At 38.8% G+C, this 71,268-nt stretch overlaps 7 protein-coding genes across 11 annotated transcripts in view; 3 read left to right on the forward strand and 4 right to left on the reverse strand.

Moving 5' to 3' along the window:
• Positions 1 to 3,498, reverse strand: part of pan2 (poly(A) specific ribonuclease subunit PAN2) — a 13,992-nt gene extending 10,494 nt beyond the window's left edge. For all 4 annotated transcript variants that reach the window (XM_080445799.1, XM_080445798.1, XM_080445797.1 and 1 more), the window contains exons 1-7: positions 3,424 to 3,498; positions 2,446 to 2,745; positions 1,577 to 1,746; positions 1,343 to 1,463; positions 1,098 to 1,175; positions 719 to 989; positions 122 to 467 (exon numbers count right to left, since the gene is read on the reverse strand). In XM_080445799.1, coding sequence (XP_080301925.1) covers positions 122 to 467; positions 719 to 989; positions 1,098 to 1,175; positions 1,343 to 1,463; positions 1,577 to 1,746; positions 2,446 to 2,727 — 1,268 coding nt within the window. In that variant the 5' untranslated portion in view covers positions 2,728 to 2,745; positions 3,424 to 3,498. The remainder of the gene's footprint in view (positions 1 to 121; positions 468 to 718; positions 990 to 1,097; positions 1,176 to 1,342; positions 1,464 to 1,576; positions 1,747 to 2,445; positions 2,746 to 3,423) is intronic.
• A 6,036-nt stretch (positions 3,499 to 9,534) lies between these two features.
• ormdl2 (ORMDL sphingolipid biosynthesis regulator 2) lies at positions 9,535 to 15,428 on the forward strand. The gene is made up of 4 exons (XM_080445662.1): positions 9,535 to 9,574; positions 11,657 to 11,831; positions 12,682 to 12,833; positions 14,061 to 15,428. The coding sequence occupies exons 2-4, from the start codon at positions 11,658 to 11,660 to the stop codon at positions 14,194 to 14,196; spliced, it is 462 nt and encodes a 153-aa protein (XP_080301788.1). The 5' UTR covers positions 9,535 to 9,574; position 11,657; the 3' UTR covers positions 14,197 to 15,428.
• A 1,661-nt stretch (positions 15,429 to 17,089) lies between these two features.
• nemp1 (nuclear envelope integral membrane protein 1) lies at positions 17,090 to 23,394 on the reverse strand. The gene is made up of 9 exons (XM_080445661.1): positions 23,279 to 23,394; positions 21,396 to 21,529; positions 21,022 to 21,241; positions 20,853 to 20,925; positions 20,633 to 20,726; positions 20,393 to 20,507; positions 18,973 to 19,198; positions 18,489 to 18,665; positions 17,090 to 17,788 (listed from the first exon to the last, which is right to left on the reverse strand). The coding sequence occupies exons 1-9, from the start codon at positions 23,385 to 23,387 to the stop codon at positions 17,626 to 17,628; spliced, it is 1,311 nt and encodes a 436-aa protein (XP_080301787.1). The 5' UTR covers positions 23,388 to 23,394; the 3' UTR covers positions 17,090 to 17,625.
• Positions 23,395 to 29,017: 5,623 nt separating this feature from the next.
• On the forward strand, positions 29,018 to 36,338 carry cd63 (CD63 molecule). Its single transcript, XM_080443651.1, has 8 exons — positions 29,018 to 29,150; positions 30,325 to 30,406; positions 33,290 to 33,478; positions 34,795 to 34,869; positions 34,984 to 35,079; positions 35,330 to 35,473; positions 35,631 to 35,714; positions 35,881 to 36,338. The coding sequence occupies exons 2-8, from the start codon at positions 30,341 to 30,343 to the stop codon at positions 35,944 to 35,946; spliced, it is 720 nt and encodes a 239-aa protein (XP_080299777.1). The 5' UTR covers positions 29,018 to 29,150; positions 30,325 to 30,340; the 3' UTR covers positions 35,947 to 36,338.
• Positions 36,174 to 45,344, reverse strand: letmd1 (LETM1 domain containing 1). Of its 2 annotated transcripts, XR_013934131.1 has the most exons (10): positions 45,223 to 45,344; positions 44,493 to 44,647; positions 44,285 to 44,400; positions 43,628 to 43,710; positions 43,162 to 43,348; positions 42,588 to 42,689; positions 39,310 to 39,462; positions 38,888 to 38,984; positions 37,497 to 37,945; positions 36,174 to 37,357 (listed from the first exon to the last, which is right to left on the reverse strand). XR_013934131.1 is itself a non-coding variant. In XM_080443650.1 (9 exons), the coding sequence occupies exons 1-9, from the start codon at positions 45,336 to 45,338 to the stop codon at positions 37,869 to 37,871; spliced, it is 1,086 nt and encodes a 361-aa protein (XP_080299776.1). In that variant the 5' UTR covers positions 45,339 to 45,344; the 3' UTR covers positions 36,174 to 37,868. The 2 variants fall into 2 exon arrangements, 1 of the variants encoding a protein (XP_080299776.1); XM_080443650.1 differs by having other exon boundaries at positions 36,174 to 37,945.
• On the forward strand, positions 42,678 to 51,847 carry gtsf1 (gametocyte specific factor 1; the record flags this gene model as incomplete). Its single annotated transcript, XM_080443869.1, has 7 exons — positions 42,678 to 42,727; positions 48,244 to 48,322; positions 49,487 to 49,593; positions 49,848 to 49,971; positions 50,622 to 50,705; positions 51,605 to 51,662; positions 51,769 to 51,847. The coding sequence occupies exons 2-7, from the start codon at positions 48,244 to 48,246 to the stop codon at positions 51,845 to 51,847; spliced, it is 531 nt and encodes a 176-aa protein (XP_080299995.1). The 5' UTR covers positions 42,678 to 42,727.
• Positions 51,848 to 57,637: 5,790 nt separating this feature from the next.
• nr4a1 (nuclear receptor subfamily 4, group A, member 1) lies at positions 57,638 to 63,614 on the reverse strand. The gene is made up of 7 exons (XM_080444524.1): positions 63,540 to 63,614; positions 61,874 to 62,666; positions 61,655 to 61,784; positions 61,388 to 61,551; positions 61,054 to 61,256; positions 60,759 to 60,937; positions 57,638 to 60,421 (listed from the first exon to the last, which is right to left on the reverse strand). Exons 2-7 carry the CDS (start codon positions 62,660 to 62,662, stop codon positions 60,165 to 60,167), a joined length of 1,722 nt encoding a protein of 573 aa, XP_080300650.1. The 5' UTR covers positions 62,663 to 62,666; positions 63,540 to 63,614; the 3' UTR covers positions 57,638 to 60,164.
• Between the last annotated feature and the right edge of the window lie 7,654 nt (positions 63,615 to 71,268).

A 71,268-nucleotide genomic window follows, 5' to 3' on the forward strand; every position in this document is an offset into this window, starting at 1 on the left:
TCATATGATCTTGATATTATGTTGGGAAATTATAAAGTTGTGTATGAAACTGTTCTTGTCTGTTGCCAAACTAGTATGCCTCTGGAAATTATGGACAAGCATTGTCAGAATGATTGCCAACCTGGGACTGGGAGCAGCCAGTGCAGTGGGCCAGTCCGACAGCAATGTCTCTGTGCTGGTCAGGGGCATGGGGATGAGAGACAAGGGCAGCAGGTCATGGCTCCAGTCCAGCTGTGGCAGTGAGTCTACCAGACAGGGTTGGGCAAACTCTGTCTCACGAGAAAAGCTGTTGAAAGACACTTCTGGGGCATCTGACCAAAGGTGCACACATCCCCCAGAGTCACCAAAGACCAAGGCTTGTTTGCTGGAGGAGACGTCAAAACTCATGAGCAGCTGGCCCACAGTGTTAACGTGAAAAACATCAGCAAGATTGGCAAGCCCAGTTGGTTCACAGAACTGGCACTGACCTAGCGAAATCAGAGAAAAAAGAAACGGATACAATACATTGTAAATGTTGGTATTGTAACAAGACAAGATTCACATAAAAAAAAAAAAGGCAAAATATCAACAGTGTACAAAGGCGGACACAGATAAACTCTGTGAGGAACAAGGAAGTACTTAAAGACACACACACGTCTCACACACACACACACACTCACCTCACCCTTTTTCCAGTAAAAGATTTGTAAAAGTAATGTCGCAATCAGTATTTCGATACCTGTCTGTGAGATGATAGCCAGGCGTGACGTGTAAGTCGGAATGAAGCGCAAGAAGAGGGGATCCACGTGCACCTGAAGTGGCGTTACAGCTCGCATCATGCGGAGGTCATACACCATGAGGAAGCGGTCACATGCCAGGCCATTCATTCCTCGACTGGAGAATCCACAAGCAGCCAGAAGGTTTCCATGGACGTCAAAGTCTGACAGGCTGCCAGAGAACGCGTCAAACTCGTGTTCCACCTGGAACGTGCGCATGTCACGAAGGGTTACCTGGTTTCAATTGAAGGTAAAGGACAAGGTTAATTGCTTAATTGCGTGAACAAACTGCACATATTACGCAAAAGTTAAAAAGACAGGATCAAATCATTTTGCCCATACCTTTCCAGACGTGTGACCACAAAAGAAGAAGCGACTGGACTGGCGCATGATTGCCACACCAGGTACATCAACTGTGAACTATGAATGCAAAGACACAGCAAGGAAGTGATTAATCATTTGCTATTTTACATTTGCATCTTAATTTGGAATGATTTAAACTGAACATAGATCATGCAGTGCTTCAAAAATATGCATGGTTAACACGTTTCATTCAATAAAGTTAAACGCTACTACCTAACTCTCACCTTCTGGGTTTCCTGAACAGTATTCAAGTCAACTTCAACCACACAGCTCTGTAGTCCACCCACAAGCACCGTGTTGTTATCGGTCATAAGTAGACTGTGCATATCAGAGCTTTCCTCCAATCTGAAATAAACATGCCCTTTACAATAAGTGATACATTTAAATCTGACGAATTTTAACAATGAATTTAAACAATCAGTTATCTAAAGCATTGGCCTATATTATATGCAACTCACGGATAATCAAACATGACAAGGCCTCCGCGAGTGTAGCATTTGAGGTTGCTCTTAGAAAGGAATAGTACGCCTGTCTCCAAGCTCTGAATGGCGCGGATGTCATCAGTTGAGTGCACTTGAAAAGAAGAATAGCGACCCATAGTAGGTCCAAAGAAGGAGCTTGCATGACCCTAAAGAAAGACAACAAGACAGGTGATTTAGAGAAATATCAATAACACAGCATAACATCAAAATAACATGTTTCAATTTTCATGGAACCGCAAAAGGAATAACAAGTCTCCAAAATATGTCAGCCTATAGTCTCTAATAGGGCTGGGAAATATATTGATATTGTGATATCAGATTAGATATATCGTCGGGATTTTGTAATATGGCATAAGTATTGCCTTTTCTTGATTTTAATAAATCAATCCTTATTTTATACTTAAAAGTTGTTTAAAAACTTTCCAAAAAATCTTCCAATCTACAAGCTCACAATGCGTGCAAGTTCGTGACACGTTATGAGCTTGAGGATCAGCTATTCTATTTTTGAAGAGTTTTGAAAGACTAAAAAGGGAAGAAAAAAGTCCTTTTGCAATGCACACCTACGGAGACGGACAGGTGCGTCGGAGTAATGAACTTGAAGAGCAGAAAAAGGGGAGTCCCGCACACCGTCTTCACTTACAAAAATTCATTCGGCATAATGCCTGATGATGGTCCGAGTGACCAAAACGTTGTATCCCTATCAATACATTTTTGTAAGTGACGACAGTGTGAGGGAGTCCCCTTTTTCTGCTCGAAAAATGTTAAACTAATATTATCGTGGCATTTAATCAAAAACATTGTGATATTTGATTTTGTCCACATCATCCTGCCCTAGTCTCTCTTACCCTATGATTCCCCATCCAAAGCATCTCTTCTTGTAGATCAAAATGAGTTGCAGTCACTGGGATGCCACCTTCTGCAACCACACTGTGCAGCTCAGAGAACATTCCTTCTAAAATGTGCACAGCGTCAGGTCCATTAAGTCCCTCTGGATCAAGCTCCACACCTTGCAGTAAACTGGGATTAAGGCGTGGGTCCATTGTGGGTTCCATCCCTGTATCCAGGGTCCCGTGGAGAGTGGGCGAATATTCGCCCATTCCTGGATCAAGGCCGTCAAAGTTCATCATGAGTACGGCTGTGTAAACCTGGGACATGGGGGACAGCAAACGTACATAGTCAAATCCTCAGTGATGTATCATTTGTACTCTGAGTGTATAAATCATTTATAATAACTCAAATTTGTACACTCAGTTAAATAACACTGAGGATTTTTTTTAATGTGTAAAGTCCATGTGAGTTTACAGAATTGTCTCTCTTGCCTCTCATTGATTGATATAACTCAAATATAACTATGTTTTAATTATTATTATTGAGCAACATAGTCGAGATAGTAGACAGTGGACCTTTGCCCACAAGTTATTCAGTTATGTTGTTTTTGATTGACTGATTGAATACTTTATTAGTCAGAAATGTAAACAGCACGTACAGTAAGGCTAAAAACGATAACACAAAAACATCCTGGTGTATAATTATTATCACTGTGGTCCTATTTATTCAATTAATCAACAGAGCATAAAATATTAACACATTAATACATGTAATCAACAAATAATTCAAATGTTGAAACTCTTTCTTGGCCACACTCGTATCGGCAGTGCCGCAGTATCGGGGATGCTTTTGAGACGATGTTAGCTAGCGTTAGCTCACTAGAACAACAACAACGTTAAAAGCAGATGCATAGCTGTGGCTGAACCACAGATATAGAGAGAATGTCTTTTCCCCAGCTAACTTAACGATGTATAGTTATGTCTAGTATCACCCACCTATTCTTTAGATATTGGTTTTATAGCTTTTATTTGACATGCATCCGATCCATGCTCCTTCCATTCATAACAAAAACAACTAAACACTTCCGGGGCATATGGGGCGCATTCAAGACACTCGCGTCTATCCTACTCGCTATGTGGCTTATGGGTCCCGGTCCGGCGGACCCCCTAGAGAGGGTTACTTACTTCAGGGGGGGGGGGTTCTATGTGTGATAGGAACTTTTTTTTTTTACATTAACCACTTCCTAGCATCCCTATTCTGAGGAGAACGTTGGCCAGAAATAGCAGATCTACAAGCACAGAACGCCTCCCCCTGGAAGGCTTGTGTGCTTGTAGATCTGCTATTTTCGGTAAAGAGGTTGGGGTAGGGGGGAGAGCAGATCAAGTACAAGTTAAGTATTGAGGGTGTAAGTGGTTGATTGTTTGAAAATACACCTTAACATGAATCCAACACAGTGCTTGTTCATTGATAGTAAACAAGTCTCTAGGAAATCTATGAAAAAGTTTAATCTGCAACACAAGTTTATACAATATGTAGTGGGGGTCCGTGCTTCATCTCTCTCTCATCTTATTGGTCCTTCAAGGACCGTCCTTGGCCTGAAAAACGTTGAAGACCCCTGGCTTAGAATATAAAATAAGCTATGTAGTATTATTATTATGTTATGCTCACCTTGCAATCGATGATGCCATTTGGCACCACGGGATTCCCATATGGTGTCCCTTGAGGGGAATAACCCCATATAAAAAATACATAACAAATAATTGTGTTTACAGCCGTTTTGAAAATTAAACAAATTAAAAATGTTATGTGTGATCCAAGTTAGAAACCAACAAACAACTAAATGAGCTCACACACTCACACACACACACACACACACACACACACACACACACACACACACACACACACACACACACACACACACACACACACACACACACACACACACACACACACACACACACACACACACACACACACACACACACACACACACACACACACACACACGTTATTTATGTGTCCCAAGTCTGTCTTAAATGTTGATCTTTTATGTAGCCTATATCTCTCGACAGCATTGCAAATTAGTGAAAACCTCAATGCTCTTTTTGAGAATAAATAAGGGTTTCAATCAATCAATAGGCCTACTGGACACTTTTTTTTCTTTCGAAAAAGCCCGGTTTGATTCACAAAATACTTATTTTATACTATATATTTTGGCTTCAAATATATGATTTATTTAAATTATGATTTCAAATATATGATTTATTTAGATTATGACTTCAAATATATGATTTATTTACATTATGACAAGATTTTGATGATTTTTCTACGCTTGCTTGTTTTGTTTTAATTTGAGGCATTTTATAGACAGTACAGGCTACAAACAAACAAATTCTTACAAATAAAACTACTGATTGTTGCTTTTTATGTTTGTTTATGTTGATAGCTGAAGCCATTTGATTTTGATCTGTTGTTGAATGTCTGTAATTTTGTGGTGTATGTTATTAACCTTATATAGGCAGTTGTGGCAGGCAGCGTCAACGCTTAGGTGGTCAGCAAGTGGCAAGATTAGACAAATGTAGCCCAAATAAGCCTTCAAATCTTGAAGTTGTACCGACCCAATTCTCCAGATGGGCCTAATATGTTCTTGTCATACATGTCATATATGAATCAGGAAGTAGCCTAGGCTATAATACACAAGAAATGTCTTCTTCCCTATGGTTTCCCTTCCCTAAGAAGATTTAATGACCACTGACCAGTGGACTTGTTTTTTGTAATTGGGCCTCTTTTGACATTTTGACCGTTAGCCTAACGGGAAATTGACTGCGCAAATGGAAAGTAGTAGGCCTATACGTCTTATATTGAACTCAAGCTGGAAATTTTGAACAGAATTGTTATTCCACAACACAATCCCTCCTCCTCAGCATAGCCTTCCCTATCCATTGAACGTTACCACATAATAATAATAATGGCCAACTTTATAAAATTATAAAACAAAAGCAAAAAGAAAAACAATTTGACAAATCAAAGTTATTGGGTATGGATTTATAACCTGCCTGTTTGGAACCTTCAACGCGATTCTTCGTCTGAATTATATTAAAGCTTATTTTCTACATTAGGCCTACTCTACAATTTAGACAAATATTTACGGTTATAAACATATACAAATAATCACGTTTAGGCTACAAATAATGTTGAATCGCCAGTCCTTTCATATTTCAATCGTTAGCTGAAGCAGCAGAGAATTAAGTAGCCTAAATCTGTCTATATAGAAGACAAAATAGAAAACTGCTAATTAAACCCTTATTATATAATAATATTATCCCAGGGGCCACAAGCTAAATGATTGATAGTAGGCTAATAATTTCATGTAACCTATAAGAAAGAGACCGTTCAATTTGATTAGTGGTTTACAGTTATCTACACACAGTTTTACATAAAGGAATTCTGGACCAAATAACAGGTGCATATTGGACCAATATTATCTAGCAATGTTCTTAGATTGAGGTCCCAGGCCAGAGATCAAACAAATCATCAATCACAAAAATAATTTACAGCCCGTGGCCAATTAATTGCATATCAAATTGTTGAGATTACAAAGTAGCCTCATTCATTTACTCCCTTTCCTGCGCACTGCGAAGCCTATACTGCGCGTATATTGAAATTAACTGCATTAGGTGACAGGTAAATGGAATACCCTTCAATTACATCGTCGTTGCACAACTCAGGTCTACCTGTGTTAATTTGGGAAAAAGCTAAACTATTTGCTTCAGTTCAAAGTAACTCACCTGGAGGAGCCAGGATGCCCCAGGAAAGTCCTGTGACTCACAGTTACAGCTGCCTATAAAGCCAGTCCGACACTTCACAGAGGACACACAGAGAAGACAGAGACACATCCCTACATCAGTGATTTGATTTCAACCGTGAAGGAACCATGCTGCACTTGTATTTCACGGCGACTGCTTTTATCGTTTTATTTTTGAAATGTGCACTCGGCGCTCCAACCACCGGGCACCATGAGGAGGATGCATCATGCATCAGTCTACGAAACAGCTCTCTTGAGCTAAATAAGATTGCCAAATTCGCATCACTTGAGGTAAGTCGGACGGTGTGACTTTCATTGATAGATTGACGTTTAATTGACAAACTAAAATCTAAAATGACCATCTATTTGAAAAAAGAAAAGAAAAAGCTCGAGATTGTGGTCCTTATCTGAAAAAAGCATTATGAATTCAATTTTGACAAAAATAGTGGGACCAATTACGTGTCATTAGCCTATTTAGTACAACCAGAGACAAATTCCTCAGGCTACCTGGCAATACAAATAATTCTGATTGTGATTTGCAGGTACACAATGGCAGAGATCCGGTGGACAACTATTCTATTACAAACCCGTTTGAGTGGATTGAAGCCAAAGACAAATGTGACCCTTGGAATCTCTCAAATGACCCAGAGCAGGTAAGCTGTCATCATCATCAGATAATATACAAAATAAGGAAATATAATGTGAGAAATATAGTAGTCTATTTTAGCAATCTGATCCATCTACCACTTACAGCAAAATAAATATATATATACAAAAACAGCAAAATAAATATATATATACAAAAACATACAATTGAGATTTCACCAACAACAAATTCATTGTATCTTTTATTTTCTCAGACTTGTATTAGGAAGCTGTTTGCTACCCTGATGAGCTACAACTCTGCAGTGGAAACAATCAGTGAGTCCAAACGTTGTCCAGAGCTGGATAAAGTGAAGCTACCACTGCAACAACTTCATATGGACATGAAGGAATGTGACAAAACCAGGAGGATCATCCTGAAGGTAGGCTATAATCATTTAAGGACGTTTTACACTTTTGTTTGACATTAAGATGGATCGTCTTAATGTCTGAATGGGTACATCCATTTTCATTATTTACCAGTTCCACTTGACACTGCATGGCAAACTTGACCCTTTGACCTAAATTCCTGAGTGTTAATGTATCCACTTTTTTGGACTTAGTGTACAAATGTAAGAGTCTTACTTACATTTGTAAACACACCCATAGTAAACATTTATTTCATTTTCACTGTGTTCTTCTTAATTGACTTATGGCTCTTTTCTTATTATTTAGGAAACCCCTGTCAGCAGGTCTCAGCCAACAGCAAGTCAACCAAAATTTGACTGGGAAAACGACATCCTGTGTCGCTACACCGTGGACAGACTCTTCTCCTTCTCCATCATGGTTGCCCGTGTGTTTGCAGTTGGTGATCCAGCAAATCACGCTCAGGGTTCAGCCGAAAAATGTATTTAGAGCTGTGATTATAGACTAGCATGTGATCATAACATTTATGATCACATTTGACCAATATTATTGGTCAAATTAGCTACATTGGTAAGGCTGATGACGTAATGTCATCAACCAACATTCTCCCATGTGTCAAAACGTGGATTTCGTATCTTACCTTTTTGGTAATCTATTTATTCAGTTGATATTTATTGTATTCATTTATTTATTGTAGGCTGTTTATTTATTTAACGATCTACATTATCTATTCAAAGTGGTATTGGTATTTATCTTAGTATGCACCTTTATGTCCCCTTTTAAGTGATTGATGTATCGACTGATTGCCTGATTGATTGAAAAAAATAAAGTATATTATTTTAAGCATGGGTAAATGGTGTCATTTATTAATTATACATAATAGAAATTGCATCATTCCAAGCTATTTAAATAATATGATTTCTGGCATCATTAAGGAGAAAATAATATGTTCAACGGGACTGAATTTCCCTGTCAAGCCAAGTTTGCAGAAGGAGGAAGTAGTGCTTTCCTAAAACATCCCTGCTCTGTGGGAGATCACAGCTTCCTGCATGTTCCACCTCAATATGTAGCCTGTAGACATAATGATAGTTCCATTCAAATGATAATTATGAATAACTGCAAAGTAATTCATAATTATTTTGTGTAGGAAAAGGGCTATAAATGGGCTATAATGTAACTCTGCAATGTTTGTTCTGTGATTCATATTGTAGCAATTATGCAGTGGTCACTGGTCATGAAGAGTATACTGTAATTATTTAGGATATTGTGTGATCATGCCCTCCCTCCACACGCACGTGTGCATACACATGGTTAAGAGAAATGCCTATTTATTTCAGTTGTATTTACAGTTGTATGATGATTCCAATGCAAAATTTGCCTTTTATTTTATCAAGAGACAACATCATATTTCATCATCTTCAGTGGAATGTATAAAATCCATCACCCTGCATTGGTTGTGGAGGAAGAAGTAGGTTTTGGACATCAGTAAAGTATCAATCCCACAATGTAGAAATAGCCTACTCTGTTAGAAGTAAAGGTAAAGTAAGTAAAAGTACTTCAAAATGGTACTTTAAGTAGGCTACTTGTAGCCTACTTGAGTAAATGTTGCCAATACTTATAATACAATAAAAAGTAGATGTAAAGTCATTATTCATAAATAACAGACCGATAAATTCAGTGATTTGCCAATCAGAATAAAGCATTCAACCAGGCCTTTAACACGGCCTATCAATAACTTGTGGTTGGGGGAATGGGGGTGGTCTCCTTAGTTGAGTCGGGTAAAGAAAATGTTGACAGCGTAGCCTGGCAGGGACTGCCTTTTGAGTGGTAGAAAAGTAAAGGACCCCCATATTAATGTATTTGGCAATAGCCTATTTGTAGGCTATTTGAAAAGGTTTTGTGCCAGGGACCCCTATACATGGTGTAGACTATTGTTAAAATGTTTTTAAAAAATAGGCATATTTCCAAATGTACATTTCAAGATGTCTTTGAAACTAGCAGATCGGCTATTTCCAAATAAATAGCAGGCATGCAAACAGGTGAAAAAGGTGACTGCATGTTTTTTTCGGGTCAGGGGTCACACAATTGCCCTATTTGGATTCAAAACGGCTATTGTAGCTTAAAAGCTACAAGTTTGGATGTCTGAAATAGGGTTAAAGTGGTTAAACTGATTTTGAAGCCAAGTTAACTCATTTAGCTGGGGACCCCCTGGAACCACCTTAAGGGCCCATGGGGGTCCCCGGACCTCACTTTGAGAACCACTGGGGTTAACCAACAGAGGGCGTGGTCAACAACACAGGGATTTCCTGGTCAGCAGCATAAACAGGAAGGTGAGTCTCTCTTTAGAAATGGAAAAGTTGGATCTAAAGTGTTTAAACTTGATTGTTCGAGTAAAACGAAAACGGCTCCGTTGATTCACAGAGTTCAGTGTATCTAAACCTCCTCTTTAACGTGTCATAAATAAGTGAAAAGACGTAGTTTCTTTCTACTGACGTGGATTGATGAAACAGAATAGTGATGTGGGCAGTGTTGCCATATTTTGTGAGAGAAACAAGCAATCAGGTCTAGGAAAACAAGCCCAAAAGAAGCCACATATGCGCTTCAAACCTATATGCATCGGCTTTTTGAAAATTGCCGATGTAGATCTGATCTGCTATTTTCAAAAACTATTATATATTTGGAATATTTTTTGAATCATTCCAACACCACAAATGCTCCCTATTTTTTCGGAAGCAAGCCTAAATAAGCAAATACACTTTAGAAACAAGCCCAACAACGCAACCACCAATTTTTACAAGCAACTTTACAGAAAAAGGCCAAAGTCGCTTATAATAAGCCGACATGGCAACACTGGATATGGGGAGGTTTTGGGAGCTGTTGCGCACGTTTTCACACCCACGGTATTCCAGCTGGGTGGTGTCTTGACTCCATACTTTATGCCCATAATGTTTAAAAGGAGAAGTTAGTCGAGTAATACTACTGTAAAAATCCATGTTCCCGTTACTTTTTTAGTGACACCAAAGAGCCACTGTTGCCAAGTATGACTTAATGTTCTTACATCATTACTTCCCTTTCCGTGAAAACACACATGAACCAAGTTCGTACTTCCTAATCATGATGACTGTTTGGATTAGGTTCATGTTGTCATATTGTTGTGTGTTTTCCTGTTTGTTTTGAAGTGACATCGGTTCATAAATGCCTTGTATCTTAATACCAAAGAGCAACTGTTGCATGATGCAATGCATCCTTACTTCCCTAACATGAAAGCTTACATAAAACAAGTTCCTATATCATAATGACTGTTTGGATTAGGTCATATTATGTCATATTGTATTGTTGTGCGTTTCCTCCTTCCTGTTGTTTTGAGATGATGTTCATAAATGCCTTGTATCATGTCATATGCCATTTTATTGTCTTTCTATGTATTTTTGGAACATTTTACCATTTTCTTGCTGCGACATTTATCATTATGGAAATTAACACAATACTACAAACAAATGAAAACAGCTGTCCCCCTGGGCTGGCATTATATAAATTATTGTTGGCCTAAAACAGATATCCCAAGTTGACAGAACTGTCAAGATGACTGACTCTCTAAAAGTTGCAATAGCCTCCATTGACAGCCCATTCACGAAACAGAAAAGTCCTGTTAGAGTTTGGAAGCGCTCGCTTTCAATAACAAAGTCCTGCTGCCTCCTGCATAATGTGCAATTTCGAAACAGGTGGTATGCAGGACTGTTGAGAGTGATTTACAACAAGCGCTTCCAAACTCGAACACAGAAAAATAACCACTGCACAGAATTTATTGACAGAAAGTTGCTCATAACATGTCTACGGTGGATTTTTATGACATGAGACTTGACAGAGACAAAGAGCATAACCCAAGCTATCCTTACGTACAGGTGTAATATTGGAGAGTTTATTCGTCGTTTAATACAATCAGATAGGACTTTTTTGTTTCATGAATGGGCTGTCAATGGAGGGTATTGCAACTTGATGCAGATAGCATTCATAGCATCTAAGTTGCTTGCGGCTAAACAGATGTTAAATTCTAATCACCGCTAATTGCCATGGATACCACAAAAGAAAACTCCCATATGCCCTCTAATCATGACTTATGTCTTTCACCCCACCCCACAACACTTCAATATGTGACTGTAGTGTTAGACTGCTGTCGTTTGACCCTTTGTACAAGAAAACATATTGATTTGAAGAAATTTCCTATTTTTAACACATAGGCCTATGCCTAAGAAAACTAAACCTCAATATCCTTAGGCCCTAGGGAAAGAAACATGGTCAGGTACTACATCTAGCTGCAACGTTTTCTAAAGTTCTCAAATCAAGATGGACTGGAGCTTTAATATTGACCATCACAAACTTAAGATTTGCATTGCTTCATTTCTTTTTCTCAGGATGAATGTGGGCGTAGCTCACAGCGAGGTGAACCCCAACACGAGAGTGATGAACAGCAGAGGCATATGGCTGACATACCTGCTGCTGACCGTCGTTTTGCACATAGTCCTCCTCAGCATACCATTCTTCACTGTACCAATTGTTTGGACCCTCACTAACGTCATCCATAACCTGGTCAGTTAAAGTTGCTGTAAAGCACTCAATTATTGTTTAAAAGACTACTAGAGATGGTATTCTGGTTGAAGTGATATCTCACTGTGGTACAAGGTCAGATATCAGAAAGGGTCATATTAGTCTGCCTACTTCCCAACAAGATCTCCCCGCACACAGCTGATTCAAATGAATGATCAATGGCTCTTCTTGACACTAGCTCTTAGCTGTAGCCTAGCTCCTGTCCTGTGTTCCATTCTTACTGGCTGCTGTTGCTGCTATGAGACCTGAATCTCTGCATGGAGATTAAATGGTACTTGTTAAGTGACTTGGGCGCTTGATAATAAGCATTGGTCATTCATTTGAATCAGCTGTGTGGGGGAGATCTTGTAGAGTAAGTCCTGCAGACTAATATGATCCTATTTAATTTCTGTCAGGTTGTGTTCTCCCATTATTGTTGACTTGATCCCTCAAATTAACGACTGACAACAGGAAGGGATGCCCATAATTGACACTACTTTTCTTCAATTCAAACCAGAGCCTTCTATTAGAGAGTTAGGCCAACTCCGTTCACTTCTTCGGGCCAGGTCTTCTACATACACATACATTGGCGAATAGTGACAAATCCCTAAACCGGAAGTTCATGGAATGCATTGAAGTCGACGGCTCCTTGTCACTATTTCCAGCTACATGAACCACGTGACCGATGCTGTTTCTGACCCCTCATTGGCGCAACTCTCTAATAGAAGGCTCTAATTCAAACAAGCTTAATAATTGACACACCCCCTTTTCCCCAGTAAGCTCCTTGGGAAACTTGTGGATACATTTCTGGTATTAATGGCTAACAGTATGCATATCTGTGGGTTCTTTACAGGTGATGTACTTGTTTTTACACACGGTTAAAGGTACTCCTTTTGAGACACCAGACCAAGGCAAAGCTCGTCTGCTGACACACTGGGAACAAATGGACTATGGCATCCAATTCACATCCTCTCGCAAATTCCTCACTATCTCACCCATCGTGCTGTAAGTTTGCATGCTGCAGTCCACAGTGAAATCCATAGTGTTCAATGAAGCATAGAGTCAAAAGTGAAAGTATCTTGACATGGAACAATTGGTCTTCTTTTTCAGTGTTTTCTCCTCCCCTATTTGTTGCCATTGTCCCCTGTGCAATTCATCTAGTTTTGTAAATGCAAGGCTTTGCATTGAAGGGTCTGTCAGTGTTATTTGTGGTACTTTACAACAGGGAAATGTATACTGTACTGTATACAACTGAGGGAAATGTATACCTTACTGACTCAATGTTTACCAACAGTATAAGCCCTGTGGCAGTCACATGCTCACAATCCTTACCTCTTATCGAAATTTATGGTTAACCGATAATTAGTACAGTAGATTATAGCCTCCTATAGTGGTCTAACAGGGAATTAGCTTCGGGGGATTAGTGCATTCAAGGCCTTTGTTATTATTTGACCAGATGTGAGGATGTGAAAATCTGACAGACATCTGACATACAATGCATTCTGTGTTGAAAGCACTCTTAACAGTACTGTCATTGCCACAAGTCATTAAATGACTTGTGGCAATGGAGTTTACTTAGGCTAGTGGATTTTTTTTCCATCACCGGTTTTTGCCACAGAATGCATTGGAAAGTTTTATGTTAGATTTTAACAGCCTCACAATAGAACAATAAGTTACAAGTAAAACATTTGCTGTTGCCATTTAATGGCACATACTTTATGGTGGCACCATTTATGTCAGATATTGAGTTGTGATGAGAGATATTGCGTCATAATAGGGAAATTTGGTGGTCAAAGGTTAAGGTTGGTGTTATTTTTTTTACTGAAGCTGTCACGCTTGCTTGATTACTCAATCAACTGCATGGAATCATGCAGGGTAGAAAACTCCAGTAATTAAAAATTTGACTCTGGGGCATGCAGGAAGGTGACTGGATTGTGCATCAACCACATAATCACAACATTCCCTCTGGTTCAATGTTGCATATCCTTTTCCTCTGTCTGCCCTCAGTTTCCCGTCTCTCCTTTATATTATCCTATCTAGCTAATACTTTTTCTTGAGTATTTATATGCTCAGTTTGTATTATGAAATATACAACCAATTGTACCAATATTTTCACTTTTGATTGTATATTTCAATGGCCTAGTAGTTATGGAGTGCTTTATACTTTTTTTTGTCCTCCAAATATATCTACATAACTCACTCTCACTCTCACTAACTCTCACTCTCCTCCAGGTATATTCTTGCCAGTTTCTACACAAAATATGATGCCACTCACTTCCTAATCAACACAAGCTCCCTCCTCACTGTCGTCCTCCCAAAGTTGCCCCAGTTCCATGGAGTACGGATCTTTGGGATCAACAAATACTGACACAATGGAATAAGACTAGAATTCAGCTTTAGGCTTCAGTGACCTACACAACTCGGGTTTAGTGGTCGAGAAGAAGAGAGGCAATTTCATGTCTCAACTGTACAGACTGTATGAGGGAGGAGTATGTACGGTATATGAAGGTAACAGTTCATGCTACCATTCGTGGCTTGAAGCAAATTAACCAAAATGCACTGAACTCAATGTTTATGATTATGTAGGTTACTGAATTATTTTTTACTTCATTTTTCTCTTATGGACATTCCTGATGTATGTTTTGTAAGTGGTCAGACACTGGACGAGGCTTCTTTCTGATGAGACTGTACAGTATGTGTTGCTTTCTTGGAAAAAAGTGTAAACTACATGTCTTAAAACAGATGTTTTATAGATTATTTTATGCCTTTGAAAATATCAACATTCCCTTGTCTCAGATGTATAATTTCGGCTGCCATCTGAATTTACTGCAAGATTTTAAAAATTGTGAGTTTTGGTTTTGTGCCAGTACATAAGAATCTGAGATTACAGCAAACAGCAGTGTACTAGACTAGTACCTCTGAGACCTGCAAGTCATCATTTCCTTCCATGTTCTTGTCAATATAGTAATATTGTAATAACTGGAAGATTTACATTCAACATGTATCCATGACAGCATTAAATATTGCAAGCTCCCTAATGTCTTTTTCTGTTAAACAAAATGATCCAAAATCTAATCCTGGTCTTTCCATGTAGTATGAACGTTAGGAAAGGGTTTAGCAATGTGCATCATTATCTACTCAATTGACAGGATTTCTCACACAACCTCAAGTTTCATGCTGATTAGTTGGATGGTCAGTCAACACCTTTGGTCAAAAATGTTTTCAGTGGCAGTTTGCAAGGGGACCATGAAAGCATTCTAACTATGTGGTCCAGGTTCTGAGCCGTGGGGAACTCCAGGCACTTTACATGACGCCTCAGTGGGGGGCTATCTCAGTGTTTGTGATATGTTCAACTATGCAAGGGATTCCACCCTTCCATGTTTTTGGTCACGTTTGCATTGCAGTGTGGTGTCCCAGTCTGTGATGCATGTTTGGGGGGAAAAGCACAGGAAATACAGGAACATGTTAATTTGACTATGGTGTCCTACATGCCAATCCATGTACCTAGGGAGATTTATTCTCTCAGCTGTGTGAAACATGATATGAAATAGATAAGGACTCACTTCCACCATGTATGAATTACAAATATTTGCATTTTTCTTTTTTTTGCCTACTGTCGAATAGTGTTGACAAAACATTAATACTGAATGCATAGGGGATCAGACTGCAATTTTCTAAACTAGATGTCAGTGTGAAGAAATTTAATAATTGAAGAATAATGCAAGTCAGCTGAATATCCGATGACACTGTAGTGGAGAAATAGGCCTCTGTGTTGCAGAAAATTATGATTCACTATGAAAAGCATAAAAAGTAGTTTAAGTACAGATACTTTGCTTACTCTTACTCTGCTTAATTACGTAATTAAATGTTCTAAGCATGATTAACAAACAAATGGTTTCACTTCTGGGAAGACGGCCACGAAGGGAGAGAAGATGTCTATAGCAGGAGATTGATCGTACACAAGAGACATGAGTTATTACACTACTAGGGCACCGTGATCTTGGAGGAAGCTAATAGCAAAGTATATGTACTCTTAACTACTTTTTATGCTTTTCATCATGAATAATTTTCTGCAACACAGGCCTATTTCTCCACTACAACACCTAGCTTGAATAGAAAATAAGGTAATCTTTTAGTTTCCCCCAGTTCTGTTTGCACATTTTCTGCTGGAAGAAAAACCTCCACCTCACTGCTGTATGAACTGACTGATACATGGTATTGATGTCATTGCAATTAGGAGAATGACACAAAGTTATGGGGTCTGCCAGTAAAGTTTAAACTTAAAACAGATTTAAAATTTAACATATAGACAGAACAATTTAATCCACCAAGTCTTCATATTGCATTGAGATTGTAAATTATGTCTCCAGAAGCGTGCAAATTGCCAGAGAAAGCGCTCATATATTTGTAGTTTTTCATAGGTTCCCTGAGATTTCTTGGAATCCAATATAATTTACAGGACAAACAGTGCACCAAATTATAGAAAATGTACACAATAAGACTGGACTTTTTAAAGTAAACTGTCCTTTCCCTTTTCACATTCCAGATAACTGACTCAGACAGAATACAAAAGATACTATTCATGAAGCTGCTTATGCTTAATTTATGCTCCGTTGTATGACAGTCACGTGCCAAAAATAGCATATCTATAAGCTCACAACCATCGCGTCTGCGACACATTGTGAGCTTGTAGACTAGCTATTTTCATACAACCCTGACATACACTGTACTGAGATATGTCCCGAATACCCAGATGCATTCAAAAGCTAAGCATGAGAAACAGCTGTGCTTAAACTGTGCTGTTAGTCAGCTCTCTGCGTTTGTCTGGAGAACAATGTATTGATGTATGACCTGCCTACTTACTGTATCTGCTTATTCACGTGGCGCTGTGCGGTTTTAACATTAGCCCCCCTCCCAATCCACTTTCAATGTACAAAACAGATTCAATGCTTCTTAGCTAATATTCAAAAAAAATTGTACAAATATAATTGTATTTCCATCCTTAATTCTGATAAAGGCTAATTCAGTTACACCAAAAATAATTTAGTTGCAGCTTCTGACTATTTTTCTTTAAAGTATTCAGGAATAAACATGAACTTCTGAACTAACCAGAAACACACACCTTGTGTGGTAATTTTCAATCATAAAATGTAATATTCAGTCTAGATACGTAGATAGGTGTGCATTTTGTTAAAATATATATATATATAATGCTATCCTATATAATGCTGCAGTTTTAGAGAAGTGGGAGCAAAAATGTGTACAAAATATTTTCATGTTTATTGGTGTCCTTTGTGAGAGATTTAAAAATATATATATTTGAATGCGTATTTCACTCACATGCCATTTACATGGGAACCGGATGAAAATTACATACTTTTTAAAAGTACAATCTTTAATCAAAAACATTTACTATCAATTAAGACAGTAGACTTCCATTATAAAACGTAACAGTCTCCAACAACACGCCAAAATGTACAACCGTTCATCTATGTATAGAAACAAAACACAAAAAAGGGTGCCATATGTGGCTTGCTTTTGTGTACAAAAAAACCACATGCAGTATGGATAATCTGTATTGTGTGGTACTACCAATGGCCATCATGGAGTGTAACACACTCTAAAAGAAAACACTTCTGAACTAAGACGATCAAAAGTGGGTTATTTTTGCCTCAAAAGTAACTGCTCAAGTTCAGTCAAGAGCATTTGTATGACATCTGCAAAGCCATTCAACGTCTTTCTCCAACCACTTTTCATATGGGTTATATTTCACCCATTCAGTTTTTGGTTTTGTGCATTATCCCGTAGAGTTCATGAAAGGCTTAATTTCGTCCTCCTCATCTTCATCAGTTGAAAATAGCTCATCCTCAAAACAGGCTCCTCCAAAACCATACTCCTGTGCATGGTCAGACAACTCATTTGGCAACAAGTGCAGTGAGCCCTCCACAAAATCTGCAAACCTGGGCATCACAGCAACATCATTAGGAATAATATTGAGCATAAAACATTTCAAAATGGCGATACAAAGGCACATTTTTGATTAACGCATAAAGCCTGATTTATACTTTGTTGTATGACAGTTTTGCACTTCAAAAATAGCCGATATACAAGCTAGGAGAGCTATTTTCGGAGCATGAATTGGGCAGAACTAAATTGAAACTGAAATTTAGCCCTAGTCGCACCGGGTTAATATTACCCAAGGACACTTAGTGTTATAATAGTTGCAGAAACACTGCTTGCTTGAGATGTAACTTATTATTGTAGAAAGCAGGGAATGTATCTAATACATAATTCAAGATTTTATTTGTCAGTTACATCTTGGACTGAAATGCTTGGCTCAGGGGAAGGGCCATTGTTCAGCTATGGTGAATCAGTGAATACTAAGTCAGAAAACCTGCGAGTAATCTGTTGTCCAATATTAAGTAAAATATGAGGTAGGCAGGTAGTCTAATTGAAGCAGGCATGATGGCATCCGGTCAGGGCTGTGCCATGTAGTTGCGTTTAGCAAACAGCAACATGTGCACCGCTGAAAACGTTCCCAAAAGAGACAACTCAATATTATCAAGTAATATTTCATAGTCGCTTCTTTTTTTTTTCCAATGACGGAGTGCACATCAAGCCAACTTAACTTATTCTTTATCGTCAATGCCATTTCCCCACCTTTTGGGAGACTGAATCCTGGACACTGTCTTCCAGGGGCTGAAGTTTGGGCTGGCACAGTACTTTCTTAACTCCTCCATAGCTCGCCGTGTCTCCTCCTCGCCCTGTCTCTGATACTCCTCTTCAGTAAGCAGTCGACGTGGTTCTGGCTTCCAGCGCAGAGATGGTTTGATTTTCCTGCACAACAGACCTATAGCTCAGTTTGAGTCTGTGTTATGAAAACTCAAACCCAAAAGCATGCTCTGATAATCTTTATAGGAGCTGCAATAGTTCAAAATGTTAATGTTGTCAAGTCTTTCCAAAACTAGAAACAAATGTTCCTGCTCCTGAGAATGAATGAACCCGACTTTTAAAAATGTAGACATATTTTTAATAAATGGATGAGGTAGTTACAATTATTGAATACACTTTGCCAGCCAATATTTGCCAGCTTTTTAATTACAAGAAAACTCCTACTGTTTCTGCCGATTATTTAAATATGTACCGCCATGCAGACAGCGCCAATGATACTGGGTACTCCAAAGTCTTGGAGCATAAAGCTGCCAGGATGATGGCAAATGCCACAGGTTGAATCTGAATCCCTGCGTAGATCAACATGAGGCCAAACAGCTGCAGGGTCCAGGAGAGGATGTTAATGCTTCTCTTGTCCTCTAGGGGACCATAGCGGTAACAAACAGCAAAACTGATGAACCCCACCACTGTTGTATAACCTGAGGAACACAGAAAGAGAGATTTCTTTTTTTTTTACAACTTTTTATTTTCTCCCCAATTCAGTCGTTGCCAATCCCCCCTCCATATGTCCTGTGGTCCCTGTTGCTGCCAAACCCACTGTTGGCCTAGGGAGGGTTACATGCTACAAGCACTTGGCAGTCTGTCTGTTATTTGGCTTGGATATTTCACTTTCAAACATGTTTGGGATCATTTTAACGGCCCCTATACAAACTTCAAACTCCGTTTTAACCATAATTGATTCATCGAAAACACCGTCCTTGGTTCTGGTGACTGATATTGTCCTAATAGGGGAGGGGCTGTGATTTTTCAATTACATTTTTCATTTTCCAAATAAGATTAGATAAAGTAAAAACATTTTATTGAAAAAACACGACTCCCTCACACATTAGAAGGACAATATCAGTCACCAGAATCAAGGACGTGTGTTTTCAATTAAACTGACATGGTTAAAAATGGCATTTGAAGTTACAATGGGTTTATATAGGAAGGGGGCATGTCTGATAAAATGAATATCAAATACCTAAATACAAGCAACTTTAAAACTGTCTGGGTGCTCACAAAAGCCAGAGTAGACGTTAAAATGACACCAAACATGTTTGAAAGTGAAATATCCCTTTAAAGGGGTAGTTCACCCCAAAAATTACGTATTTTCTATCAATTACACACCCCATGAAGCATTGAATTCAAGGAGATTTTTTTGTTTTTGTCGCATTCCTAAGCCAATAATTTGATTACCGGCGGAAATATGCTAATGTATCCGGTAGGACACACACACACTCTTTGAGTCTCCTACCGGAAATACACCCAGTCATCAAATTATTGGCTTAGGAACGCGATAGAAACAAAGAATCCACAGATCTGTCAGTGTAACAACAAAACATTTCCCCACGGGAACATTGGCACACAAAACATCTATGCCAACTACCAGAGGGAAGAACAAACTGTTGTTCTGTTTAGTGATGGATAGAGATGAAGATAATACAAAGTAGAAACATCTTGTTATTTCCAACTGCATTCTTCACTGAAAAATTTACTAGAAAAATGAAAGAAAAACCATGAATTCAATGCTTCATGTGGTGTGTAATTGATAGAAAATAAGTAATTTTTTGGGTGAACTATTCCTTTAAGCCACTACCTGAGCCATGAGTGTTCTTTTCATAAATAGTACGTACCGAGAACCAGGTGCCAGTGTTCTCTCAGAATCACATTTAGGTTCCGGCAGACAAGCTGGATGACGTAAAGTGAGAATGACCACCCTCCAACTACTAGCACATAGAAAGGGCTTTTCTGTGCGAGGATGAGATATGAAACAATTAAACACGACACCAAGGTAACGTTATTTCCACTTGCAAAAACAGACAGACACAACAGGTGTAGGGAAATGAATGAGCAATGGTCTACTCTGGTCTTACCTTTGGCAAAAAGCGCGACATGATGAAGATGAGAATGATGAGGGAGGCAATCAACCCAGTGCTCATGCCGGTAGAGTAGTAAAATAGCTGACTCCTTTTCAGAGGAAACAAAAGCAATCAATAAAATACTGTAGAGGTAATTGAAAATACATCATCCAACCACAATATTAGATACTGGTCCAACCATTACATAATAGACTTTTGAAAATGCAAAAGTTACCTGCTGAGTGTGTCTGCAAACACAAACAAGAACACCCCAGCAAGGAATACCGCAAACAAAAAGATATCAAACTCTGTAATAGAACACAAAAAAAAAATACATTATCAGAAATATATCTGTCAATATCGGAATCTAAGAAAATATTGTTTTTATGTTTTCCTACACTTACTGCGGATGGGCTTCACTGTGTACAGCGTTTTTCCATCCACAGGTTCAACCTTAAAGCATTTCTTCTTGCTGAATAAGCTGACGTTGATGGTGGTTTCATTGGAACGCTCATGCAAGAACCATTGTACCACACTCCAAAAACCAAAGCTTTCCAGTTCTTGAAGCTTCTCCTCATCTTCAGCAACTGTCACCTTGAGCTCTTTTGAACTCCACACTCCAACCTGACAGAAATGTTTGAGCATCATCAGGCCTGATGAGTATTTCACACATGGTAGCGTTAACCCCAAGTGAAAACAATTGAATATGGCTATATGGGTGAGTTGTTATAAAGCAACGCTGGATGTACAGTAAACTACAGCCCAAACAATAACATACCTGAATCCTTGTCCAAGTTTGTTTCCAGCCAGGTACAATGGAATTGATGTAGCAGAAGTGGTTAGCCCCTGTGTAGTTAAACACTGGACTTTCAAGCTTCTGGTCATGTTGGATATTAATTACAGGCTTGGAACCTGTAACAAATCAGTTAGCATATTTGTATCAAGATGCCAACTAAATTCACTAAAAAAGTTTATTTACTGTCATAACAGTTCACTTATGTTTCCGTTTTAGAGCAGGTGCGAGATGGAAAAGCACCTTCTGCAGCTGTTTATTATATAAACTATAATTTTATTCAGTAATAACAACCTTACTCTGGGACATTGTTTTACTGCTAAATAAAATACATTAACCTCACTCAACCTCCTGCTGTTGCACATAATTATGCAAGACTTGTATTTAAAACGAGCGCTCCCCAACACAAACACTAGAAAGGATCATGGCTGCACAGCCACACACAGTTGATTGACAAATGACAAAGTTCAATGCTCATAACATAACGACAGTGGTGGAAAAAGTAGTCAAATTTGTTACTAAGTAAAAGTTTCAATACTGCAATGTAGAGATACTCTTGTTACAACTAAAAAGTCAAACTATACTTAAGTAAAAGTACAAAACTATTGGTATCAAAATATACTTAAAGTACTTGCATCAAAGTACTTGCAGAATGTCCCATGTTTTCATATGTATAAAATGTAATAAAATCTTTTGAAAATAGCAGATCTACGATGCATTGTGAGCTTGTAGATCTGCTATTTTCAAACGGCCGAAATAGGCCTGAAGTGGTTAATGTATGTTTTGTAATAATAATCAAAATCTACAAAGTAAGTAGTAACTTAAAGGTAGGGTAAGTGATATTTTTGGGTTAAAACAAAAAGTATTTTGTTAAAAGGCTAAAGCACTATGTTCTGATAGTAATCATTGCTATCGTGTTTGTTCAGTAACAGGAGTCTCCCTGTCTCTCCAGCTCTTTAATAAACAGAAAATACATTTTCCGGTAGGTGTCAAAATCTCAGCCAATCAGGAGAAAGTACCCATTTTTAAGCTTCATTTTTATAGTGTTCCAGTTCCAATTTTGCCTGCTCATTTCTTAGTGTCATCACTTCCAATTTCACTTGTTTAATCTGTATCCTGATTGAGTTCTCTATCCTGATTGGATAAAATTGGAAATGAAACCGAAACAAAAATGCATTTTCTGTTTTATAAAGAGCTGGAGAGACAGGGAGACTCCTTTTACTGAACAAACAACACTCTATAGCAATGAGTACTATCAGAATATAGAGCTATTTAACACTTATTTTAACCAAAGAAAATCACTTACCCTACCTTTAAGTTTTCTAATAATTGTAGTGGAGTAAAAGTATAATATTTGCCTCTGAGATGTAGTGGAGTAGAAGTAAAAGCACTGAAATTTAGAAATACTCTAGTAAAGTAAAACAAATACCTCAAAATTATACTTAAGTACAGTACTTGAGTAAATATACTTATATACTTAGATCTGTTCATACCCGTACGTTAACCACTAGCCTCAAGTTACTAGATAGGGACGCATACTCAACATTTCTAACATAAAACCTTGCTGTACTCAACATGTCCGGGTTCACATTCTGGCAAGTGGACTATCTAGTAACTTGAGGCTAGTGGTTAACGTACGGCCTCTTCTCAACCTAGTGAAGAAGTTATATTTCACAAAACTATCCAGGTCTGTAAAATACTGCAGAAAATGTTTCCATGAAGCTCACAGAGAGAATTGTTTTACATTTTCAAAACAGCAGGGCTTTTTAACGTTAGCTGCTTTCATGCCATGTGAAAGGTGAATAAGTTACATTAAATGTATCCGGTTAAAGTCTTTGTAATGTTAGTACGTTGTTGGACCTCCTTACCTGCTGTTTGGCACGATTTCTGGGGCAAACAGAAAAGCAACAACAGCAAAACTATGAACTTTATGTTTTCAACCGTCACGATGCTAATCTGTTTCATGCATCCCGCCATGATGGAATCGAATCTCTCAGAGGGTTGCCAGGTTTTGCGACAGAAATAAGCAACCGGGTCTATGAAAACAAGCCCAAAAGAAGCGACAAGCTCACAACAACGCGTCACATCCATGTGAGCTTGTAGATCTAGTAGATCTAGATTATTTTCCCTTTCTTTTTTTGGGGAAAACAGTAGATCTGATCTACTGTTTTCCCCAAAAAAAGAAAGGGAAAATAATCTTGAAAAAGAAAATGGTAATCTTGAAATATTTTGGAAACATTTTAAACAACACACATCTTGTATGGGGCCTGGGGGGTCCCTCACCGTCACTCACATATTAATTTGGGGGTCATTGATCATGAAAATATTTGAGAACCACTGGTTTAAATAAGTTAAAACAACATAGGAAACGAGCCCAAATAAACAACTACACGTTAAACAAGCCCAAAAAACTGCAACCCGCAACCAACCAATATTTACAAGCAACTTTACAGAACAATAAGTCCAAAGTCGCTTATAATGAGCGAACATGGCAACGCTGATCCCTTCCCGTGTATTTTGCTGCGTATTTCCTTCTCTTCGAGACTGACTGACAGGACATCCAACCAATCACTTGTCTTTTAGATGAGGGCGTCGTCACCGTTGGTGAACGTTCAAGATCACAACGTGTTTACTACGTTTTACTACCAGATTGTTTACTACTTCATTTGATTTGTTTAAACGTCATAATTACAAGAACAGTACATGGTATACATGCTTTTCACATAAAATAACACGCCTAGAAATAAATACACAATATTAAGTGAAAGACTAGGAGGCTGCAAGGCATTCTTCAAAATAATCCATCCAACGTCGTCACAGTAAAAAAAAAAAAAAAAAAAAACGTATTTCCTTTGTGGTCCAATTCGTCGTACGTCAGTGTCGCCTGCCAAAAATAACGGATTTACAAACTCCATTGAGAGCTTGTAGATCCACCCTTTCGGCTAAAACAGGCTTGACATATACGGTAGCCTGTTTCGTGGGGCTTGAGTTCCCCCTAGTGGTGTGTTTGTGCCATAGCGGGGCTCGGACCACGGGTTCATGTGATGTGACAGAAGGTTGTGTAAGGTTTATACAGTCAATGGTTAGGACATGAATGGACCTTTATTATCAATAGCTTAATCAGAAACTGGGCTTTCTTTTGTCTTGGGGCCATTGGGGTGAAGGACCCCAATGGAAACAAGCCACAGGCTTTCTTGGGTTTAAAATCCTCTTAGCAGACCTTGTATTGAACTGTGCATTTTTTTTTCAAACAGATAATAAAGTATTCAATCAATCAATCGATTTGCCGATTATTTCTAAAAGCACGAATAGGCTATGCTGCCTAGGCATAAAGATAAGCTGCCATATGTAAAGGTTTCTCTTTCTTTAAACACCAATTTCATTTAGTTCAATGTTAAATACACTTAGTGAGTTGTTTATTCTTTGATATGGTTGTGATATGGCAGTCCTTCAGATTACATTTAGATTATCTCAAGGATTTTGCCCACTTCCTTCCCACAGTAATATCCAAGAAAGTATGCAGGCACCTCCTCTGAACACAGTTGACATAGTAAATTTGGAAATAAAAATGTATTGCTCTTATATGAAGCTGGCCATTTTTCACTTAATGATATGTGTGTGTGTGTGTGTGTGTGTGTGTGTGTGTGTGTGTGTGTGTGTGTGTGTGTGTGTCTCTGTCTGTCTGTCTGTCTGTCTGTCTGTCTGTCTGTCTGTCTGTCTGTCTGTCTGTCTGTCTGTCTGTGTGTGTGTGTGTGTGTGTGTGTGTGTGTGTGTGTGTGTGTGTGTGTGTGTGTGTGTGTGTGTGTGTGTGTGTGTGTGTGTGTGTGTGTGTGCGCGCGCGCGCGTGCGTGCGTGCGTGCGTGTGTGTGTGTGTGTGTCAATTGAACATGTACAGTATAAAGGGGCCTTTTCACACACAAAAAAATCTTTTTATGATCATGTACCATGGCTGTAAAAACAACCTCAAATACATCAGGTCAGATCCTCTAATTTGACTAAATTGTTGCTGTTATCAAGATATAAATAAAAATCATTACAGGTTTAAGTGGCAGTCATTGATGTCCAAATTCATGGATTATAAAATTGTTATTTAATCACATAATATGTAATTTTATCCAATCTGTATGTTTATACAGTATATAACAATTGCTCTTCTTCTTCTTTTTTCCTTTATTTAAAGGATTTTCAAGTATAAAGTCATACAACCCCACATATACCCCACCCCAATAAAACAATACTTATAAATGGGTCGGGGTAACCTTAAGATATAGGGGGATTAACAGACCAGATAATAGTACAATTGATTTGACAAATATAGGTTTGCACACATCCAAGTATCTCTGTAATTAAACAAGATGAATTACAGTCAGAACAAGAGTGACCAATTTTGAAACCTCAGTAAACAGGAACAAAAAAGTCTCCCTGCTCTTCTATTGAGACATTCATTTAGATCGTGTCAAAGGTCATCTCACCTAGACACAGGATCAGATTCAATGTATCCCCTGAACAAGCAGGCAGGCTCTATTAGCTCAATGGTAAAAATGTCAGCACTTTCACAGGAAACCTGCACGTTCAAATCCAGGGTAGAAGAGGAAAGTTACATAGAGCAGCTTTAAAGGTGCCACGGCGCCTACACTAGGCTGAGGAACCAGTAGATAAGCTCTAAAGCACTGGTTCTCAAAGTGGGGTCCAGGGACCCCCAGGGGTCCTTGAGGGGGTTCCAGGGGGTCCTCAGCTAAATTGATTAATAGCATAAAAATCAGTTCAGCCACTTTAATCATGTATACTTTGGCTATTCAAAAATAGCCGATCTGCAAGCTTGTAGATCAGCTATTTAGATTATTTTTAAAGAATTTAGATTTTTTTTTTAACACAAATCTTCTCTAAAGCAGTGACTTCCAACCTTTTTACCTGGAGACCAAAAAGAGAAATTGGGTGTCTCCCCGGGACCCAAACTTGCACAAATATAAGTCCTTTTTCAGAAATAGTGAAAATAGCATCTCCAAATACAAACTCATACAAACTCACAACATGTCATGTTTTCAAGGATCTGCTATGTTCACTACTTTTCATATTTTTTGAAAATGTATGGGGAATAATTCTTTTTACAAATCTGAAATTCTTTTTAATTTACTTGTAATCTTTTGAAATAATAATAAAACAAACATGTATAGGATATTTACAAGGATATTATACTCCAAAATGGTTGCGTGACCCCAAAATGGGTCATAACCCTTTGTTTGGGAAACACTGCTCTAAACGAAAGAACCAAACTTAACAGGTTGTTTATGGCAGCAGTGCTAAATAGCACCTCAACCTCCTTAAAGAACCGCCGAAGAAAACACAATTTTTTTCACAGGACAGAAGTGACTTATATTGGTCTGTACACAACTGTTTTGCTTCCTCTTTTTATACACGAAACACAACATTTTGTGCATTCATTCATCAACTTGATATATGTTACAGTATGTATGTATGTATGTATGTATGTATGTATGTATGTATGTATGTATGTATGTATGTGTGTATGTGTGTGTGTGTGTGTGTGTGTGTGTGTGTGTGTGTGTGTGTGTGTGTGTGTGTGTGTGTGTGTGTGTGTGTGTGTGTGTGTGTGTGTGTGTGTGTGTGTGTGTGTGTGTGTATGTATGTATGTATGTATGTATGTATGTATGTATGTATGTATGTATGTATGTATGTATGAATGATATATATCTATAATGATAGATAGATAGATAGATAGATAGATAGATAGATAGATAGATAGATAGATAAATAGATAGATAGAAAAAGGATAAAACACAAAAACACCTGAGAGCTTAGGACCACAATGGAGATAGTGAAATGATAACATTTCTATCATTATCCTATTTCAACAGCTTGCTGCGAGTAACAGGTGAAGGGTCATAGTGCATCATCCAGTAATCAGTGAAAATATTGCACATGGGAATATATCATCTTCCTCATGGAAGGGATGTGTAGTGACTCAATTTTAAGAGGAAACCCTTTGAGGAAATTGTTTTACCCAGTGGCCCAGTGGTGGAAGAAGTACTCAATTTTTTTACTTGAGTAAAAATATCAACACACGGCACAACACCACAATGTAGAAATACCATGTTACAAGTAAGAGTCTGGTATTCAGAAGCATTGACATTAAAATATACTTAAAGTACCAAAAGTAGAAGTACTCATTATGCAGAATGTCCCATTTCAAGTTCTCAAAATGTGTAAAAATCTTCAGAAAATAGCAGATCTACAAGGTCACAATGCGTCACATACGTTGTGAGCTTGTTGTCTGTTTTCAAATTGCCGAAATATATATAGAGCTTAAGTGGTTAATGTATGTTTAGTAATACAAATCTAAATCTAAAAAGTAACAAGTAACTAAAGTTTTCAAATAATTAAAGTAAAAGTACAATAAGTTCCACAGATGTAGTGGAGTAGAAGTAAAAGTATTGAAAATACTCCAGTGAAGTAAAAAAAATACCTCAAAATTGTACTTAAGTACAGTACTTGAGTAAATGTACTTAGTTGCTTTACACCACTGATTTTAAGAGGAAATCCTTTGAGGAAATTGTTTTACTTCTTACAGTATAGGCCAACAAACACGCATGTAATTTGCCATGTACATGAATTTGTGGGGCAATTCATTATTGAGTAATCAATATGTTGAAATAAATCGGTGAGAGAAGATAGCTACTGAATCATAAGCTATATAGCTTTTACACCACTGTAAAATCCTCAGTGTATAGTCTGCTCCTGGTCAAATAACTCAACAATCAAGTGAAAGTGAAAGTTGCTAAGTAAAATTTGTACTTGGGTTAAAGTACTGGAGTAGTTGATTTTATAGATATTTAAGTATTCAAAAGTGCATGCTTTAATAAAAAATAAGGCTTTAAAAGTGATTAATTTGTAGCCTTGGCCTACTTGTCCCTTCCTAGAAATCAAAACATTTTGTGTTTGATTGATTGATTGATGTAGTTTATTTAGAAAGACATGAGAATAGTACATGACAGTACATAACAGTACATGGAAGTACAAATTCACAATACAAGGTCTACTAAACTGGAAACCCTCATTAAGCATTACGCTTGTTTAAATCCAGTATGAAATCCAGTGGTGTAAAGTAACTAAGTACTGTACATGTACTCAAGTACTACTACAATTTTGAGGTATTTTTTACTTTTACTGGAGTATTTCCGATTTTCAGTTATTTTACTTCTACTCCACTACATCTCATAGGCAAATATTGTACTTTTACTCCACTAAAATTATTTGAAAACTTTTGTAGATTGATTTGATTATTATTACAAAACTTTTACTTTTGGTACTTTAAGTATATTTTGTGGCCAATACTTTTGTACATTTACTCGAGTGAAATTTGATTACCCAGACTTTTACTTGTAACAGAGTATTTCTACATTGCAGTGTTGCTACTTTGACTTAAGTAAAAGATTTGAGTACTTTTTCCACCACTAGGCCTATACTGTAGAAGAAGTAATGTACTAATGTAATAATGTAAGTAAAGTAAATGTACTTCTGTCCAGCTACAGCCCCTGGCCGGTCTGAGAACTAAACAGGGAGGTGGTAGGGGAAGAGGAAAGGAGACTAGGAGAGGAGGAGGGACTAACGGTGAACTGAGTGCTTAAATCCACTAGTTGAGCTGATCTAACAAATACTTCATCGCCTTCGTCGCTGGAAGCAGGACTTCGTTCAAAGTTTTCCTTTAAAGAAGACAAAAAGGTAGGCCGAAAAATCAACTGAGTGTTTCTTAACTTGCTCGCTTCTTTTGGCGGAGGAGATCTAGTAGGATTGCCTCATTGGAAAAAGACAATGATGTCGAAGAAGTTGAAGATTTAATAGTTTTAAACAGTTGATCTAACTAAACGACGTCTTTGTGTCTTAAACTGGTTGTGTGTTCATACAGAATTAACTGATCTGTCAGCCTGCAACAAATTCACTTAATTAGACTAAAACTACTTGGATGATTACATTTTCTCCGTGACAGAGCTGACATTGTTTCCTTGTTTGATTAACGGCCTAAAGCGACGTACGTGCTCCCCACAAAATGTCGCATTTGGGCCGTAGCTACGTTTATAACTTTATGTAGAGCGTGGAAAGGTGGAAAAAGTACTCGAATGTTTTACTTAAGGAAAAGTATCAATATTGCATTGTTACAAGTGAAAGTCTTGAATTCAAAAAGTTTTCTAAAAATTGTAGTGAAGTAAAAGTACAATATTTGCCTCTGCGATGTAGTGGAGTAGAAGTAAAAGTAAAAGTATTGAAAATTGTAAGTAGGCTACCGAAGAAAGTAAGAATACCATGATTTGTGTGCGTGGGGATCTCATTTTAAACAAGCTTAGTGCTTTATGAGTTATCCAGTTTAGTAGACCTTAGTATTTTGAATTGTACTTCAATGTACTGTTTCTCATGTCTCACTAAATAAAGTGCATCAATCAATCAAACCTCAAAATGTTACTTAAGTACAGTACTTGAGTACATGTACATAGTTAATTCTGTTTTGGGTTTGAACAGAATACATTTTTAGGCCAATGTTGATGTCTGAATAGTTTATTTTAACACAATCACATAACTACCAGAACCCACACAATGGACAAATAAGTTACGGTTATTATTGTCAAAAACACTTCATGTCAACAATCTAAGTATAGCTATTCATTATGATATTCAGTATGTCATGATGATGACTTAAACTAAATCAGGGCGTAGGCCTATGCTAAAGCTTTAAAAACATATCTTTCTTGAAAAGAGTCGAGTGTTAATTTGATCAGGTATTTAGCTTTTGAGCAGTCTTCTTTAGCTCCCTGCTGTCCATGACACAACATAGTCATATTTAGACTAGTCTAACGGTAGAAATGGACGCATTTAATTAACTAACGGTTTGATTTTTATACAGGAATTCGAACCTCATCATGGGTGTAGAAGGAGGAATGAAGTGTGTGAAGTTCCTGCTTTTCTTTTTCAACTTCATTTTTTGGGTGAGTGTCCTCATACCACAAAACAGGCTCTTGGTAAATGACAGGTGTGTGTGTACTACATTGTATAATTGAATTTATGAATTTGTGTTGGTTATGAAGACAACTTTATGAATTGGTTCAGTGACATTTCTTTTTCAGCATCCACAGACATGACAGGAAGTAGACTCTTCCTTAAACTTACTTTAAGGTCACACCATGTTGCAAACATTGGTCACACATACAGCCTACAACAAACACGCCATCCTTTTTTGAAATACAATCACTTCCTGTTATTTGATGTTCAGTCATTCTAGACTGTGCACAGCATTGTGACATTTCCAAGGTATTGGAAAGTAACAAAGCATAGTACAAAAGGATTCATCTGAAACTACTCAACTTTCCAATTTCCTGGCTCTTTTTTTCTCTCTTCCCACTGTTGATGTGAAACGGAAAGGGTAGAGAAAGACTGAGGAGGAGGGGTTTGATGGTGGAATGTTAATCTTGTGACCGATTTCCAAGTGTTATGACAACATCATGTGACATATAAAGATAAATGCATTTTAAATTCACCCATACAGACAGTGCCTCTCAAGAACTCAAGAAGTTAATGATTGTGTGCACAATAAATCTGAGTGCACTCATCTAAATTCTAAATTACAGGTAGCACTAAAACATCCCACACAGGATGAAGTAAAGGAGCTATTATTCTCTATTTATGCAGTTTAGCTTCACTTCCAAACCAAAAGCTCAACTTGGTTGTCTATTCTGTCCTGTTATGATTTTTTTATATCATCTTCACTGTGTTTGCTATCCTGATAAGGCGTTTATGTTTTCATACACACTAGGTTTTCTCAGGCTCAAATATTTACATTGGTGTTGTCTACACTTTACAGAGAAAGGTCAATTAGTTAATGGGACTAGGGCCTATGTGGATTTTTTTATTTATTTTTAAGTATTTCATTCCATTATTATAAGTGCCCTTTGTCAGACTCCTGTTTTGTATAAGAATCAAAATTTAACAACATTTTTTTTTTACAATATATTCAAACCCAGACGAAAACAATTACCGATATTGTTTTTGACTCATATGACATTTCAATATGATAAAATACATACATTTTCAAAAGATTCTTTATAAACATTTGAACTGTCCCATTTTCTAACCCAATAATGTACATATCTAATTAGTTTACATAAATAAAAATGAGTGCATAGTACATACATCTGTAATGTAAGTGTAATGATGTACATTTGTTATCATTGCCCATTATAAAGCACTTCTACAAATTGTACACAAATCAGGAAGCAGCAGTTATTTTTTGGGCTTCTACGTTCCTAAACTTGACAAGATCTTAATCAGATATAAGAGTAGTAAGACCAGTTTGGTTGGTAAACTGTTGTTCCTGGAGCATCAGCTCATGTTTATGTAGACGTATCGCAGTTGTACTGTACGGCTACAGAGAGGGAATAACATGTCTGCTTAAATGTGTCTCAAATATAATGATTCAAAGAAGCTATTTAGAAGATTTAGAAGCTATTTAATGGCTGTATGTCGGTTGTTTGAGTACAATGAATGCTTCTGTAAAAACCAATAAACAAAGGAGAAGATTTGAAGAATGCATTACCCCCATTTAGCAACTAAATGCAAATGTAGATGTAAGTGTGTACGTACGGTTGTTACCATTGCACTCTATGCACTTTCAGGAATTGTTTGTTTTTGCTATATGGGAAGGGCTGAACACCATGAGCAAATATGTTGAAAGTGATCATAGGTTTACAGATGATGTTAGTCTGACTCACATGCCTTTCCCAACTTTAGTCAGTTCATTTAATAGTCACAGGATCTCTGAGGCAGAGTGGAAAAATGCTTCACTCACCCTCGACTGAAAGTCCCTGAACTCTGTGTGTGTGTGTGTGTGTGTCTTTCTGTCTCTCTCTGATACAAATAATTGTTTTCATTATACTTGTACTTAATTTACCAACAATAATAATGTTATCCTTAATTCAGCTACTTACATTTTATTTAGCAGTTGAGCATTTTGACTGAGTTTATTCCTGGAGTGTGTTCTATCCCTCTCATGCCCAAAGGCAGCAGACCTTTCTTACTCAAATCAACATGAATCGAGAATAGACAGGATCTAGTTTTATGCTAAATTGAAATAGTCATGAAGACGACGTCATTGCCGAAAAATTTGCCTTATAAATAACCTTTTTGTCCCACTAGTGGTGGGGTTTGGTGGGGTTTACGGATGACTATGTTGGGCGGTCTATGTTGGTGTTAAACAAGGTATATCGTGAAAACTACTGACTGGATTGCTATGGATTTTTCTGTATACTTTCATGCTCCCCAGATGACAAACCCCTCGAATTATTTTTACACCCTTAGCCCAAAAGGCACTTTGTAGCTTTACATGATTACATTTTACATCCTTAGCCCAAAAGGTACTTTGTAGCTTTACATGATTTAATTTCACTTTAAAGTTGTTGATGTTGTTTACAATAGTGCAAATCCTTCAGTAAATATACAATATACCCCAAATCTGTCTGGTTCAAGTCCAGCACAGACCACGGTATGGAGTATGGACTCGACTGGTAGCTGGAGAGGTGCCAGTTCACCTCCTGGGCACTGCTGATGTGGCCTTGAGCAAGGCACCGAACTCCTAACTACTCCCAGGTGCCACCATGTGGCAGGCCATCACACCACCATCTCTCCACAACGCATGTCTATAAAACGTGTGTGCCTGTTGGATTAATAAAGCCTATTGTCTTCTTCTTCTACTACTCCAGTGACATTGCGTTAGTGTTTGCCAAATTTTGCTTATCAGACAGAGAGCAGTCAAGCATTACAGGCCTGAAATGTAACCTGACCCCTATACCCAATTCTCTCTTTCTGTGTCACAACAGCTATGCGGTCTAGCGCTGATCATTGTGGGAATCCTGGTCCAGGTGACCTTTCACAGCACCCTCATGATCAAGGACGCATCAGCCTCAGCCATCCCTATCGTCATCATCGCCGTGGGGGTTGTTATTTTCTTCATCGCTTTCTTTGGCTGCTGTGGTGCCTGGAAGGAGAACTACTGCATGGTCACTACGGTAAAATACATCACACTTCCACCACAATGTTGAAATTGTCGCTGTCATATGGAAGGAAAACCTTGTATGTCCAAAACCGTTACTTTTCAGGATATGGACAAAACTCCTCTGTTCCAATGGATTCAATGCTCTTAACACTTTTCATCGGTTAAATATTTATAAAACCCACTTACAGACTGAAAGGTAGGGTAAGTGATTTACTTTGGTTAAAATAAGTGTTAAAAGTCTCCCATATCTCTCCAGCTCTTTATTAAACAGAAAATGCATTTTCAGTGCTCTCTCCTGATTGGCTTACATTTTGTCACCTACCTGAAAATGTACGTATATTCTGTTTACTAAAGAGCTGGAGAGACCCCTGTGACCGAACAAACGCTCTGTAGCAATGATTACTATCAGAATATAGTACTTGAACCTTTTTAACAAAAAAACTTAAAAACAACCAAAAATATCACTTATCCTACCTTTAACCACTTAACTTAGCATCCCTATTTAGGCCAAAAAGTAAAAACCTTTACATCTTTTAAGCAATGTGAAAATAGCAGATCTACAACGTGTACGTTTCATTTGTGCAATAGTGTCATACGATAAAGTATAGGCAAATAGGCATTTATTTATGACAAAAACTAAAACATGAAATATGGAGATACAAGGTTTCTGCCCAATAGCGATGAGATGTAGAAATATTTAGATCTGTCATGGTGATATTGCATTACCACAACGGGTTCAAAACCTCATGTATTGCGTTATATCAGTAAGAGCATGTTCACACATAGCGTTTTTTTTCCAACTGCCACCATCTTTTTTACATAGAACCCTATGGGTTCCAGCAGCAAGTTCCTCCGACTGCAGATGGTCTTTCAGATAAACTCATGTGACGTTTAGTTTATCAGCTGAACAATCATGATGCTCAGGCGAGTGATTTCCCAAAACAACACCAAAGATGACAGAGATGGTGCATGTACCTGTTGTAAATGAGCATTGACCACTGCCAGAAACACTCCCCTACTCCTTATCGCCTGTCTCTGAAGCCAAAATGAAGCAGCCTCTTCCTCGCCATGGTTCATAATTAAAAATGTGTAAATATGTGTGGCTAGTGGTTATGGATAGTGTTGCTAGGACTGCAATTAAAATCCGCTGAGCTGTCCATGGCAATATGTGCATGGGGCGTTTTTTTTTGTTTGTTTGTCATATCGGAAACAAAATGTGCTGCGTTTTCACAACCAGAAAATGCTACAGTATGTGTGAACACAGCCTAGGACTATAATGCAATTTTTGTCAATATGCTCAAATGTGTTCCCTTTCACTCTCACTCCTAGTTCGTTCTCCTCCTCTCTCTAATCATCATTGTTGAGATTGGAGCAGCCATTGCTGGATACATCTACAGGGGCAAAGTGAGTATTGCTATTTCAGCGAGTCTCATCTTTGCTTGTTATATATGAGGCATGATGAAGATAGCAGCATAATGCATGTTTTAATTTGATCTCAACATTTTATCTTCCATGAAGCTCTCGGCTGTTGTAGAGGAGAGTCTCAATGACATGATGACCAAGTATAACACCACTGAAGAAATTGCGAAGGCTGTAGACCAGCTGCAGAAGGATGTGAGTAACTTGAACTCCTACAGATTATTTACTTAGCTGGCCAACACCTTTACATAACATTACTGTATCCTGTTGGTAAGTGTAGCATGACAGGAGAATTTTGTTTGGATGAGTAACTTATATATATATATACATACATGCATACATACATACAGTGTATATATACATCTGGACATACACAGAAAAGTACTGAGGACTGACACTAATTAGATCTAATTAAATTAATAAAATCTCTTATATCCTTTTTCAGCTGAAATGTTGTGGTGTCAACAATTCCACTGACTGGACAAAGAAAATGCCTGATGCCAACTCTGTGCCTGACTCTTGCTGTGTGAATGACACAAAAGACTGCGGACTTGGAACGATGACAGATGCCAGCAAAGTACACCAGGAGGTGAAGTTCTTTGAACAAATGACGACAAACAAGTGACATATTGATGTGTGCCTTAAGTCAACAGAAATATTTTTCATTTGAGCATAGATTTGTGAAATGCCAATTAATAAAATGAAATGAACTGCTTCAATGTACTTTTTCTCTTTGTGGCCTGTAGGGGTGCAAAGCCAAAGTGGAGCAACTTCTGAAGAAGAATATCCAGTGGATCATAGTTGCAGCTCTTATTATTGCTTTCCTGCAGGTATGTATCATCAATAAATATGAACACAAACACCCCATAAAATATGCACTTTTCTTACTTTGATATCTTATATTACCGTACTTTAAGCACTAGTTCAAAACAAACATTCATCCATACAAGTTTCAGAAAGCGCATTCATTTTGATCACTGCTTTTGTGTTTTCCAGATAATGGGCGTTGTGTTTTCTTGCATGCTGATGAGAGGCATTCGCAGTGGCTATGAAGTCATGTGATCCTGCTGAAACATGGAGTCAGTGGTTTTGGTCATGTTAATTGGGAGATTCATTTAGAGCCTTTTAATCTCTACATCTCATATTTCTGATAATGCACAGAATATATTTTTTTCTTACATCATTGTGAAACTATTGCCGTAAAGCCAACAATATCACTACCTAGAGATAGTAACTTTAGCTTCCTAAATGCTGGATTTAAGTAGAGATTAATTTCCATTTTTCATTTGTTTGTCATTGATGTATTTTCTTCTTGGTTGTGTGGATATTCCTTTTAACATCCTTTGACTTAGCTTATTTGGTTATATTCTTGGATCTCTAAAATGTGTTGATGCTGTATTTTGTCTTGCTGGTCCAGTTTCTATTTTTATTAAAGACTAAGAAATAACATTCAACATTGCTTTTAATACAAATGACATGAGGAATATGAGATGAAGACAATGACATTTATTTCAGAGAAACAAAATAATATTGGCACAGCAACACAACCTTGAAGAGCAGTTCAACATAGAAGCGTGTCCGTAAAAAACAAAGGCATACAGAATGCAAATACGAAAATAAATTTCACATTTCAAATGAATTTGACTACTTCTTGAGAAAGGCACATACCTACCAAATTAGACTTCCGATTTCACAATTTGCAACCACGGTGGAGTAATCACTTTGTTTTTGCGTGACAGTTATCCTGTGCTGAACAGATAGTGGACTTCCTTTTTAGGCCTTCAAATTAAAGAACAAGTAAACAATGCAGTTGAATACGTAAAGTGCATCACAAGCAAGTACACTAAAATTAAACTACCATACATATACACATAGCAAACAAAATTGATATTTTATTATTCAATAGCAACCAGGCAGTTTATTTACTTTAGTCGCGCTTTAAGTATCCAGTCAATGGATTTGGACAAAGACTGCCTGATAACACACTTGATTACTTTAAACTTTTTTTTAAACATTGCACCTTCACTCAAGGCTTGAAGGTTTCGTCTCTTCAGAGCTGCACTCTACACATGCCCAGTTTTTTGTTATTTGTTTCCGACAAAACTCCAGATTCATACTGAGGCAACATGAGGACAGTAGTAAATTAAACTAAGTACAAAGCATGAGGAAATGTAATGTTTTAGCTTAATGTTGGAATACATGCTAAATGCCTACCAAAATGCTTTTAGTTGCCATGTTCTGTTTTTAGACTGGAATGTTTATGGCCAAGTTACTCTTAATGTTTCACATTATGAACTCTAAACATTAACAGACTGTAAAACTCAGTTCAGCTTATTTTTTTATACCTTTTGTATTTTATGTTCCCTGCTAGTGAAGTGTAATGATAAATTAGTTAGAACGTAAACAGAATTCAAGCCAGTCTTAAAGTGGTGACTAGCTTGAGATAGTAACAGTACATAACCCATGCATTTCCCTCAACAATGCCAATAATATCAGGCATGCAAACAGCCCCGAGGTGAAAAAGGTGAGAACAGGTTGTTTTCTTTCGGGTCAGGTGTCACACAATTGCCCTATTTGGGTTCAAAAAGGTGACTGTAGCTGAAAAGTTACACTTTTGCATGTCTAATATACTGAACCTTACTGCAACAGGTAATAAATGTATAATCCTCAATTACGGAGATGTAGCTCTACTTGTTGTAAAATATACCAGTCAGTTTCAGCATTCAAAAGTATTACTGCTGTGACACAGGACAGTGTAACCTACTGTATATCAGTGAACAGCTCCATGGAGAATGAGCAGGCATACACCAGTACCAGTATAACGATAAAGGTTTTTGAGAGTAAGAAAGAGTTGTTCCACACCACCCATAATTTAACATCACTAGGATATCCCAGGGTACTGGAATACGAAGTGTTACATAGATGTTGACACCTGGCAGATCAACATGGCATACAGGAAATGGCAAACTGCTCCGGACTTCCTGTCAATGACGACTGTGAGTGTTTGGGTAGTTGGCAGAAAGTAATACCATGCTGAACAAAAGCAGAGATACCTCTGACTCTGAAAGAAAACAAAAAAGTCAATAGTTTGGGTTGTATTGTTGAATTGTAACAAATCATGTCTAACTGTCAGTTGCCTGTTTTTGTAAGAGAACATCTGTCATGGTTTGACAGCTTAAACGATTGCACCGTAGTGTACTTGATAATACCTGTTAGATATTCTGTTGCTGTATGTATGACATGAATTGCATCGGCTAGGCTACAACTGATATAGTGCAGACGTTTTCAAATGGTTGGGATGTACTGCGGCAATTGCAAAAGTACCGTAATTTTCGCACTATAAGCCGCACCTGACTATAAGCCGCAGCAGCTAAATTGAATGTTTGGAACATATATAAGCCGCACTGGACTATAAGCCGCGGGTGTAAAATCCATAGATTTAGAAGGTCCCCTAGTGGCCGTTAGCTGTAAAAATCCATAGATAAGCCGCACCGTTATATAAGCCGCAGGGTCGAAAAATGGGGAAAAAGTCGCGGCTTATAGTCCGAAATTTACGGTAGTTGCAAATGTGATTAAAAATTTTGTTCAGAGTAAACAGGAAACTCACATTAGTCATGCATATTCTTTGTTTTTGAAAAGATCATGGTTTATGAAAGCCTAATCTATATAGGCTCTGTGCATAACTGTAGTCCAGGTTTCCAGAATTGACGATTTCAACCAGAATCACATACTGTATGACACCTTCATATGTGTTTCCGGTTCAAATATGCTGCAGAGCCAATTAAATAAAGCTATGGAAAACTAAACCAAAAACCCGGTACTACATTAGGCACAGTGGCTATTAACCTCTTGGACTACACTCAGTGATAAGATGCAGCACCGTGGTAGGTTTCTCGGTACTAAAGCTATTGTACATACAGATATATAGGAATTAACATTCGCATATGGTCTGTGTTGAAAAACAGCGAAATGAGAACAAGACACAGAGGAAAATGTATGATACCTTTCAAGGGGTAGGAGACCTGGAGCCAATGTGACAGCCACTCACGACACTGATTGATGCTGAGATCATCAGCGTTGACTCCCCTGACATAACATGCCTGAATACAATACAAATCAGAGTTATCACTAGGTAAAATGTTTCTGCAGTAATTCATCATTTTAAAATCTTATTTAAATTTATTAGGCTGAGTTTCTTTAATTCAGATAGGACAGACAGGGAACCAAGTGCAGAGAGGGGGAAAGATATTTAACACAAGTCTCCAGCCACAATTGAACTGAGGACCAGTCTGCTCCCAGTGCACCCGTCATTCAATATTAATACAGAACTGTATTTCACAAACACAAAAGTACTTTATTATTAATCAGTTTACACAGTGGCTATGAAAGGGCTGAAGTCATTTGCTGAGACAGTGAGGCACTGACCTGTCTGAGTTCGGACTCACTCAGGTCATGAGGGCCCAGTTTGATGAGGGCGCGGTCAAGCTGGAGCAGCTCCAGCGCGTGGTTGTTCAGCCGCCTGCCAATCATGACACCTGGCAGACGGGTTGTCAGGAAGAGAAGGGGGCTGATATATCTCTGGTTGGTAGAGAAAACAGAGTGAGAGCGCTGAGGTTGTGGTGCAGTTAGTTGGTTTGTCTTCATTCGTGTTCCTGCACTCTTAAATGTACCAGAAATACTATACCCTAATTACCTACAGTGGCGGTTGATTGTGGTGGTGGACATTTAATAGTAGGCGTAACCAGGGGTCATCACCATGCCAGCTTGTGATGGACATTTTGATCAATATTTAACAAAATAACTGGTCAATTTTACCAGAAACACTAATGATTAGCCCTAAATGTAAACTAATGGACTCGTAATGTGCCATAGTGTCTATGCCAGTAGTCTTATTTTGGGCATGAGATATATTTAGCCACTTCCTTTTATCTTAGAGAGAGAATAAGTCAATAGTTTAATATGAATGAAAAAAGGATAAATAATGAAAAAAGTGTAAACAATAATACAAAAAATATTTAAAATCCTGATTATTGCGCTTGACTTTTTGTCTAGAAATAATTGTTAAAATTTCAGTTCCTAAGTTTATTTATTTTTCTCAGTTCCCCATCTACTGGAAATGTTTCGTCAAATGGTTTGTCCGCAAGTGTCTTTCCAAGTTCCCTTTCTTCACCATCAGGTTGCTCAGATTATGGAAAACAACAAAATAAGCTACCATAGTTATGCAGACACACATATGCATAACCATTATCACTAGCGGATTATGGTCCAACAAACACTGAGTAAATGCATTGAACAAATCAACAATTGTAGGTGCCATAATTTTCTTCAATTAAACAAAGGCAAAACTGAAATAATAGTTTATGGAGCCAAGGAAAACTGATTAAAAGTCAGAGCCCAACTCCAATCGGTAATGTTAAAAAACCTCTAGCCAAGTCCAAAACCTTGGTGTAGTCATGGACTTAGACCTATATATGGTACACCAATACATATGGCTGAGATTTCAGTTCCTTATTTATTTTTCTCAGTTCTCTGTCTGCTGGAAAGCTCTAGTCAAATGATTTGTGGTCAGAAAGTGTCTGCAGACGATACACAAATCTACATAACCATTATCACTAGAGGACTATGGTTCAATACAAACACTGAGTAAATGCATTGAACAAATCAACAATTGGATGTGCCTTAGGGTCGTTTCAGATGGGGAGTGGCTGACGCGCCTATGTAATTCATTTTCAATGCGAGGCGGGCGATTATTTGGGACGTGCGGAGAAGTTGAAGGTGAGGCGAGCTTGTGCACACGCGCGTGGCAGGAGCTGGAGCAAGTCAAAAACCTTGGTGTAGTCTTGGACTTAGACACATTTTAACCGAAATAAAAAATGTGCCACGGACACGTTTGGCCGTGTACAGACAGGTTGATGATCCCTGGGCATAACCTCAACAAATTTGTTAAACTGTCAATATTTCAGGCATTAAAAGAGGAAGTAAAAATGTAAGACTTAAGACAGTTTTAATGCCACCTTGAATTTTACTTAAGACCAAACTTGCAATGAAAATGTATGCATATTGTTCACCGGCAAAAGTATGTATTTCTTATTGTTACAGTGAATTAATTTTTTCACTATAACAAACATTTGGACAATGTTGCATTATTCTCTGTACAAGAACTGTGTCCTCTCTACTTCCTTATTTACAGACAAAAAAAACTTTCAACCAATAATAGAATGTTATCTTGCTCGACTATATCCGACTGAAGCCGAAAGGACAAAAGTTGTCTTGTCAGAATTGCTCCTACTCAAAGTACTGTAGAACCATTTAGGTTGCCTTCAAAGTTATCTGGTAACATAGCACCCAGACCAGGACTCTTGCAGACATGTGACTTACCCTAAATATTATCCTTGCACATTAAATACAATCTTATATACAGTATATTCTATTCTATTAGGTTTCTTTCAGTTTAAAACTCAGTCGCACCATATAGGCAGACTGGGAATACATCACCTCAATCAAAAATGATATAATAAGACCATTCAAACATGAATTTAATAAAATATAATTTTAAGGCCCGTTTTAAATAAATATTAATTTAAATCTATTTAAAGGGATTGTTGGCAACATTAAGCCTAAATTTGAAAAATATCTATATATATATATTTTGCATTTTTTCCCCTCTATCAGCCACTATATAATGATGCTGGGGTGTTTTACTGCATTGAAACACAGTCCTCTTTCTGAAATCGTATTTTCCCTACTGTTTATGTGTGTGTCGGGCCGTAAATTAACGCACGCATGTGTGCATCCGTGCGCGTCCGTGCCCGTGTGAACTTTTTACTTTCGGTTTGAAAACACTCTCAAACTTCGTTTTTGAGGCACATAATTTACTTTTCAGATAGCGTTTGGATAGAATTTAGTTGTTTAACTTCATATATGTGGTCAATTTGTCATGAAAGAGCCTATTTAAAAATAAAAATTCAGAGAACCGGCAGGGGTGGGCAGTTCCTTGAATTGTATCCGAATAAAGCAACCCATATTCGGCATGGCCCGTTTAGAAGTACCCTTAACTCTATGGAAGTCCTCCCTGCGACACCCCCTGGTGGTCGGGGAAACGAACTGCTGGAGTTTTTTTCTTTGTTTATCTCTGAATCGCCTACAATCCCTTTAAGAGTTTTTAAGGGAACCCTGGCAGGGTTTAAAATCCAAAGTAGGTAAAAATCACTGGATGTTTTGTGGTTATGTTGCACTTTAGTATGAAAGTCGCGATCATAGCAATAGAAAAGTAGCAATGCTGTGCTTCCAAATCAAACGCAGAATATTAAGTAAACAATCCATGGAGTTATCTGTGATGTGTTTGTCCGATGCGGAATCATTCTGCATGCCATGAACATGGACGCAGGGTTCTTATACGGAATTAGGGCACTTATAACAAGTCTATACTACAATATTACTCTCCACTGCTGCACTTAGCACCCATGTTGCATTTGGTTTGTATTGGGACGAGCAGGGAGGAAACAAAACCACACTTTAAGACTCAAAATTGTCTATTACTACTGTAACCAACCAAAATCAATTAAGCCTACAAAATGTATATCAATTTATAACCTGAGTATCACTTTGTGTTCTAAAATGTATTGGTACCCAGAATCAGTAGAGTCCATAAAATTGACTTTTTCAGGAGAGATAGTGTAAGGAAGGTCTCTTAGTTCACTAACCATTTGATCAACACTCATCCTCCTTATACCCAGGGGAGGTCCAGAAAATAGACTCCGCACAGCATGGATTTCAGACACATTGGGATGTGCTCCACTTTGCACCTGGAAAATGCACAGATACACAGCCTTATCTAACTGACGTACTGTAAGCACACATACTGTATTAATACTCATTTGGCTATGTCTGGGATTAATTTAGTTTGGGACCAAAATGTAGCCAGTTAAAGCTGCAAAACAGCCAACTCATACATATGTATGATGCTCCTTTCACTTACAATTTAGGCATTTGGCAGACACTCTTATCCAAAGAGACTTACAACGTGCGAGGTTGGAGTAAGCTCCGTCCATGAACATTTTTGTCAAATAGGTGGTGAGGTGTCAAGAAAGGAGTGCTAAGAGGACAATTATATGCTATACTTTTATATGACATGTATTGGATAACATGTAAACCCCATATCCATCAACCAGGTAAATAACAAATAACATCTACCCAGTGAGGTGCAGATTAAAATATACATAGACCAGGGAGAGGGACAAAGGAGGGATATTAGAATAGAACCAGGCTACATCTTACTTTACTGCACAGGTGTTGTAGGCCTTTCTTAAGGTGACCTTCTTTGACCTGGTTTCCTGTGTTCTCAAGTTCCTTAAGCACTGCCAAATGGTGTTGGACCCTGCTTGAATGGTACACACCTCTGAACTCCACCCGCTGTTTCAGAGTCCAAAAATGGGGTATTAAGAGCTGCCGGGGGAAAAGGTACCTGGCAGTGAACAGGAGAGGATGGTACCAGAGGGAAGACGAACACATAGTGATGGGAAGAATAATGTCATGACAGGGAAAGGTAGGACGGGCCAACAACACAGAGGGATGGGAAGGCAGGTGGCATACATTGTGGAGCACAATGTATTATTATTGAGCAACATAGTATATGATTAGTTACATTTTGAGGCAACTTGTCACTTTCAATCGGTTTGATTTGCAGCATATGAACTAAACAGTGATGAGTGAAGTGAGGAGACAATCTTTCAAGGTAACTTACATCAGGAGGAACACCAAGTAGTTGGCAAAGGGGGGGATGGATATCACCACCAATGGAATGGCTTTCATCATGTCTCTGCGAAACTGAGAACCAAAGAAAGACATTTCTATTCAGTCTATTATTGACCTTAAACATAAAGGTGTTCCCAGATGAAAACAAGGGTATGTTTTACAACTCTGATTATCCTTGTGAACACCACTTACAAGTACCTTACACTCCGTTCTGAACCTCAGGCTGGTCAGGCTGATTGACTGGTCAGGCTCCAAACTATAATTAACCACTGAAACCCTATACTTAGTTGACTGGATTCCCAAGGTTATATACTAGACCCCTTCCCGTTTTCTCTCTAGTTTACACCAAATAATGTCGCCGAAAAGCTCACAACACGTCACATATCTAAAAGTTGTGAGCTTTTGCCATTTTCACAGAATGTTAGCTCCAAAATAGGGACTCCAGGGTTCAAGTGGTTAATTAATGTAGGCCTAATGATAAGACTGACAGGATTATATTTATTGTGTTAATTGCTTCACTTAATCACAAACTGAACTGTTCAGGCTGTTGAAGTCCAACACAATTGCTACATATTTGAATGAACTTGGATTAGTGATCGAACAGTGTGCATAAATAAACAATATCCTATACAGTCAGGACACCCACCTGCCAAAGCTTTTCCATGTCCCTGTAGGGTAAATCCTGGACTTTTATGCTGTCGGTGTACATTGCCATTTTTATTCTCTTTATTTCTTTGGCATCTTGAAAGAGCAGCTTGAATCCTGGAATAGTGACATAGTATATGGATCAAATCTACACAAATTGGGAGTACACCTTTTCTTGCGATTTTGTGTGTGAATTAATGGTGGTTTACCTTCAACAAAAGTGTGATAGAGCTGATAAAAGCGGGGGAACCGTCTTTTAAGGTATCTTTCATATTTGTCATTTGCCCGCTGTAGTCTGGACGAAACATATCGGACAACACCTGGTCTGGCTTTTGAGGATGAGAACTGTCTGCACAGGGCCAACCTGTCATGTATGGAGGAGGGAACACGTTAGCGCTTATGAGCAGGTATTCAAGGTTTACCATAACTAAATGTGGCATGGCTCCCATTATCTCCTGTTCTGTAGCCTTAAAAAATGTACACCCAGAGCCTCAGCCAATAGATAGATAGGTAGATATCTGTACAGTAGATACAGTGTGTGTGTGTGTGTGTGTGTGTGTGTGTGTGTGTGTGTGTGTGTGTGTACATCTAGATACACACACACACACACACACACACACACACACACACACACACACACACACACACACACACACACACACACACACAGGAAATGATCCTGTGTTGCCTCATATGAAGGGAGCTACATGGGCATGGCCAATGTCCAGTTCAAGTGTAAATTAATCTACAAATAAGCTCCGGAATTTAAGAAACTAAGAATAATAGAACACTTTAGATAAACAATAAGTACTATTAGAAAGGGTTATTTAGCTTGCCTGTTCAAGAGGTTATGATAACATCAGCTGATATATGACAGCTAGCTAAAAGCAAAAACTAAGCTGAATAAATACATCAAATAAAATAGAATGAACCGTATACCTTGACTGAGATGATACATAAGGAGAATAAAGGCCAGTTGTTATCCCATTCGGGCGAAATGCATATCGTCGTACCAAAGACAAGTGACCACACAGACGCACACACGACAGCGCCATTTTGGTAAGGGCAAATTCCTACTGGGGACAAGCATTTACCGTACCGTAACTGTTGTTGTAGCTGTACAGGGTCATGTGTGTACCGTAATGATGGTTGTACAACGTCCCGGGCCAATTTATAGTTTGGAAAAACCTGGGGGAAACGTTGTGATGGAGGAAGTGGAAGTGGAACTATTAATTTAATAATTTGTCGTTTCGACAGACCTTTTTTCACAGCATCCATATTGACATAAACAGCAGTGGTGGAAAAAGTACTTTTACTTAAGTAAAAGTATCAATATTGCAATGTAGAAACGCTCTGCTACAAGTAGTACGGTAATCAAAATCTACTTGAGTAAAAGTACAAAAGTATTGGAATTTTTTTTTTAAAAGTACCAAAAGTAAAAGTACTCATTATGCAGAATGTCCTGTTTCACAAGTTATAATAATTATGTCTAAAAATAAATAAATAAAAAGTTCAAATATAAGTTGTGTAATAATAATAATCAAAATCTACAATATATATATATATATATATATATATATATATATATATATATATATATATATATAAAATACACACACACACACACACACACACACACACACACACACACACACACACACACACACGGTGTAAAGTAAATTTGAAAACTTTAGTTACTAGTTACTTTGTCGATTTTGATTATTATTACAAAACACACATTAACCACTTCAGCCCTACAAATTTACCATTTTACATTTCAGCCATTTGAAAATAGCCGATCTACAAGCTCACAATGGCATTGTGAGCTTGTAGATTTGCTATTTTCAAAAGATGTTTATACATTTGAAACTTGTGAAATTGGTCTTTCTACATAAAGAGTACTTTTACTTTTGTACTTAAGTACATTTGATACCAATACTTTTGTACTTTTACGCAAGTAAATAAAGAACAGGTGACCGCGTAGGTGGGGCGTAACCAACTCTATGGCGTAACGTCGCATCACCAGTAGGTGGGGCGTTTTTGTTGAAAGATTGAAGTGACACCACGCACGCGCAGACATCAGTCGATTGAAGTTGTTAGCACGGCAGCAGCAGAGCAGAACTAACGAAGGTGTGCATCGAAAAAGTCGTGGAGGTGGGTTTCCATAATGCAGGTGGTCATTTTGTGTTAACTTTCCTGAAGTTAATGTTTTTGAACGACCTTTAACGTTAAAATAAACTAATTCAATCGTTGTTTAACGTCAGTTCGAGCATGTGCGTCGCCCACCTAAACGCAACGCACGTGCTTGACATTCGATTCATTAGTAGAGGAACACAAAGGGACGAAGTATTTCTACCGTCAGTTCAAGTTTACGGAATAATAATTAATGATAATACAAAAAACATACAACGGCCTTCTGGCAAAGCCTTTTTTAGACCTACAAAAACCATCGTTGTCGTATGGAACCAGCGATAATGAACGCGAAAGTACGACGGTGTCGCGTGCACGGTGCACACAAAAAAAGAGATCTACAAGCCAGGCGTGTCTAGAACAAGCTCACAAGGCATCGCGATGTCATGCGGTGTGCGCTTGTAGATTGCCGTTTTTGGAAAATGTCGACAAATCTTCTCATCGACGACGTTCTGGGGGTCCATAGCGAGTAACAACATAATTTCCAGTGGTGTAAAGTAACTTAAGTACATTTACTCAAGTACTGTACTTAAATACAATTTCGAGGTATTTTGACTTTACTGGAGTATGCCTATGTCCAATTTTCTGTACTTTTACTTCTCCTCCACTACATCTGAAAGGCAAATATTCATGCCCTTTTACTCCACTACAACTATTTGAAAACTCAAGTTACTTTGAAGATCTTGATGATTATCACAAAACAAACTAATCACTTCAGCCCTATATACATTTCGGTCATTTGAAAATGGCAGATCTACAAGCTCACAATGCTTGTATGCGAGTACCTTTTCCACCACTGCATAATTTCTAATGGGGGTCCACTTCACCGTGTAGAACAATCTGGTGACGTGAGGGGTCCACGGTCAAGTTTGAGTGTCCGACATGACACCAAATGTCTGAAGACAAGTTGTCTAGCACAGTCGTTCTCAAACTTTTTCATGTCAAGGACCCCCAAAATGATATGTATTTGAACGCGGACCCCATCTCAAAATATTTAGTTCCAGGGACCCCCAGATGCAAAGATTTGAGTTACAAATGTTCGCTTTAAATATATATATATATATATATCAAAAATAGCAGATCTACAAGCTCATTGAGCCTGTGAATCTGCTATTTTTGAATAGCCAAAGTATAAATATGGTTAAAGTGGGTAAAATGATAGTGACGCTCTATTAACGAATTTTGCTGGGGACCCCCTGGTACCCTCCCATGGACCCATATGGGGGTCCACGGACCCCACTTTGAGAACCACTGGTCTAGCAAATGGTTCAGGTCAGGACGTCTCTAATAGATTGGTGTTATGGAGTTGGCTCACTCACGAACGTTTAAATGATCTTTCGACGTGTGGGTAAACCTTAATTGGTGTAGCATGACAAACATAATTGTTCTATAAGTATGTTTATATTAGTTATTTTTTTGTCAAGTGATCCCGTCGTACCATTCAGTTAAGAAACTCTGCTTTAGTTCAATAATCTGTCTTGTGGGCGTTTTTGTAGCTTTTTATAAGAACACTGTAAATTGAAGTGGACCATAGAAAGTGCATGTACAGTGACACTTGACAACAGTTGACCGAGGGTGTAGGAAGAATGCAAAGAAATTACTTGAAATCTTATTAAAACTTATGGTATTCAACCATAAGAATTATGGTTGAATACGTATGCAACTTTGACTTATTGTGTTAAAAGTTAGTCAGTTGTTTTCTAGGTTACTAGACTTGTTTGTTTCTATATAGTCAGAACTTAATACATTTTACTTCCATTTTGTCTTCAGATGTTGACTGCATCAAGGCATGCCCGCAGCAGCAGTCCTGATGGGACTAACGTGGACAACTCCTGTGAAAAGGAATTGGGTAAAACCTTTGATTTCGATTTGTTATATGAAATTGTAATGGATAATGCTGCGTTCATGTGGATTCAGGTAGACTAAACTGGATGAGCAATTGAAATTAATAAATGAGCAGACAAAATTGGAACTGGAACGCAAGCTGGTAAACTATCTTTGTGGGGTTCTCTTACCTGATTGGATAAAATATGTTAACCTACCTGAACATATATTCTATTTTTACTAAAGAGCTGGAGAGACAGGGAGACCCCTAGCCTGGTATCCAGCCTGCTTCGCTACGTTCGGCTGACTTTTTTTTCTCTCTTCGCTTCTCAGTCTGGAAAGCCTCCTATCTCCAAGGGAGGCGGGACATGCCAAAAGCTTCGAAACCTAACGTGGCTTCTGATTGGTCTGTGGTGCGGGGCGGGACCAAAAAAACAGTGTGATCGTTGTGATTCGTCATTCGTTTGAACAACATCCAATCAGCAACGACGTTGCCCAACGTAACATACGACGTTGCCCAACGTAACATATGTAGTTCCAGTGTAGTTCTGCAAAACCTTCCAATGGGAGGCTTTCCAGACTGAGAAGCGAAGAGAGAAAAAAAAGTCAGCCGAACGTAGCGAAGCAGGCTGGATACCAGGCTAGGAGACCCCTGTTACTGAATAAACATGCTATAGCAGTGACTATCAGAATGTAGAGCTGTAATCTATTAACAAATCTTTTAGTTTTAACCAAAAAATATCACTTAAAGTACATTTGCAATACATTATTAAGAGCTGCATTACTAGAATAAATACACTAAATAACTAAATCACATTCACCATAGCAGCACATCGCAACATATCATGTGTGTTTTGTTTGCCGTCTTAACAGTCTGCGGACAGAAGAAAAGACTGTCTGCCTAAATCGATGTGAAAACAGTGTTTAGGGCCCTATTTAAGGCGGCAGTGGCTCAGGAGGGTAGAACAGCCATTTGGGAATTGGAAGGTCTGCAGTTCAATCCTCGCCTCCTCCAGGCTTTGTGTCTCCTGTTATTGGTGTCCCTGAGCAAGACCCGTAACCCCCAACTTCTCCCCCATGCACTCACTCAGAGCAAGCCACTGCTGGGTCAATACAATTAGTAAGAAGTAATTTCCTCTCCGGATCACTACAATACCCAAGAGAATATCATGTTTGCTCTTACCCATAGATCCCACAAAGGACTGTGACCCAGACAAACTTCTCCAGTGTCCATATGATAAAAACCACCAGATCCGGGCATGTCGCTTCCCGTACCATCTGCTTAAGTGCAGGAAGGTTGGTAACAAAAGTGCAAATGTTTGTTTGACAACTGTAGGAATATATGTATGGCAATTTAAACAGTGTAAAAAGTTAGTTATTTTAATTCTTACTTTAAACCAAACATCTCGGCTGGAGTAAATGTATCACATGGTGTTGAAATGCTTATTAGCTTCAGCTTGAAGAGATTGAGTTTCTAAGATAATTTGAAAATGAATCATGAATGGTTCCTTGAATGACATAACTGAGGTTCTGTCCGTCTGTATTCGCAGAATCATCCTCAACTAGCCCGGGAGTTAAAAACGTGCCCTTTCAATGCTCGGCACCTGGTGCCCAAGAATGAGCTGGCCCACCATACTGCCACCTGTGAGGACAAACGTTATATCCATACTGGAAGTAAGATAACTTATGTCTTTTCTCGTATTGATTTTAGGAATATTTTGCTTAACCCATTAAGACCGGGAACGCATCCGTGTCATTTTCTTTGTCCATTAAAAAAATAGCAAATTTACATGCTCATAGTGCGGCACAGAGTGCAATGCTATGAGCTTGTAAATCTGAAATATTTTGAAAAATCGTGGTATATTTTTGAAAATCATAGATTTTAGTTTTTTCTAAAGGGAACATTTGTAACATAAGTCTTTGTTAGGATTTAGAAGACATTTGTAGAATCCCCGAGAAGCATATCTTTTGTGAAAAATACTTATGTCAAGGACCCCCAAAATGATATGTGTTTGTCCGTGGACCCCCCCCCCATCAAAATGTGTGTGTGTGTATATGTATGTGTGTGTATATATATATATATATATATATATATATATATATATATATATATATATATATATATATATATATATATATATATATATTCAAAGATTTGCACAAATTTTCACGTTATCTTTTTTCAAAAATAGCCCAAAGAAATAAACAAAAATGACACAGATGCGGTCCCGGTTTAAAGTGCCCAGTGCAATTTGTGTACATGTAATTATTTCATGTTAACTAATATTCAGCACTGCTTATTGAGATGAATTGTTGTTTCACAGCCAATGACACGGAACAGCAGTACAAATGGCAGGTCCCTTGCCCTACATGGACAACACCTGTCACAGAGGAAGACTGGGAACAGGGTCAGTTGCATTTCTTGTCTTTATTTTGTCTTTTTCGTTGTATGGAACATTTTTGCCTATGGTTCTGACATAATAGGATGGCAGCTTCGCACTTGTTAAAGAACTTGTTGCGGAATCTCTCGAGGGGAAAAAGGCAAGGTTGAGCAAATATGACGGACCAGTCTGCATGTCATTATTTAGCACCAGGTACATTTTACAACATGAGTTTTAGGTCAAATTTGGCAAGCTAAGCTAGCAAGCGAGCGCATGCTTCCATGTAGTCCCTGACTACCAAGTGTCCAGTAACTGGTCAGTTTGACCCATCATCACGTGTCATCATTCTTTATATGGCAGTTCAAGAGGAGTGACAAGGTAATTGCTAGTCTGTATTCTGTCTGACCAGTAAAACAAGTGTTTGAGTGTTTACTTCACATAATGTATAATATGAATCTTGCATATCACCGCACAGTATAGAAATTCCCTAACCAACTTAATCTGCAATCAGGCATATTATAAAGAATATATATTTTTTATTTTTTATTTAGCACAGCAACTGTTAAAGCTGCATGTAACTTTCCTTTTCTACCCCGGAATTGAACCCGGGTCTCCGCAAGTGTTGACATTTTTACCATTGAGCTAATGGAGCATGCCTGCTTGCTCAGGGGATAAATTGAATCATGACCTTTTGTGTCAAACAAGAAACCGGATCGTGTGTCAAAGGTGATGTCTCACCTAGACACAGGTTCTAAATGTCTCAATAGAAGAACAGGGAGACAAAATACAACAACCCCAATTGTATGAGTTATATTGTATTAACATACCATACAGATTGGACAAAATTACATTTTATTCATTTAAAAAAGATACATGGTGCCGCTTTAACCAGTTTGTCACTGTTCTTTCTGTTTAACTTCTTGCAGAAGCTGACGATTCTGCAGCACCTTTTGTTTGGGGCCTTACGACGGCTCCAAATCAAAGGTTAGTTCTCCCTTTTGAATATTCTGGTTAGTTCTCCCTTTTGAATATTCCTATACATGTATTGGCACTTTTTTTGTCTTATTTTATAAATATGCTTCCCCTTCAGGCTGGCATTGGACACCAACAGCCTTACTTCTATACTGCGAGCCCCCAAGACACTGCCATGGCCTGCCTTCCGGCAGTAATTTTATGTTTGCATGATTGTTTGAATTTTCTTTATTATTGATATTGCATGCTTTGTTTTGTTAAAAGTTTATTTCTTTTGTTTCTGCTTGGTGTGAAGTTTGAGTTTTATAAATGTAAAAGTTTGATCCCTTACATATTTCAAGGGGCATCGGCTCAGTTGCTGTTAAAGATGGGCTTATTGCACAGATGTTTCATGGACAACAGTCTGTCCTTTACAAATGCAGTGGCTGCTCTGTAATGGCATAGTATAAAACCTGCTCGGTCATCCATTTCTTCCCCAGTTTATACTTTAACCACTTGAACACTCCATTGTTAGTAAAACGGGCCTGAGTTACAACTGTACTTTGACTGCTTTTTCTGTCTACATATCTCTTAGACACAACGTTGTGAGCTGGTAGATCGGCTATTTTTGCTCAATGTTCCCCCTAGAATATGGATGCTGGGGCTTATCCTCAGTCAGTCATCCATTTCTTCCCCAGCTTATACTTTAACCACTTGAACACTCTATTGTTAGTAAAACGGACCTGAGTTACAACTGTACTTTGACTGCTTTTTTCTGTCTACATATCTCTTAGACACAACGTTGTGAGCTGGTAGATCGGCTATTTTTGGTCAATGTTCCCCCTAGAATATGGATGCTGGGGCTCTCAAATTTAGTAGACCAACTGGCATTATTTTCTATTCACTGTTAACGTAATTGATTTAAGGTTCCACCAACTTTTAACTAAAAGGGATCAAAATTATACCAAAGGTAAACCTCACAAATTCTGTACATCTGACTGATTGACCATGTGTTAAGCTTGCATCATAAATGAGCCTGCTAGCATTTAAAGTGCAGTGATGTTTGTTAATAAAAGTGTTTGCTCTATATTCTGATGGTAATCATTGCTATGGTGTGTTTGTTCCGTGACAGGTGTCTACTTCCCTCTTGCTCTTTGGTGAACAGAACACATTCTCATGTGGGTTGACAATTTCATCAGAGTACTCATTTATCAGCTTCAAATTTATATCAACATTTTTTCCACACACTTCCAGTGTGGCATCTCAGCCTGAAAATGCATCTGTTAACTAAAGAGCTGGAGAGACTGGGAGATCCCTGTTATTGAATACTATTGGCTATGATTACTATCAGTATATAAAGCTTTAACATGTTTCACAATGTTTTGTTTATAAATGTATTTAAATGTAGCATTGATTGAATACTTTATTAGTCAACAATCAATGTAAAGGGCATAGAAGCACAGTAAAACACTTTGGCTAAAAGCATAACTTGTTTCCATTGTGGTCCTGGCATGGCATTTCATGGCATAACCACTAGATGGCAGTGCCCATCAGGTTTAAAGACTAGAAGTAAACGACTAACCAAGTACTGTCTGACAAACTGGCTGCAGGTTTTGTACCTACTTTATTTAAAGCCTCAACAGATGTTTCAACTAACCACCGACTACTAAACGGTTAAGTAAAAAAGAAAAACAAAGTGAGTTATTTTTCAAATTTTGCTTCATAGAAAATACTGTAAATTTCTGCAGGTTATAGGACACGTTTTGCGAGATTGCCAATGGTCTCACTAATCCTACAGTGATGACTGCCTGCCAACATGTTATGTCCTATCTAAGTGGCATTATTGATTTCACATGATGGCTGTCTATTTTTGTTCAGGCTATTATTGGAAGTGTTCAGCTGACCACCCTCTTTCCGGTTACCATTTGGAAAGACAAAATATGACTCCTTAGAACATGGTGTACACAAAGGGCTAACGGCCTAGGGACGTCCTTGCCGTATCCAGAGCCAATGTGTTTAATAGAACCCTTAAATGTCTGGACCTAATACAGATCATGCTTATGCAATGACCTTGTGGCACATGCTAGATTTGGACTGGCATTTTAGAGCGTCTGTACACTTAGATAAATGAACACGGGAATTTAGTGTATGTATGCCCCTATTGAATAGGAAGTGATGTCATTAGCTTGATTTCTGTTCTCTGTGAATAGTTTGTAAAAGGGTATTACTAAATCAGTTTGTTACAAAAGGTTCAATGTTCCTTTATTGCTACGTCTGTGCACAGGTACATGAGTAAAACATTTGTTGGGCTCCTTAAACATTGCAGCAGTATAATGACATAAGGATAGGAAGAAAAAGCAGATGTCTACAATGGCAGTCTGTAACACCAAACAAGAGACATAAAAACTGACTCCAGATAGTAGGAAATGAGGTGGTGGGTGCAGCTGTGTGTATGTTTGGCCACAAATTGGAACAGAATACTGTGTTTAAAGAAAGTGGGTGGCTCCAAACAGCCACTGTGTTGAAATTTGTTAAAGAGTTTTCCATGATTTGTAACCCATTTAAGGTCATCAGGAAAACTTTTCCTTTAGTCTTCAATTTTTTTCGATAAATGGCCATTTCTGAAAATAAAGGAATACTCAGGAAAACATGCTTGTGTCAACTACATATTTGCTGAACGGCACAATAGTGCCCTACGTCACTAACCCAGTGAGAAAGAGAAATGGTAATAGCCATTTATTCCAATTAGAATAATTGGTTTGAGGTGCTCGGGTGGTGCAGTGGTAAAGTCCCTGACCACCACTACGGAGGTTGTGGGTTCGAATCCACCGTAGTGCATCCGGCTTTGTCAGGCGTCTTATGCGAACACAATTGGCCCGTGTTCGGGGGAGGGTGATATTTGTCACTGCATGTACTCCTAAAGGCTGGGGCGGCACCTGTCAGTGGGGAGTGTTGGGCGGGAGGAGTAGAACGAAAGCTCTTATGTCTTATGGTGGGGGCTCCTCACTGGCAGGTGAGTCAGTAGGATATAACAGCAGTGACATCACAGAAATGTGTGTGGGGAGGAATCAATTTAGCCTGGTAAACCCTCCCTCCGGAAATCTCTTTTCCATTTGATTCCAGGAGTGAGTCTGGCATGAAGGCTTGTATGGGCGTTTCTAGTGCATTACCAAATAACCGAGCCAATCAGCGTCCTCGCTCATTGTTTTGTGATTGACAGCGGGGGTAGGTCTGGCATGAAGGCTTGTATGGGCGTTTCTAGTGCATTACCAAATAACCGAGCCAATCAGCGTCCTCGCTCATTGTTTTGTGATTGACAGCGGGGGTAGGCCAATCAGGTGGAACCCGAGTGGTTCACACGTCATTAATCAATACACCTTTCATACAAGCTGCTCATTAACATCAAAGACAAACCAATTACTCCTGGTGATAATCACTGCAGCCTAAAGTGGCTTAATTGGACATCAAAGGGCCACTTGGACATCACAGCTACATTACTCCCGCCCAGCTCCAGCCCACAGCCAAATTGCCCATATAGGTCTACAGGCCAGACTCACTCCTGAAATAAAATACAAATGAGATTTCTGGAGGGAGGGTTTACCAGGCTAGAATCAATTAGCATAACGACTAAATTGAGAAAAAGGGGGTACAAATAATTGGCTACTCTGAATTAAAAAAGCAGTTGACGTTTTTAATCTTCCCATCTCTTTGTATCATTTCTTTTGGGTTGATTGAATTTTCTTAGATGTACTTTTATCAAAGGATAGTTATTTCAGCTGCAAGTATTGCCTAGTGCTGAATTGAGATATCCAGATGACGAGACTCTTTGCAGCAGCAGGCCTTCAAATTTATGTCACCTTCCTATCTGCATGGAGACACAACCCTTTTGAAACTGTGGGACATGCTGCAAACAAGCTTTAGGCACGCATCCAAGGCTTGTCGCCTGCAAGTGAAACCCAAGCTTCCCTGTCAGTCTTGTTTTATAATTGTAGCATTCTCATATTCTCTCAGCCACTGGTGCCAGTGAACGGCTTGTTCTGCCTAGTAATCCTCGAACTATGTGATGAAAGTAATCACCACTTTCCACAGGCCATGATCTGTAGTTGGAATTTGAAGAAGAAATATTCCATCCTTCATGCCACTGATATCATCAGTATGTCTCTGACCACATGTAATCATAGTGATGGTGACTTTATCTTGTTACTCTTACTGGACAAGTCCAGCAAGGTTGCCATGTCCTCTGACTGCGTGTCATAATCTGTCCTGGCTGACTGCATTCGCAAATGATTTTTCTTGTTATCATGCATATCATCTTTTCCACAGACAAACACACACTGTACTATAGTGGGATCAGACCAGTTCACACATTTCCAACAATAATTGCAATAATCAACAAGGGTGAGTTATCAATAGCCTAGCTACAGATGGATATCGGCTATGGATAGATCAGTAAGTCCCTTGAATGCAATGCAATACGGTAGAAGCTAAACTACTCCACAGTACATTCATTGTAGAGAAATTTGACCTTGAAACTGGTGCAGACAAGTTCTATACATACTGGTGAGTTGACTGGTAAAATCGTGACAAATACACCTCAAACCCCTGAGTGTTAATTTAACTCTGAGACCATTATGGGTCAATTTCTACACTCAGTGTGGTTGCTGGTAAGGGTAGTACTGTACAGTGGTTCTCAACGTGGAGCCTTGAGGGGTTTAGAAGCCAAATTGGACCCTTATGGGTCTGTAGCTAAGAGTACAAATGGAACCAGATGAACCCGCAAAGGTCCAACACTAAAAGTGTTCATTTATCACTCTTGGTGTTAAATTATCACTGAAGATTTTACAGTGTTGATTGCGGTCCCAGAGATTTAAACGGGGGTATCAAAAGGATCAGACTCACAGGCTTAATAATACTGAAAGCCATTCAAACTGAATAGAATGAGATGCATGAAATCAACTGTAAGCAGGAGAACAAACATTTATTCGGCTGAAACCTTGTGTGAGGTCTGAGGCACACGGGTTTCTGCTCTCACACTGTAAAATCCTCCGTGTTCATTTAACTCTTGAGAGTATACAAAGAGAGTGTGCCCTTGCGAGTGCATCTGGTCACTTTTGTACACTGTTACAAATGGTTAAATGAATACTGAGGATTTGACTGTGCACAGTCCTCTGTAGGTTTCTTCACAATCCCCATAATGTTTCTCAGGGATAACCTGTGTGGCTTTGATTTGCCGTATACAATACACTGTAGATTTGAAACATTGATGAGCACTTGAAATCACTTGGTTGAAAAATAGGCCATAGGACTATCAAGTTCATCGAAAAACCTGTCCTTTCATTATAGTTTCGGAGTAACAGAGCTGATGCATGAGAGCTCTTGTTTATGTCAATAGCTGCAGCATGTGCATACATGCAGTGCTTATTGCTTGTCTTGGGCAATTGACAACAGATGACGAATATTTGTGTCTATGTACTACTGGGTTATTAAAACTCAATTTGAGAACCCATTCGGTAAAAAAAGGGGGGGGGGGGCGTTTCTTTGTTTTTCAGCTGCTGAGCTGAATCTATCTTGAGAGATTAATTAAAACTAAGACTAGTTTAACAAAAAATATAAAACTAAATACAAACTTAATAAACAAAAAAGTAATTCATATTTGATGGCATGCATCCTTTCATCCCTTTTCAGCTTCTGTGAGTAGTCTGTTTCTCAACTACTGAAATCAAACACTGGGGGGAAGGGGACAAAATTATGAAAATGTCTAAATAATAACTACTGACACTTGCCTATACATTAGTTGTAGCACTTGTGATCTAAAAATAAACGTTCACAGCTTGGACTGAGCAGCCTTCCCATAACACTTGCATGCAACGCGAGGTGTATGTTCACATTTCAACATCAACATGCATGTGAGGATGCCTCCCCTGTGCAATGATGAAGGAGACTGAGTCATTTGAAACATGAGAGGGAATTCCATTGCCTTCTAAAAACAGACTAGTATGTGTGAGAGAACATATTTCAATAGTACTGTATCTTCTGATCTGATGCCATTTTTAGATTGAATATCCTCCAACAAAAAGAATAGTGAAACTTGACTCAGGCATATTCAGTTGTGTAGTGCTACTGGTGCATTATGGTATGCAGTCGTACTAGAATGGAAGTGTAAGAGGGTTGGGCTAATTATTAATATGATGACCTGCTTTTAAAACTACAAATACAAAAACGAATTACACAATCAAAGTACAAGGTGTATAAAGATGATTTATCAGATCATTCTGATCCACCTGGTTGGACGAACTAGACTGAATCAACAATGGCTAAGGATCTTTCTTATCCATCAGAATTTGGGCCTGTTTCATCCAATTACAATTATGTGACTATTTGGTTGAAATATATGATCTATACGATATATATCTCCTCATAAGATACTGTATATCAAATAGCAAATACTGTATATTGCAATGTTTCTGAGCAAAAGATAACAAAACTGAATAGGAATAGGAAATTCATTTTTTTTATTTTCATGTAAAGCTGCAAAATAAGATTATTAATATTTCTATAATTGGTCAAAATGAAATGCCCAACACAAACTGTGATCATGTCAGAATACAGACAACAATTAATTTGGTATTGCACGAATATTCTTAAAACTAATTTGACATAATTAATTAATAAAAGCAGTGCGTAAGACTGATTCAAAACTGTATGGTATATATTAGCTGCTCTTAGAACTATCATGTAATTCTATGACACTTGAATTATATCTGACAAAATGATTGAAGGTAATGATGAAAACCCAACGACGTATATACTAGCTGCTCTTAGACATCTGCCATGTAATTCCATTACATTTGAATTATATTTGACAAAATTATACTGGCCTAGCCTATCTCCTAGCCAAAAGAGAAACTTTCCCAGGCTAGGAATGATATGCTAGAGATTTGAGTGTCTATACAATTTGGGTCCATTTGTACTCTCAGAGTTAAACTAACACAAAGGATTTTACTGTGTAGCTTTAACATCACACATCAAATATTGAGGAGATTTGTGGCAATTGTGAGTAACAAGCTTCTTATTTAACCCCTGCAGGATTTCGTGAACTATTTGTTCTAAACTGAAGGGGGGGAAAAGCAGGCAAAATATAATCAACATTTGAGAAAAGAAAAAAAAAGGCAATATGGCATAGACTTTAGACAATGAGATTTCACAGCCGTGCCATACAAAAAGGATTTCAGTAGCCTTGTGGTTAGAGTGTCCGCCCTGAGATTGGGAGGTTGGGGTGCAATCCCCTGGCTGGGTCATTCCAATATGAGAATGCTACAATCTTAAACCCAATGCCCCCCTGCTTAGCACTCAGCATGAAGGGTTTGACTGCAACATACTAGTGAACAGTAGGTTCTCAAAGCTACTTACTTAATACAAAACGGAGATGTTTAATGCAAAGAATGTTGCACTCATAAACCCCTTATAACTTAATAACAGTACAAATATTTGTTTTGTATATGTGCCTGTGTTTAAAGTGCATTAGACTTTTTTCTGTCTAAAACTCTTGATCCAAAATGTATTAATGGCATACTGTGGTATGTAAACATTCTCTTTTTGGTCCATGGGCTGGTCGGGCCTGTCTAGTTTTATGTCTGGCATAATTTGCTGGAAAATCAAACAGTTATCACTAGACATTTTGGGGAATTGTAAACTGTGGTTGCCGCAAAACAAGTCTTAGATTGGATTAGTCATGATTTGAGGAATCAGCTGAAAAAAATAGCGTTTCTACTACATACAGTTCGCAGTTGTGGCACCCACTATGAGCAGAAGTGATAGCGTTCTGGTGGTGAGACCCCTCCATGCATGATTCAAATTTGGGGTTTAATGGATGATGGGTTTATAATTTATGGAATTTTTATTACATGACTGCAGAGATGTGTCAGCACAAGGCCCACACTAATGATGACCATGAACATTTTGACGTTATGTGTCTGTAGCAGTTTTGCTAAATACACAGTTGAAAATGTTATGCACTAAAAAAATTATCAATTAAGCCATACAAGATATCACTTAGAAAAATATGAGTACACGATTCCTGATGAAGCCAGTCAATTTGACATATTACACGTGTGTAAAGCACGAAAATTGTGGGAGGAATAGCCTGGTGCGGCAAACTTTTGCAGATGTACGATTTTATAAATAGGTGAATTATTATACTGGAACCACACCAAGTACCATTGTATGCTGCCTTGTATAGTTATCTCTGTTATCACCATACAGTCTCCCAAATAATTTGGTTTTATCTAAAGAGACATCTCTCCTGCAATGTGCATAAACCATCCCACAAGTTTCTCAAAGACCTTTTGAGTTACTGAGTTCATACACATACATTTCATTTGAAGATGACCATCTTTCCTCTGGAGTTGCATAGGTGCTGATGATTCTTATTCTTTTTAGCTCATTTTGTAGCTACCATGTAACATGAGTTCTTTGTTTCCCAGTATATTCTCCAGAGATTGCATCACTGACATCAGGTAGTTATCCCCTGCTCTCTCAAAAAGGAAGTGTGTCCATGAACATTTTGTCCACTATAGGTGGTGGTGGAACAAGATCTTCCAGCTTAAGGTAAAAGATGCGTTGGAGCCCTTGTGTGCACAGTGTCCTAAGCTCAGGGAGCTTCCCAAGCAGTCTGGACAAATAATTGGGTCGAGAGGAGTCAGAGGCACAGCCAGAGACGTGATCTTTAAGGCACGTAATGAGCTGGTTCTGCATGTCTTCCACGCGTTTAGGCTCCCTAAGACCATGGCGGTCTATGAGAGGAAGAAATGAGAAAACATAGCTATAATTGGTGTATAGCAGACAATACAACACAGAGTGAGTGTCTAGCTGATGCTGATGATCTACTAAAGCTTCAGCCAAGCATACTATCATACTGGACTTCAAACTTTCAAACCTTGCAGTGGCACATACTACATGCTTGATGAAATATTAAGTGCCTTGAATGTTCAAGTATTTTCTGTCATTATAACATATACTTTTCTCCACAGAATCAGCGTAGAGAAGAGAGATAAATGGATTGAAATGTGAGATTTCTGTACGTAATTTGGCAGATGTATACCAGTGTGACACATAGGTTAAATTCCTTACCAGTGATCGTAACCAAGGTTGCGAGGCAGGAAAAGGAGGAAACATCAAGCTTCATGCGATGAAGGCTTCGAGAGAACTCCATAATGGAGTTAATCCAGTCACCAAAACCTCGGACACACTGCGTCTTGTGAAGCACGACACCATTACAGAAGATGAGCTTGTGTGTCTCTGGATTGGACCTTCAGCAGGGAAAAGAGGACATTGGTTGGTGGGTTTAGTTGATTCATTGCACTTGATCATTAATATCAATTATCATTGTTTTCAGCTACTGTAGCTTTCAGGTAATTATCCTCACCGGTATGCAAGTCGCAGGATGAAGAGTTCAACAAACGCAGACTCCAACAGTAGATCCTGGTCCTCAGAGCAGAACTCACAGAACCCTGGGATACTCTCAGCCCATTTCCTGATGACCTCCATAGAGGCTGTGAGCAGGTCATAGAACTGTTTTATGTCACCTGCATCCTCTTTCTCTGACGGGCTGACAACAGTGTCTTGAAACTGAATTGAACAGGACATGCAGGTTCTGATCAGTCAGTCATATTTATTTAGTCTGTGATTACTAATTACTAATAATTAATCATTCTTGTTAAAGCAGGAAAACAGATTAAAAGTTTTCCATTTGCTCTCACCTTAGAGTAATCCAGTTTCCCAATGCCAGGGTTGGAGTCGATGTGTGCCCTCACAAGAGAAGCAATCAGGCTCACTGGAGACACTGTGGTTGTCAGGTCCTGGACAACTTTAGGCTTAGATGGTAGGCGACCTCTTCGCCCTTTAAGGCTATCTGTTCTCACAACTAGGAGACATTTTGACATTAAAACCACACACAAGTTCCCACTTTCAAACAGAGTTTGTCAGTGACATGTAACTACCATAAGTCATAAATGTGCTGAACCCACCTTCCTTCACCATGCCTACAACTAGGCACTTCTGGAAACGGCAGAACTGGCAACGATTCCGCCGGCGCTTGTCCACAGGACAGTCTTTATTGGCGAGGCACACATACTTGGAATTCTTTTGTACTGTTCGCTGCAAAATACAAAAGACACATTCAGTAACTGGATTTTTTTATTCAAACAAAAAGAAAAATACTAATCTGATACCACATATTACATTACCTTGAAAAATCCTTTGCATCCTTCACAGGTGCGAACCCCATAATGCTGACAGGAGGCATTGTCTCCACACACAGCACAGCGCCCCTCGTTTCCACTGGGGCTTCTTGATTTGGGTGACAGGCTGTCTTCTACCTGTTCAGTGCTATCTAAGTTACTCGCATGCTCCAATGCCAAGGGGGGATAGGTTAAACCCGATGGATGCTGTTGGGTCAAATTGAAAGGGTCCTGTTCTGGCAGGTGGGACTGGCCCAAAGAGGACACATCCTCTGCAGATCCAAAAGTGAAGAAAGAGTGTGCATGTGCAACGGAAGCTTTGTCAGCTGCCCAGAATCCTGGTGTGGGCGAGTAAGGACCAAAGGCTGAGTCCCAAGTGGAGGTCGGCTGGCTCTGGAAGCCCGGGGTCGAGGGAGACGGTGCAGATGTGGGGCTTCCGAAATAATCAGAGCCACCAGACAGAGCATCATCGAGGTAACTCAGTGTAAATGTTCCCGGGTAGCAGCCATAAATCTGGAGGTCATCCACCTTGAAGGGAGACTCCTGGCCTGGTGATGGAGTGGCTGGGGTAGGGGTGGTGGTGATCTGACACGAAAAGGCATCAAATTCACCCGTGTAAGTGCCCACCAGAGAGTTGATGCTCGGGAGGGGTGGAGAAGAGAGATGGTCCCTTTGGCTGTACATGTCAACAGCTAACCTGGAGTTAAAATCCATGCCCTGAATGGCCTGAAGCTCAGAGTTGCTGAGGGTATTCTCATATGGCTGAGTTGCATGTTGGGGGTGGACACACGTCATGGCTCTGTGGGTTGTAGAAGATAGCATTTATGAGATTCAAAAGTAGCCAAAATATACATGTTTTGAGCAAACCATTAGTATTTAATTTGGAATGGCCTCCAAAAGGTACAGATAAATAATAAAAACATGCATAATTGAAAAACAAACAAGATTTCTCTATTTCATTGAACGTGGTCGTGGTTGCTTCTATAGCATGTAATGTAGTATAGCAATAATTTCAGTGATTTTTACATGCTTATAATAAAGTGTGTAGTAGGGCACTATGCCAACATGGGGTGCAAGTAACCTACATAGATGCAACAAGGGAATAGCATCATGTATAAGTTAAAAAAAAATTATGACTGTAAGCTTTAACATGAAACACAATTTAAATGTATAATATATCCCCACATCGAAAGGAGAAACCAGGCTTAAATATTGTTGTTGTATAATTTTGTTTTATTCTGTCTATTTGTATTTATACACTGAGATGTGTGTTTAACAAATCTCTGGAGCATCTACAGGAGAACAAAACTTCAAACAGATCAGTTGCTTTTTCTTGAATGACTAGTCACTTTCTAAGAGACATTTTCTGTCTTTTTTACGTTTTGGATATCAGTGAACATCTTTTAAAATATCGATGCGTCTCTCTTAACAATCATAGAATTGATCAAAAAGTTATAACCACTTAAACCTCAGCATCAGTATTGTGAGCTTGTCCATCGGCTATTTTCAGCAAAAGCTTTCCCCACAATAACAGAAAACAGAAAAGATACTGGTATTGAGCCCTGAGGCACTCCGGTTAGCCATATGGGGTTTAAGTGGTTAATCAAAAAGTTATAAATCTTCTCTCATCTCCATATACACAAAATATAACATTACCATAGTTTTGACTAACCTGTTATGCAGTTTCACACAGATTTAATACTAGTCCCAAAAGGATTGTTAATCATCCCCAGTGTTTCGGCTGAAGTGGAAGGAGTCCCTGCGCTCTGATCTCCGTTAGACATTTATAGTATCAATTTTATTGTATCCATGACGTCAGAGCTTCCATAGAAGGCAGCGCAGAGGGTGGGGAGCTTTCCAGTCTCTGGCCAATCAGCGAGCTCCGTTCAAAGAATAGTCGTTTGGATGACGCACTCGTGGGATTCCGTTGACGCGCATACTGCAAAGAACCGCAGCATTGTCTTCCCCCTCTCTCTCTCTCTCTCTCTCTCTCTCTCTCTCTCTCTCTCTCTCTCTCTCTCTCTCTCTCTCTCTCTCTCTCTCACACACACACACACGCGCACACACACACACACACACACACACACACACACACACACACACACACACACACACACACACACACAGTGATGGAAGAACTAGAAGTACTCACATGTTTTACGTAAAAGTATCAATACTGCAATGTAGATATCTGTTACAAGTAGAAGCCCGTATTCAAAGTGTACTTGAGTAAAAGTACAAAAGTATCGGCATCAAAATATACTTAAAATACCAAAAGTAAAAATAAATACTTCATGTGCAGAATGTCCCATTTCACAAGTTCACTAAAGTTTTCATACTGTATAATTGTAGTGCTCTGAGATGTGGAGTAGAGTAGAAATAAAAGTGTTGAACATTGTAAATACTGAAGAAAGTAAAAATACCTTAAAATTTTACTTGAGTACATGTACTTACTGTATAGTTACTTTACATCACTGCACACATACACACACACACACTGCACACACACACACACGCGCGCACGCACGCACGTGCATATACACACACACACACACACACACACACACACACACACACACACACACACACACACACACACACACACACACAACGAGATAAGCTACTGGACAGAATAGTTGCATGACAGTAGGTTAAATAAACATGCATGTAGGCGTGTATAAGTGAAATGACATATTATGAACGTAAAGGAGGCTATACATACATACAATGCTAAAACACTAGCTTAAACCTTTACTGTAAAATGCCCAATTGTTGGAATAATAAATAATGTACAATCACTCAATCACTGATGTCAAATATCCTTATGGATACCAATAGAAGAAATAAAATCTGAACTGTGAGCTGTGAGGGATGTAATCTTTTTGCGTGCATACATCGTGCAGGCTGACACCCCCCCAGGGTACACAATCTAGCTTTTCAAGCATCATCAACTCTAGTTTATCTCACTAATGAGGCTGCTGCCCCTGAATGGCATTCATAACACTATGACCCCATGGGGGGAAAAGGTATTCACAAGCTGGTGTAAAAGAGCAAGCAGACCACACTGGTCTAAGTTTGAGTACTCCTTAGGAGTCACACGACCAGATCACATCATCTGACAAGCTGGAAGCCATGTGTCGAGACTCGAGCTGAAAGGACAAAAGCGGAAATGGTGCATTTCCTATTACAAAGTTTCACAACTGAACTATTTGTGGATGAGGATAATGATGTGATGATTGTAATTACTGTATGGTGAAGATCATGATCATGCTACTGAAGAGCTAGGGTTACGCAGCCACCGTAAGGTACAAGAAGTAATTCTTGGATTGCATTTTGGCTCTTGCGATACCTTTTGCACTCCCTGATGGAAACTAATCACCCTCCCGTTGTGGGTTTTCCTGTGAATGACTTGGCACCTGTGATGCCTTGCCAGTAGCAGCCGGTATTCCGGATCTACTCCTGCTCTCTGTTTCTCCTCCTACTGATCAAAGGAGCTGCATTTATTTGACTGGCTATTTGATCTGAAACAACAGACAAAGTCTACCAAATTTCAAACATAAGATATTTTGTGACATCTTTGTTTTGATGTGGGTATGGGCTCAAGTGAATGAGAAGGGTCTTTGAAAAGTGGAGGGAATTTAAGTCCATATACAGGAAACAATTAAATTGGACACTAGATTTTGGAGTTATTGAAAATAGTTATTTGGCCAAGTATATGGTTGGATAATGCTTTGTTTCATAGTATAAGTAATGTATGATTGTTGACGTGAGAGTGTCACTAAATCATAATGGTTTGTATAGCAGTATATAAATGTGTGTGTTCTCAAAGACTTCATTCAACTGTTAAAGCGTCTCTCCCCCTCCCCCTTCTCTCTTGCACGTACACACATGAACGCCATGTACACATGTATTATCACATGTGTACATGGCCAAAGCTCCACCCACCACCTGTTGCTATTCCAGAGTGCTATATTTGTGTTGAGCAGCTGTTTGTCCTTGTACAGAAATCTGGTGGTTCTTCACTCCTCAAAGATTATGTACTACAGCACACATTTGGGCACTGGAGAGACAGCGAGAGGGAATTCAGCACAATAGAAAGGGAAAGGGACACATTTTCATCACATGAGCAGACTGTTGTGATGTGTGATGTGACATGCCACAATAGTGTCAGGTGTCAATAGTCAAGTATATCTATTTCGCTTGCATATTAATCACAAGTGAGATTGGAAAAGTATTTGATTCATTTCTCAAAAAGAGAGCTTTTGATTCCATTATAAACTATTCAGTCCTGCAACTATTTCTATTCCCAATCTCACATTTTGTGCTGATGCAGAAAAATAGCCAAAAGCTGTGTCTTAGTACTAGAAAGTCAACATAGAAATTGGGGTGCCCACGCAGCCAGTCAGTGCAAAGACAGGAGTATGGGTCACGATGGCTGGAGTCGGACCACAGAAGGACCCAGAAGGAGTCTGGGTCACGATGGCTGCAGTCTGAATCCAACTCCTGTCATATCTCATATCTCACATGTCTCCTTTCTCCCTGAGCTTGGTTTCATGTATCTATACACTCTACTATATAATAAACTAAAACTATCTACAAAAAGAAAAGAAGGAGAAGAGGAAGGGGGGGGGGGGGGTGGGGGGGTGGGTCATCCCTGCACATTTGTAAAACTGAAGTTGCTGGCTTGAGACTGTTGTGACATGTTTCTTTTTTTTTCTCCCGTGACAGCCAGGACGGCCAGAGTTGTTTTAGAGAGGTTTCATTCACCCCACACATTCCTGTAGGAGGCTTGAGTCACCACTGTCCTTATCAGGTTCCACTTCCTTGGCTCAAGCTGAAAAGAGGATTCACAAGCAAATACAAGGGAGACATTTTAAAAATAGATCACATAAATTATAACTGCCTCCAAAGCTCGAATGCCCTTTACCCCCCATATACTGGATTTACTTATAGCATGAAGTAGCAGAGACCCCAGAAAGAAATATGACCATTGTCGCCATGTATATTGCAGCTACTGTAGCTAGCGACCATATGACTGTTTACTGTAATCGACTCCAGTAGGGGAGCAAGGGGCACCTGCCTGTGTACTGCTATGGAAATGGCCCACATAGCATGCACTTCAAAGTTCTCACTTTTTGCTAACATCAGCATTGGTTATACTATAGGCATACTGTACATGCAATTGCAAGCACCATCTGGTGGTCCACTGCAGTTCAGTTAAGTGGGAAGAACCCGTAGCTGTGGATTCAGTGCACATGTGTAGAGTGAGTGCGTGCGTGTGCATGCGTGTAGATTTGTTTAAATGTTACCATACTTATTATAGCCATAGTCATATAGCCTATGACCCACCTGAAAATTCTCTCTCAATTATAAAAATATAAAAATCACCTTAATTTCACAAAATATTGCCATGATGTCAGTTTATTCTTATTTTCTATCAATATTAAATGTTTATTTTTGGTTTTTGCATTTTCATATTTCACACGTTTCAGTGCTAAAACTTCTAACAAAGATTTTCCCACTGTTTCATTTATTGTCTTGGTTAATCACATCTCTGTTCTGATGTCCGGTAACATCCACTCCATTGTTTAGCCTACATGTCAATTTATCACATCTCAATATGATGTTTATCTTTGAACCGATTCCAAAATCCATTTGGAAAAGAGCCTGCTTGAGTGGAAAAAGAACTGATTCTCATTTTTAAACCTTCTGTACTGAAAGAAATAGTTTAGTATTTATCCCTGGGAGTTTCCTACATTGATTAGAAACCGTCAGCTACTGGTTCATCTTTAAAAACAAATGATGTTCTTGCCTGTCCTTTCTGCCTGTCTGGCTCACTTTTGAATCTCTGGGTGGTGGAACTGCTCTGCAAATTGGCTCTGGCCCAACTTTTAGCAACAACAGAAACACCCACCTGAACTGTGCCTCTCGAATGAATGCAGGTTTTATAGGAGGATTTAATTTACGGGTGGCTTGCAGCAAATTATGCAATGGAAAGCCAACCGGTGATAACTAGTCATTGTATTTGCATCACCTTTGCATTAGCAGTATCCTACTTGTCATGCAAGGATAACTAGACCAGTCAAGCCAACCCCACTGTACATGACTTGAAAGCCCGATTCTAGAACAATTTACAATTTAGGCATTTAGTAGACACTCTTAATCCAGAGCGAATTACAGTTAGCAAGGATAACAAAAGTTAATACATCAAATGCATAGAAATGGTAATCTAGGATCATAGGTAAACCAATAACCTATCATCAGTCAAAAGAAAAACAATAATCTGTACATTGAAACTATACACACTATAGGATGCCAGGTCAACAATGACCTGGCATCTGTCTACATAATAACATGCTATCTAAAGTGGAGTCTGAAGGGGTGAGTCTTCATATTACGGCGGAAGATTGGGAGTGAGTCTGCAGTTCTAATGACATTGAGTTCATTGCACAGTTTAGGAGCCAGAAGGAGAAGAGTCTGGGACGTGTGGAACGTTGTCCTGGATGTTTCTTCAAAGGGTCTCCCTGCTTCCCAGTGTTAGCTGATCTGAGTGAGTGGGAGGGGTTGTAGGGTTGAACCACATATCTTGTCACAGTTGAGACTGTGGATCCGGAGGCAGAAATGGAGCTTGATTAGCATGATGGTGCGTTTCTCTTCAAAGTGTGTGTGAGTCACACACAGTGTAGCCCCAGTGTGTAAGTGGACATTTTGCTGCAGCAACAGCTTTTGGCCACCAGGCTTTCTGCTGGCTGTCAGCAGCTGTCCATAAAGAACCTGATGGGACAAACAGCAGCCAGGCCTCAGGATGATATGGCTGACCACCAGAGTTGCATCTGCAATAGGGTTGCCGGGATGCTAATGGACTGTGCGTTGGAGAATGTTGGTATAGGGAACATGGTCCTGCCAGGTGATGCCCAGGATATGTTGGGAATCATCTGGTGTTAAACAGTAACATCAACTCCATTGTTTAGCCTACATGTCAATTTATTTAATCACATCTCAATATGATGTTTATCTTTGAACCGATTCCAAAATCCATTTGGAAAAGAGCCTGCTTGAGTGGAAAAAGAACTGATTCTCATTTGAATCATAAAAACTGACAGGGGATCTTTTGAACGAATCTGATGACTTCTTAATTTTGGGTGTTGAGTGATCACAAGACCTACTCATATAAACTGCTGACCACCACCCACATGTGCACATGCCGTTGTGGAACGGTGTTTGAGTAATGTGTGTGGGGTGCAAAATGTCTTGAATATAATCCGACAACCGGTTAGGGTTTCAAAGCTCTACCCGACAACCGGTTAGGGTTTCAAAGCTCTACCTGGACCTATCCAGTGTTTTGCAAACACCTTGCCAAAAAAGAAGAGGACAGAGATGCCATGGCTGTTGCCACAGGAGGACTCTGGATAAGAGCATCAATTGTAAATTGCAATGACTTGTCTCCCTTCCTTTTGGTGACAATTCCAGATAGTTTTCATGTTAAGGGGCATCCTCCCTTTAAGATCTCAGCAGGAGATCCCCCCCCCCCCCAATGTCCATCAGTGACACACACACACACACACACACACACACACACACACACACACACACACACACACACACACACACACACACACACACACACACACACACACACACACACACACACACACACACACACACACACACACACACACACACACACACACACACACACACACAATGTAATTAATTCCCCATCAACTTTGCTTTTTTACTAAATTGTTATCTTTCATCAGGTCAATTTAGCTAGGAATCGTTGGCACAAAGTACAGTAGGCTAGTATCTCCAAATCATTCAAAGATTTATTTATGGTGAGAATTAAATATTCCCCTCATGACATATGCCATTCAGAATCCAAGTAACATATTTCCTGATCCTAATTCTAGACCTGTGAGGTGAATTTGATATAACCTTCATCTGGTCATTTTAGCTAGGAAATGTTAGCACAAAGTTCAGTAGTATAATCTCCAATAAAATAAATAGTGAAATTGCAACCATGTATTTTGTGAAACACTGCATTCCGTTTATGATTGATTTGGTAAGATCAGTTGATATCTGTTATCTGTTATACTCTGAACCTCTCAAATCAATTGAACTGAATAATACATCAGTTCATAAATCATACATTTAGATGTTAGTAGACAGCTGGACTAGGTTGACAGTATGTCCATTTACACTAGCACGTCTTGTGTTGGGTTTCAGTCTGAGGAGATCAAATTAACTGATTGTGAGAATATGTCAAAAGTAATTAGTCAAAAGCATATTACTCAATAATTGGTGCCAATATGATAGCTGTGACAACAAGTAGGGACCAAAATGTTTCTCAGCAATAAAGTTTGATGAATTCTATATTGGTGAGGGCAGAGGTTAGATTACATATAGATTTACATTATCCTAATAGACCAATTATTTGTTTACCAACATTGAGACTGGATGCACAGGTGATTGTTTCATGCAATCAATTCTCAACCTGTTGTTTCGACCCCTCTTGTATGTTGGCTAGTGAGGTGCGTCCTAGAGAGACCTGACAGAATGGGTTTCATTTGCAACCAGTATGACGCTTGCAACCAGTGTGACGTCGTCTGTTAAGGGGTCTATAGCCAGCCGGCGGACCACTCTAACTCTGGCATAACCATAAACAAACGCCCATATATAGGCAGGACCAATGTCACTATGACTCAGACATAACCATAAACAAACCCAATATGCCCATATATAGGCATATATGGACTGGAGATTTAGTTGTCCAAAACCACAGATCCAACCGCTATATGTTTTGACCGCTGCATATAGGACCGACGACTTCAAAGTTGTCGTGCGCATTGATACGACCGATATGTCCATATATGGATATCCAGTTGACCAGAACCGCCAATCCAACCAATAGGCCCATATATGGGCATGCCAATATACAGGGTATGGGCTATGTTAAATGACTAAAACTTTTACATTTAGGTTTAAGTGGTAATGTACTAGAGGTTCGGCCCTCACACCTACGTTATGCAGATCCGACCGATATGTCATACTAATGACATCAGGGATCTCCATATGGGCACAAAAGTGACACAGACAGACAGGTACAACGGGTAGGGGAGACTGAGGACAAAAGTAACAGGGGACAAAAGTAACACACTCAATAATTCTAATTAGAAATAAGCTAGAGGGGTGAGACTTCTTGTGCACATGCTCAGTAGTGTCCTCTCTCTGCCTATGAAAGGATAGAATGATCATTTCATCTCAGCAGAAGTTTTCAACAAAAAACTGATTTTGAGGTGTAAACGTAAATTATTTAGTGTACGGTATTTTCCTTCTGCTGTCTAAAGTTAAGATGTCAGCTAATTTAAACTTAGATGAATTGCATTTCTATGTTATTGGTC

The sequence above is a fragment of the Gymnoscopelus braueri genome, assembly GCF_963280865.1.
Source record: "Gymnoscopelus braueri genome assembly, chromosome: 12".
Taxonomy (NCBI): domain Eukaryota; kingdom Metazoa; phylum Chordata; class Actinopteri; order Myctophiformes; family Myctophidae; genus Gymnoscopelus; species Gymnoscopelus braueri.

Coding starts and splice junctions, on each gene's coding strand:
- ormdl2 (XM_080445662.1), top strand. CDS start 11,658: ATGAATGTGGGCGTAGCTCACAGCGAGGTGAACCCCAACACGAGAGTG. Junction 11,832..12,681: donor CTAACGTCATCCATAACCTG/GTCAGTTAAAGT, acceptor GGTTCTTTACAG/GTGATGTACTTGTTTTTACA. Junction 12,834..14,060: donor ACTATCTCACCCATCGTGCT/GTAAGTTTGCAT, acceptor ACTCTCCTCCAG/GTATATTCTTGCCAGTTTCT.
- nemp1 (XM_080445661.1), bottom strand. CDS start 23,387: ATGGCGGGATGCATGAAACAGATTAGCATCGTGACGGTTGAAAACATA. Junction 20,508..20,632: donor TGTCGCGCTTTTTGCCAAAG/GTAAGACCAGAG, acceptor ATCCTCGCACAG/AAAAGCCCTTTCTATGTGCT. Junction 18,666..18,972: donor TTGGCGCTGTCTGCATGGCG/GTACATATTTAA, acceptor TCTGTTGTGCAG/GAAAATCAAACCATCTCTGC.
- cd63 (XM_080443651.1), top strand. CDS start 30,341: ATGGGTGTAGAAGGAGGAATGAAGTGTGTGAAGTTCCTGCTTTTCTTT. Junction 35,080..35,329: donor TAGACCAGCTGCAGAAGGAT/GTGAGTAACTTG, acceptor ATCCTTTTTCAG/CTGAAATGTTGTGGTGTCAA. Junction 35,474..35,630: donor CCAGCAAAGTACACCAGGAG/GTGAAGTTCTTT, acceptor TGTGGCCTGTAG/GGGTGCAAAGCCAAAGTGGA.
- letmd1 (XM_080443650.1), bottom strand. CDS start 45,338: ATGGCGCTGTCGTGTGTGCGTCTGTGTGGTCACTTGTCTTTGGTACGA. Junction 43,711..44,284: donor ACATGGAAAAGCTTTGGCAG/GTGGGTGTCCTG, acceptor TTTGGTTCTCAG/TTTCGCAGAGACATGATGAA. Junction 37,946..38,887: donor GGTCTCCTACCCCTTGAAAG/GTATCATACATT, acceptor GTTTTCTTTCAG/AGTCAGAGGTATCTCTGCTT.
- nr4a1 (XM_080444524.1), bottom strand. CDS start 62,662: ATGACGTGTGTCCACCCCCAACATGCAACTCAGCCATATGAGAATACC. Junction 60,938..61,053: donor ATCCTGCGACTTGCATACCG/GTGAGGATAATT, acceptor TCCCTGCTGAAG/GTCCAATCCAGAGACACACA. Junction 60,422..60,758: donor AACCTTGGTTACGATCACTG/GTAAGGAATTTA, acceptor TTCCTCTCATAG/ACCGCCATGGTCTTAGGGAG.